Source organism: Anarhichas minor, unplaced genomic scaffold (genome assembly GCF_050575085.1).
Source record: "Anarhichas minor isolate MPS153535 unplaced genomic scaffold, ASM5057508v1 ptg000011l, whole genome shotgun sequence".
Lineage (NCBI taxonomy): Eukaryota > Metazoa > Chordata > Actinopteri > Perciformes > Anarhichadidae > Anarhichas > Anarhichas minor.
The window spans coordinates 10,241,873-10,311,680 of NW_027466457.1; the positions used below are offsets into that span (position 1 = coordinate 10,241,873).

Here is a 69,808-nt window from a genome sequence, read left to right on the forward strand (position 1 = left end):
TTGTAATCAAGCAATGTATCATGCAAGAATGACACATTTACAATTCAGCATTTGCTGGTTGCAGCTTTTAAATTGTGTCTTTTTTCACATCATAGTCAATTGAATATCATTGAGTTTTAGATTTGTTTGGTCAAAAGATACAAGCATTACAAAGACACCTTTTTGGGGATTTCAGAAGTCATGATGGACATTTTTTCTACTTTATTAATCCACAGATGAATCAATAATACAAATAATAATCAGTTGCAGCCATAATTGATCATATTGCCATTCTTAGTTATAACTGTAGTTTGTATTCATAAGTTAACCAGCAGATTGCATGATGTGGATTTTGTGGACCGCTAAAAACAGTCGTTCATTGTGTTATAACTCACATTTAGTTTATCTTGCATATTTAGTGCCACCACACGCAGCTTAAGTATCCGAGGTGCACTTGAAGGCACCATGGCCGGTTACAATAACAGCCCTTCCCTTCGCATGTCGGCTAACCAACGTTAGCTCACAATGTGCTGAAGTCCTATTACGTAACAATCAGAGCTCCAGAATAAATACATACATAAATAATGAATTACATATAACGATATCACATGTATCTGGCCTGATCTACGTACTTCTTGTTTCTGCGGAGTGTTTGAGGAGACGGCTCCGCCGCGCTTATCACACTGGTGGTGGACGTCCTCGATGATATCCTGCGGAGTTTCTGCTTCTTCTTTCCCCCCCTTCTTCCTCCAACGTTTTCATTTTCTTCCATTTTACAGGAGGCTTCGTTTTTAGATCGGTTGTATCGAGACGTATTAACGGCGTTGCGAACAAAAGACACAGTCCAGACCCATGAAAACTGGCCCGATGTGTACAAAGAAGGCAGAAGATCGATGACAACAGAGCGCACACACCACGGCGGAAGTTTGAATATGGCGGATTCTCGGATTCTTGGATATGGACCAATCAGGGGAGGGCTCAGAGCTCCGTTGCTGTGATACCATGAGGTGGGAGTGGCCAGTAAGACTAAAAGGACCTTTGAATGTAGCACACATACATACGTAATTTGTTACAAGCGGGAGATAATGGAAAGCAAGCCAATCGTAAAACATATACTAGGTTATATATAATTATGATAACATAATAATAGTAAACGACGGTGGATGGTATTAACCTACACATTTAATTCAGTGTGTAGAAATGATAAAGTTGGCCCAGTTTAAATTGATAAACAGATTTCTTTGTGTATAAGACTGATAAAAAATAATGTCATCGTATTTTCCTGCCCCAAATACTTTTGATAATAAGTAGACATTTCGGCATTTTTAGCACAGACAGACCAAGAGCTTTTATAATGCAGTAATAGTTTTAACTGTATATGGCTGCTAGCTTTTGTTTGTCCAAATGTTATTAATGTATACATTTATCCTCATACTTGCCTGTTGGCTAAATAGCAGCTATATTTCTATGTATGCTTACCATTGTTTTCATTTGATGTTTCACTGTTGTGCATCATGTTTGTTGTCTCCTTTGTATATTTAAAGCTACTCGTGCAGAGACAGGGAGGTAAATATTATGAAGATTCATGTTATCCTATAAATATTATATCAGGATGCCTGCGTGTACGTTTTTCTCATGCATATTGCATTTGATATATTTCATTTATCCATTTCAGTATAAAGGCCATGCAGGTAAAATGGATTAAAACTATGATGACACTCTAATTCCCTACAAATTCCTTGGCTTTTTATTAAACATATCATCTCAAGGTAAATCTGCTGACATGCAATACATAATTTTGTTACCTCCATACGAGGATCAGGATTCGATCTTATGGTTACTCAGAGAGCCTGTTTGACCGTATCCTACGACCCGACCACCCGTCAAACAGGTCACGGTGAGCCCCTCAGACTCCACAGTTCTGTCCTTCATGAGCACATCATCACCTTAAGGTGTCCATCCATTCCACTTTGATCAACATACCTGTCAGTCACATGAAATATGGTGCTAGATATCACTGCTAGGGTGTCTTCATGAAGTCAGGGTGACACAATAAGACTGAAGCATAGAAATAGAATATTTTATTTCTATGTATTGTACAGAAACCATAACATTTGTAGTGTGCATTTATAGTTGAATGAGATAAACACAATCTAACATATGGATCTATGAAACAATCTCACCTCAAGGTCCATGCAGTATGTTGTGGAGTCAGATCCACTTTCAAGTGTATTAAAAACTGAAAACTGTATAAAGTAGCTGTCAATTACCTGTACACTAATTTATAATAGAATAGAATAATACAAATAATAATAGTATGGGATGGAAAGCAGGGCAGTAGGTGGTAGGAGACCAGACTATAATTTCTCTGGTTCATTTCTGAGTCACTTCCAGCCGTCTGTGTTCATTTGCATGTCATGGAGGAGCATTCTCACTCTGCCTTCTTTCAGCTAATCCTCAGCCGTCCATGTGAAAACACCCTCTATGTTTCCATCTGATGGAAGAATCGTGGTAATGTGCTTTTATAGAAACGCCCCGAACAAATCAAAATTAAAAAAAAGAGAAAATACAGGCAGAGGGCAGGCATCGCCACACTGTTGGTGATCATTGAGAGTCTATACATAGTTTATTTCAGGAAAATCATACCCATTTGTACGCTAATTGTGTCAGAATTTATCAATGAAAGTGGTTTCATGATAAAAGTAAGTTTGAGTCAGACACAGGGGGGAAAAAGAGTTAACAAGAAGCAGGAGAGCACCTGTGACCAGTTAGTGAATGAACAGTAATTTATACAAATCTGACCTACTTTGTGGAATTATAAAAACATCTCATATTTCAGTGTATGAATGTACAGCGTCTGTACATGCTGATGATCCACCTCCCAGAACACTGATTTCATATGGTGCTAGAGACTGGGTACAAACATCTACGTCACCAAATGAAATCAGTTTCTGAGTGCAGTCCTCTGGTTTTATACACAGTGCATTGTGCTTGAGACACGCAATACAAGACATGTTGGATACAGAAGAAGAGATCTTTGATATTGTGTCACATGGACTGGTCAGCCTCCTGCTGCAAAGTGGATGCAGATGTAGGTCAAAAGTGTTGTTTGAGGAAGGAGGCTGCCCTGTGTTTGCTCCTCTTGCTGCACGATGACCCATTCTACAAACCAACAGCAGAGGGTGTGGTTACATGGAAAGCCAGAGCCAAACCAGTGACCCAGTGGAAGATTATTTAAAGTGAACCTCAAAGGGATATTTTTGTAGAGACCAGCTTGGAGGGAACCCCCCTCATGTATCCTGGCACTCCACCTAAAGAGACCAAACTCACACAAACATACATCATAGTAAAAACAATCATGTAAAGTTTATATTGTACATCAGGATACTTCTGGGGAAAAAGTCATTTTTGCTTGAGATGACATTTTAGCATTGGTAAGAGTGTTTCTGAAGAAATAATTTGTCGTTTTGGGAAATGTACTGATTAACTTTCTTGCTTAAGATAATATGAGAAGATTGATACCACTTTCATGTTTTAAGCTTCACATGAAGCTACAGCAAGCAGCTAGTTAGCCTAAAAAATGGCATACGTTCCTTTAAAAATAAACTTCCGTCTTCACAGGAATCTACTCAGTTAGGTTAACTAATGAGTTTTGGACGGAGCCAAGCTAGCTGTGTCTTCCTGTATCCAGTCTTAATGCTAAGCTAAGCTAACCAACTATTGGCTGTAGCTTCCTGTTGAACAGACACAACTAAGAGTGATATTGATCTTCTCCTCTGATTCTCGGAAAAAAAGTGAACAAGCTTGAATCCCAAAATGTGAAGCTATTGCTCTATGAGCAGAAGGTGCTGGAAAAACCATCAAACTGAATTGATGGAGAAGGAGGATGGACGCCTCAATGCTCCTCTCATGTCATGACCGGGAAATACATCAGTCATCATCTTACAAGGACAAATCCTCCATTCAGGTAAGCCATATAGGGTTAAACAGGTGTCAAATAAGGGGTTATGACATTGCTGGTGTATATAAATTACCGCCTTAATATGAAAAAGAAGAAGAAGAGGCAGCAGGACGAAAGAGAAGTGAACACAAATGCATTATTGTCTGAGCTATAGAAATTCTGTTGACATTAAATGTGCAACATAAAGGTACCAGGTCTAATAATAATGCTATGACTCATGTTTGTTTCCAGATGGCTTCATTTGAACAGGAGCTGAAGGGGGTGAAGGTTTATCTTATGACACATTGTTCATCGCACCTCCTCTTCCCCTTCCCTCCCACCACGTTCATGGGCCAAATACCATCTAAATAAACATAAAAATGACATGCAGTGACAAAAAAATAACGGTAAATCTTGTGCCCATTCAAGGAGAATGTTCGTCGCGGTGCAATCTTTGCCACGTCACATCAAAACAGCCCTGGATGAGTTAAGTGAGAGGAATATAAACTCTAACCTCCTCTGGGTTTGATGGTAAATGCTCTGCATCACCAAACTGGGACCACGAGTGAGCCACAGCTAAATGAGAGAGGCCTCAAGAGGCATCTGAAGAAACTGTGGTCATCAATTTATCTCTCATCACCCCAAATATTTTTGTCTGGAGTCATCAAGCGTCCAAGAATTCAGAGCAGGAGTGAGTCAGTTGAAGAGTCACGGAGGGAGATATGATGTTTGCAATGTAACGATCCCCTGAGCTCCTCATGCTCCTCAGCATGCTTCAGTGAGTTCAAGGCTAGGGCGAGCAGAGCAATTATGCTTTGTGGCGGAAGGAAAAACCACTATGAATATGTACAATCATGTGCTCGTGAGGCAGCGAGATGTGGAAGGAAGGAGTGAATCTAGTGGAAAGGTCTCCTATTCATCATGACATAAACATGGAGGCTTGTTGACCCAAGCAAATGATAATTGACATTCAGGTTCCTGAAGTATTTATTGAAGAATTTGAGCAGTTTTAAGTTCAGCAGGTGTGGGAAACCTGAGTCAGCCAGACCTTTGGGTGACTTAAAACAATTATTTGAAGCATTTACCCTCCAAGACAGCACTTAATGTTTTGCAGCAAAGCAGAAACAATTACTGCTGGACCATGGTGAGAGGATTTACTTCCAAAGAAATGTATTTTCTTGCTATTGTGACATGCAGACACATATTAACGTCATCATAGAAGTCCTGCTTCCTTCAAGTAGTTCAACATTTTGGGAAATACACCTATTTGCTTTCTTGCCGAGAGTTATGTAAAAAGATTGATACCGCTCTCACATAAATATGAAGATATGGCGAGCGGCTGGTTAGCTTAGCTTAGCATAATGACTGGAAACAGCAGGTAGCCCGGCTCTCTCTCTGAAGCTCGATCTCGATCTTATCTTGTTTGTTTAATCCGTCCAAAAGCAAAGTGTGTTGTGGTTTTAGTGAGCTTCAAAGGACAGAGCCAGGCTAGCTGTTTCCCCCTGTTTCCAGGCTTTATGCTAAGCTAAGCTAACCGGCTGCTGGTTGTAGCTTCATGAAATGGACAGTGGTATCAGTGGTATCTCAACAAGGAAACAAATATTTCGTTAAGGGCAGTGTGAATCTCCAGGAAGCTGTTAGGATCAGAAACCCAACCAAAACTGTCTTACAGGACAATAAACTAAAGCCAATCACCTCCTTGTCCACATAGTCTATGATGTCAACACTCAAACTGAGATGTGCGTCATTTAAGGCAATCAACCTTGTGACACATGAGTCAAAGAAAATACTTCCTGGGCTTTTGAAGAGGCAGCGTCGGACACATCTCTTGTTCATGATATCATACACCTGTCTCAGCACGGTGATTTTGATGTATGAAGACAAGTGCATAAGAGAAGCAGAAACTGAATTACTTATGTCAAAATATGGAAATAAATGTCATTCTATTTCATGTTGGAGGATGAGTAACCAGGGGATTTTACAGACCTGCCAGTCTGCCGTTAATTAGTCTGGCCTTGGTTGAGATCAGTGCAGACCAACAAAGACGTTATCACTCGCAGGATTTAAATGACAGAATGAGGTTTGCAGGGAATGTACTTTACAGCTATATATATATATATATATATATATACCCGCACCAATGTAGGACAGGATCCAGTTGTGGTTATCTGGCACACACATGTGCAACACTTATATATGACAGTAAAAATAAAGACAGAAAGTACTGTACGGACACACATATACACACAAGATGATTCAGTATAAAGGAAGGACGTTGAGCCTCGAAAAATCCATCTCACAGACTCACCAAGTGGTATCACATTTTTCTGTGAGTGCAGAGTGACAGAGGGAACGTGTTTCTCTGAGAAGAGACAGCAGGAATACATCTGAGACTGTGTGCCATTGCATTTGAGATCATGAGATCGGAGAACAAACCTCCATGTTGGATCTCCTCCTGAAACGATCGCAGATTAATTTCCTCCCCCAATCAGCACAAATGTGTTCATCGTCTACATGGACGAGTTGTTTCCTTTTCCAGTAAACGCTACAAAAGAAAAATGCATTTGAAGCCTAACACGTTTTTCAAGACGTGGCTACAGACTGTGGTTCAAAAATAGAAAGTGAAACTGCTTCATCACTTTCTGTAACACCCAATAAAATGGTAAATTATTAAGCTGTGAAGCAGCAAGAGTGTGTAAGTAAAAACAGCATGTTTGTCTTTATAACACAGGATCACTTAAATACATAAAGAAGAACACTAACCTGTTGCAAATCATCCGCCACCTACCGCACACAGCTTTGTTTCCTCCCTGGAGACATTTTCACACTCCGACTGCTCCGACTGCTCCGACTGAAGTGTATTATACTGAACTGTAGGTGCTGTAGTCCTCATGGTTGTATGAATGTGTGTGTTTCTATGTATTTGTGTGTGTGAACACACGAAGCAGCAGAAGAGTTATGAGATGGAGATGCCAGAGAGAGCACAGCCCCTTTCTCTCTCTCTGATTGATCTCTCTCTCTTCTCTCTCTCTCTCTCTCTCTCTCTCTCTCTCTCTCCCTCTCTTTACAGTCAGCGTGAGCTGTTCTCTGCCAGAGTCATTATTGTAACTGTGAGTCAACACCGGCTCCCACGTACGTACGCACGCACGCACGCACGCACACACTCACACACACACACACACACACACACACACACACACACACACACACACACACACACACACACACACACACACACAGAACACCACTCATACATGCAGATCGTCTGCCCTGTATTAATATCTATATTTATAGAAAGTTATGAGGATGTAAACAGCGAAGATAGTAACGTTTTGTAAGCCTTTGAAACACAATCATAATCAACAGAAAATAAAACCTCTCTCTCTCTCTCTCTCTCCCAAAAACACATGCAAACATTACACACCCAGCATGACAAAGCATCCTTTCTCCCGCCAACGCAAGCAAGCAATTTACTCCATAAACACACTTCATCCATTATAATCCTCCTGATTTATTTCCTCCATGCTCGTAAATGACCAACTCTAAAATGCTGTGAAATTCCCCACGTTTCCCCTCATGTATGACTGGATTAGACTCCTGACCTTTAATTGAGAAAACATTGTTGTTTTTTTTAACTGAGCTGCAACTTGTAGCCAACTATTGGCAGAACAACACAGCTCACCCAAACTCTGTAACTTCCTCCATGAATAAAAGCAAACAAGCTGGGAAACTCCCTGGCCGAGGGGGAAAGGGAAAGATGAAATCGTATCCGTATGGTGATGGCAGGTGAGAGGGCGCGACTCACTGAGCAGGAATGTCACTCTGCATTCCTCTGGTGTGACGGGAAATGGAATAATTGTGCCTCTGTCAAACACCAAAGGCATAACGCACTCATACACATGCATACATAAGCCCAGCCCCCTCCCCAATCACCCATCCAGCACGTGTTTCCTTTCCCAGTATCCGTTCCTATAGGGTGAGTCAGCTGACCACACGATGAGTCGCTCCTTTCATCTGTCCGTCATGAAGATGCCAAAGGAAGTGACTGTGAGGGCTGAGCCACATCAACTTCTCAACCCACCCCAAAACCCCTCTTCATCATCACAACAGCAACAACATCTACACTTTTATCCTGCTGTCAGTCATCCAGCATCCTCCCACAGCCCCGTGGGCACCTGCTTCTACTCTCCCCTCCTCCGACCTCCCACCCTCCTCTCCTTCCCTTTGAGGCATCCTTCCAGCTGTGTGTGAATCCACAGCCGCAGCATCGCGAGGAATGCCTCTCTAGATGGCCACAGTCCCACAGCCGGCCTCCGCCCACTACCCGACATCCTGACCTTCTTTGTAAGATCCCCTCACCAGAGGACGACTCTGCTATAAAGACTGAGCTCCTGAAAATATCTCTCCTCTCTTCACACTTTCTTCTTCTTCTTCTCTCTCTGTTTGTGTAATTCTGACAACCAGAATACAGACTTGAGCTGCATCGAGACTGTCAAGAGCTCAGTTTAACTTCACAGTGTGCGCTGAACGTAGAGCTATAGCAAGACATCGTTTTCTAGCAGAGAGTTCGATAAGAACATTGATACAACTCTCACATCTGTCTGTTAAATATGAAGCTCCAGCAGCTGGTTAGCTTAGCTTAGCACAAGAGTGGAAACCAATGTAAAAAGCTACCCTGGCTCCGGCCAAAGGTAACAATATTCGCCTACCAGCACCTATAAAGTTCACTGATTAACAAGTTATGTCTTGTTTGTTTAGTTGTGGTTTTGCGACGTGTCTTGACGTCGCAGTGAGGTTTCCAGGCAACCAGCACAGACTTCAGGAAGTCACGGCACATTGCTAAGAAACAACCCTGTCGCACAAAACCCCTGGTGAAATAACCACTTGTTGTTTTTACACTTTCCACATGTGTTTTAACACCTGCTTCTATTCCATGGTTAAGAAAAGATAGCAGCTCTAGCTTCCTATTTAGGCACAAACATGAGAGTGGTGTCAAAGTGTTTGTGTGTGTGTGTCATCACTGATAGGGTGGGTGAAGGCTAAAGGTCGGTTGTCACAGGAGTGATATACAGACACAATACACATTTGCAAAAAAGGTACCGGTGCATGGCTACTGTACGCCTCTGTGCATTACAAGTAGATTTCGTTGCACTTACTGTGTATATGACCTGTGCCCTGCGGGATTGTTGTGGTAATATCTCAGCAGACGTCATGCTCTCCCTCAGGTTCAGCAGGCAACAAGGCGACAAGAGAAATCCACAAAGTTAAAAACAGCATTATGTAACAATCCTACTCAAGTAGTCTGCAGGCTTCAGATGCGTCCTTGGTAACAATCACTATAGCACCACCACCAAAGGACAGGATTGCATAACGACAAACTCAATGCCTTCGAATAGTAGCTAAATGCAGCCGTTATAAACCCGCATGCTATGTGATACTGTGAGGTTCTCTGATGCTTGGATCTTTATGTTTCAATAAAGTTATGATTAATTTGATGCAGCCCTGCAGCTCCATAGCATTGTTTTGTTGTTTCAGCAAAGCCATATGCAAACCTCCCAAACCAACAGTATAAGAGATGAATAGTTTCCCTTCAAAAGAGCAATGTGCCCTTCATGCTGTTACATTCTGATGATAAGCTGCGATGTGATGCTGCTGGATATTCAACATTCTTTGTGTCAGTGTATTATGAGTTATTTCTCAAAACATTGAGTAGGTGATAAGGTGTTATTTTGTCAGACTGCTAACATCTCAAACACAGTAATATTTAGTGCGTGAAAATCCCCCCTAACTTTCTTAAACTTTTGAAACTTGTTTACAGGTCCGTATGAAACTGCAGGTATGACATCACCTGCACACTCTTTGGGTATGATGCATTATTTTTAAAAAGCATGGTAAACATGTTCAATATGAGACTAATGAACACTAGGCAAATAGATTTTGTACCATGTATGGTTACCATGTATGGCGAAGGGTCATTAAGATGGAAGTGTCAAACCTCAGGTCTTCTGCTCTGACTCAACAGAGCTGCCTGCTGCCTGCTTACCTTCACTGCAGAGTGGGCCCAGAACAGATGATGAGCAGTTTGAACAAATGTGGTGCAAAGAAAGGCTAAAGGTGCGCCAATTCGGCTCAAGTTCCCAACTGAACACAACCCCACTCTCAGCAGTAACAGCTGAAGCAGAGAGGAGGAGGAGGGGGGGAGGACAGACAGCAGCCAGTTACTGCTGGTGACTCCACTCCAGATCCACATACGGGCCCCTGGCTAACACCTAGAATCTCTTCAACACCATGGAGCTTGAGGGGGAGGAAGTTTGTGAGAGTCACCTCCTCTGTTCACTCACATGATGGACGAAAGACTCCGAGCACATGGAGAGTATCTGACTACAATCTGGAGGGTCAGATGATCCTGTCTGTGATCTGCACCACGACCATGGATGTGAAAATATCCAGCAGCGAAGAGACACGACAGGAAGAGCAGGACGGGAGCAGGACGACCACCTAAACAAAGAGCCAGAACATGAGACTTTTTGTAATATTAAACCTGCATTAAGTGATTATTTTGGCCACTTGGGAGCAGCAGAAGCAAGTACAACTTTGACTTGTACAGTAAATGGCGAATACGTTAGCACAACTGTCACTTATTTATACATCCAGCAGACACGTAGCAACATTAGCATTACTTTTGAGTTGTGTTTTTATCCATTTGATGACTGTCACCAGCTCCTGAGAGAAAACAGGTCTGTATCTTTAGCAGTTAAATGCTTCACTCACCAGCTAGCGGTTAGTTGAGTAAATGTTTGTACCTCATTTGACAGTAAAAACAATTCAAACACAGACAAAAACACATGTGGAGTAATGCTATTTTCAAAAGGCATGAGTGCACTCAAATGCAATTACATAATGTTTACCCTCACACTCCACTCCATGAACACAGAAAGCCACATATAAACATTGGTGAGTTTGGCCGCTGTTTCCTCTGTGGCTAATGACAGAACTTGACGTCAGGTCTGGTCTGCAGACAACAGCTTCACCTCTGTTTTACTTTCCTGGCTTTTCTTGTGCAGCGAGTGGATGAGGATGTAAGCTGCAAGGGCAAAATAAACACGTTCACGTCTACTTCAATCCAACCTGTTTGTGAAAGTCCTTTGTGAAGGAAACATGAAACAAAGTGGTAACAATATCGGGAATGAGTAGTAAGACTAAAAATAAAAAAGGCTAAAACTTGTAGTTTTCGTGCACCTTTACCTCCAAAATGTTCATATTTTAGTAACTAACAGAGGCGGCTTTGTTTTTAGTTTGACAACCATTCAATATTCAATTTATTCAGGAAGTTTCCGTGTCTGTGGCACTTTCTCAACCTACATAAACAGCATGTCATCTTTTAATATAACTGCATGCAAATTGTCAAAATGTGAGTTTTTACCCAGAATTTCTCTTTGGATGTCTGCAGACACACGATGCCACACATCCATGCAAATGCTTACTTCCTCTTCATATAGAGCAGGACATGCTGCAGCTAAAATTAGATGAGACAAACACTCACATGCTAACAGACACGCAAGTCCTCGATTTAACTGCACTGGTTTTACTGAAATTAGGAACAAAGACACGAGATTGGATAATAAAACTAGTGTTGAAACAACTTTTGATTCACTTGTACTTTAAATATTTTATTTAATGTCATACTTCTATTTAATCTATATTTCAGAGGCACATATTGTGACTTATAACAAACATGATCACTTGGTAAAATAAGATTTAGAAAAAAATACCGCCTAAACTCCTATATTACAACACAAACGCAGCTATCTTGAAAAGACTGACACATTTTTCCAGATCATAAATAAAAACACTAGGTTGGAGAGCAGTAGGTTGCCTTTTATTGCTCAAGCATTTTTCAATAATAGGCTCTTCAGTTCTCAAGCATGACGTCAACTGAATAGGGAGAGGTTTAGATCATTGTGATACATAACTTCAAATAAACAGTGAGAAACTACTATAAAATAGGTAACATGCAGGGAATCTAAAAAACTAAAAAAACATGCTAAAAAATCATGACACTTGATACTTCTCTTTTGCTCAAGTTACGTTTAGAATGCCAGAATATTAAGAATAATAAAGGACTATTTTGTATAGTCTGGAATTGCTGCGTTCACATACTGAATACTTCTCACTCATTGAGATACAATCTTTTACTGCTGCAACCAAGACAGGGACTATCTTTAGTCAATAACAGAAGAGGAAGGAAATGTTCTTACCAGCAGCCTGTAGTTGAAGTCGAGGGACCTCTACTGGTGTCATTGTTGGTATCAGTGTTCTGTCTGATGTTGAGCTCCACCAGTGATTCAAAGTAAGGACTAAAGACAAAATGACTTACAGCAAAGGGTGAGAGTAAGAGTCGACGTATGTCGATGTACATGCATGCCTAGCAATAGGCTACTTCATGCTACCCACACAAACATTATTATGAAAGTTGAAATCAAACAGATTCTAGCAGTATGAATTCTATCACCCTACAACCAAAAACTCACTGAAGCAGCAGCCGAAGAACAGCAAAAATAAACTTCACTTAATGCAGACATTAAGTATAAACTATGTCTTACCTTTGCGGTTTTGTGATCAATAAAAATGTGTTTGAGGGGATATCAATGCTGCAAATGGCTTCTCCAATGTCTCTGGATCATTTTTGAGTAGATTCCAGCTTTCTGGTATCATTTTTTGTGGAAGACCATTTGCACTTTGTCTTCCTCCAGCATCAAAAAGCCAGTCTTCCACGTGTCTCCATCCGGTGGCTGAATTGTGGTACTGCACTCATTCTTAAGTTATTAGCTTTCATTACAGGCGAGAGGTGCCCATTATGGTTTTCTTTGAATGGGAACATGTATTCAGTTCTCACTGATTGATTCACAAAGTTTAAAAAAACCTGTTGTATTTATATGGAATTAATACTTAATGACATGTAAATTAAATACATTTTTTTTAAAGCAAATGGCACAGATGTCCCCAAATGTACCCAAATGACCAATTTGATGATTCACACTTCAAATAAGATGCACTATATCAGCATCAGTGTGTGCACAGGTAGTGTTCAGATGTTGTGTTATGGTTCACTAGAGGTTTTGAGCTGCAATAGCATCATTCCAAAGAGGTATTCACTCTAAAATTGTACAGTTTTATTAGGCGGAAATTAAATCTTTAGTTTATGCCGTGTTCCGTCTTCCTTTACATACTGTATAACCATTCAAGATTTTCTCATGAAAATTCCCAGTGCGAGTCCTGACCACTGAAGTACACTCGAGTGAGGCACATATTCCTAAAACTTCCTAAAGTGGTTGGTTGGTGAGCAAACTAAGAATGCGTGTACAGATGTGGTGGAGTTTTTCTTTAAATCAATACACACACACCTTCCATTATTTCATGTATAACATGTTGTTTGTACTCCATGCTCTTTATGGTTTTAAAAAATATATATTATTATATATAGTTTTTTCTTGACATATAGAGTACATCTCACATTTTTATTTTAATGCGTTTTATGTTTTGGTATATTGTTTTATGATTGATTAAAACCAAATCAAAGGAGGAAGATTAAAGGCGTATTCCAGTGATTTCTTGTAACCAAAATAATCCTGAAAACTTCCACAACTTCTGTGAATGGTGGAAAATAAAGTGAAGGTTCAGTCCTTAATTATGTAATGATGAAGAATGCATACCCTGTAGAAGAAATTGTGCACCAAACTACAACATTATGTGATTCCACAACAAAGTTTATTGAGACCGATTTAATTTTCTTTGCATGCATCAGAAAGAAAACTTCTGAAATAACTTATATACAGAATCAATAACCTCAAGCATGTACAAGTCTTTGTTACTTCACATCCCGCTCATTAAACAGTTCTTTCATGCATCTGAAATCTGATAATTAGCTTTCGTAACTTCAAGGCACACATACATATCGATTCACCAGGATGTCATTCCGTATATATATATATCTCACACAAACACCTGACTTAAATTCAAAATTCAAACTCCTTTTGTGTGCTTCACCTCATTGACAAAGACGAGCACATAAAATGAATTGATCCGTCTGTTATTTTTGTGGCACAATTGGTTTTAAGATGATCCCAAGAACCAGAGAGGTTGAAAACATGACGTCACCACGTTTTTCCAGATGTATGTAAAGGCTGGAGTCGATTCTCCTGTGACTCATCTGTCGGTCAACTTTTCCTTGCTGCAGCTGTAAAGCTTCCAGATGTTTTCATCCTCATCGAGCGGTCCACATTAACCTCCGGGGCTCAATTTATTCTGTACACAGGGGGCAGAAACGGGTTAAAACAACAGACAACAACTCAATGCGAGTGACGGGGAGTGAAGAAGCGGTAGATGTGTATATATATATTGAGTTGCACCTTCTTGGCGTTGTCCACACACTGCATGTAGGCCGAGGCGATGCTCGAGCACAACAGAGTCTTTCCCGTGTTGTCCTTGTAGCATTTCAGAATCTGACTCTGCAAGTCACCGCACACCGGCTGGATGTCGAAACGCCTGAGAGAGACATTCAAATATCAAACACCATGTTGGTTTGGTCGTTAACAGCATTATATTTCTCCATGGACCGTGGTTACACCTGCTACCATGGCCCTCTAAAATGTTTGCATATCATTTTTTACATTTATACAAACACAGTGACTCCAAACTTACGCAAAACGGTTGTGAGTCTCCTCTTTGCCCTTCTGGAAGCTCTCAGCAGTCACTTTGTAAAACTCAGTGCACTGTCAAAGAGGTAAAGAGTGAGAGTGAGAGTGAACCACAAGAGTAAAGTAGCAGCCCGGCAGCTAAACAACGAGCAAAAACTCAACAGGTGAAGCATCGTAAAGCCGAGGGGAGATTCGCATTCAGGGGAGCGACCCCCCCCATCATATATTACTTTTTGAGTCATAAATATTCAGTGTTATCAAGAAATAAAATAGGATTTAAACTAGTTTCCAAGGGCTTGAATGTAACTCGATGAGGAATAATCAAAATGTTTCTCACCTTTGCTTCAAGTTTGGCGACATGTTCCTTGTAGAGAGCGCCTCGTTTCATCAACTCTTTCTCCCTCTCCTCCAGCTGATGAGCCTGTGGGAGTTTTAAATGTTTTGCTGACGTCATCACCTCTCTTAAACCGGCCACATTCATGCAAATACAACATTTTATCGATTCATATTTTGCAGGCCGTGATAATTGATAACTGACTTTTTTCCTTCAGAGCTGTGATTTCAAGTGCGATTAGAGCAAAATGAAAGTGGAAAAAGTGAGTCATGCACGTATAAATACTCTCCCGTCTTACCTTCACCTCCATCCGCTGAAACAACATAAGAGGGCAAGAAAGAGAAAGAGGCACAATAAGAGGAAAGATTTTCACATTTACAAGAGAGATCTTGACACGCCAACTATTCATGTTTTTCTTGCGCTCACATAAAGCTGCACCATCAGCCTCTCGTCGCCAGTCTTCATTCTCTCCTTCATGATGGAGTCCGTCAGGTTCTCCACGTACGCCTCCTTCTCCGCCCCCAGCGTCTTCCTCACCTGCTCCTCCACCTGAGCCCGAACGGCTGCTCGGGCCTCCGATTGAGCCTGAGCCCTCATCTCCTCCAGCCTTCACACAGATCACATTTCATTACTCTTTCTGCTAGCAGTGATGCATCCTTCATACATTTCATGAGAGTGAATGATAGGTTGATTAGTTGACAGACAGAAATTCCATCAAGATTTCCTGCGTCATGCGACTGTAAACTGAATATCTTTTGGTTTTTAACTTTTGATCAACATCTTTATGGGTTCTGGGAAATATAAAATGAGCATTTTTCACAATTTTCATACACAAGATGATGAATCAATCGATTGATTGACAAAACCTTTTGGCTGGTTAACTCATAATGAAAATTATCGTAGGTTGCAGCCCTACAGTCATCTCATTTTTATCAATTTCCACTCATACTTTATATTTCTATGTTTAGAATTCGTAACATAGATGCACCTTTCTGTACAGTTGTAGGTTACACCCACAATTTGTATTTTATACCTCCTTTTGTTATGGTTTGCTCTACTGTCACTTTATACTATTTTACTACACTGATATTTATGTATTTTACTACATTTTAGAGGTGCAACTAATGATTATTTTTACTATCGGTTAATCGGCTGATTATTTTCTCAAATAGTCAATAATTGTATCTTATAAAATGGTGAAAATGTCCATCATAACGTTCCCAGAGTTTTTAAATTCCATGTTTTGTTCAACCAAAATATATTCAATTTACTTATAAATAACCACATTTAAGAAGTCTGAATCAGTGAATTTTTAACACTTTTAAAAGTTTATCAATTGACTAATCAATTCAATCAATAACCGTTTCAGCTTTCCTATGTATATCGAGCATCTTTCTTTACTTCAGGTAGAAAAATTATCCCCAATTTATCTGTATTTATTTTATCTCATCAAGCAAAGACAGGAACACAAAAATCTTCCCACACATATGAGATGTGACAGAAACTCAGTAAAACGTTCACAGTAATGTGTCCTTACTGTCGCTGCAGCTCCTGCCTCTTCTGGTTGATCTCCTCCTCCAGACTCATCTGCATCTCCTCTTTGATCTTCTGCCTCAGCTCTTCCTCCACCACTGCAGGAGGAACGGGTGAAGCTGTAAGTAAACATATTACATTTGTGAGAAAAAAAAAAAGCATAAGAAGTTGATTTATTTCAAACTGTTGCATCAATCTTTATCGTGGTGATCAGCTCACCTGCTGCAGGTGGCGCTGCTGAGGCAACAGCAGGTACTTCGTCCTCAACAACAGGGGGCAGAGACGGGTTTATGGTGGGCTCCTCAGCAGGAGGAGCTGGAGAGGGTGGAGGTGGTGCCAGAGGCTCTACGAAGGGTTCACTTATAGGTGCTTCAGTCGGTATGATGGCCAGCTCCACACAGTGACAGGGTAGGGGGGGCTCTTCAAAAGTGAGCTCTGGAGGAGGTGCTGGTGCTGCCACCGGCTCCGGAGGAGGTGAGGGTGCTGCCACCGGCTCTAGGGGAGGAGATGGTGCTGCCACTGGCTCCAGGGGAGGAGATGGTGCTGCCACCGGTTTCAGAGGAGGAGAGGGTGCTGCCACCGGCTCCAGAGGAGGAGAAGGTGCTGCCACTGGCTCCAGGGGAGGAGATGGTGCTGCCACTGGCTCCAGGGGAGGAGATGGTGCTGCCACCGGTTTCAGAGGAGGAGATGGTGCTGCCACCGGTTTCAGAGGAGGAGAGGGTGCTGCCACCGGCTCCAGGGGAGGAGATGGTGCTGCCACTGGCTCCAGAGGAGGAGATGGTGCTGCCACCGGTTCCAGAGGAGGAGAGGGTGCTGCCACCGGCTCCAGAGGAGGTGAAATAAGTTCACATGGAGGCGGTGGATCGACAGCTGAAACCAGGACAGGAGGCATTTCTTTTTCAACTGCAGCAGGTGAGACTGCAGCTCCAACAAGAGTCGTCTCCACTTGCAGCGGTAAAACTAGAGCTTCAACAGGAGCAGAATCAACATGACAGGTTGGTGTTATTGGTTGAACTGGTGTAAATTCAACAGTGGGTGGAGGTTGAGCCATTTCCACTGGTATTATAACAGATTCAACAGAGGGAGTGACAGCAGCAGGTTCAATAGTAGTTGGAGATGTTTCAGAGGGCAGCAGTGAAGCTAAAGGTTCAGGTGGAGCTACAGCCGATTCTACGGGTGGAGGTAGGACAACAGGGTCGAAGATGTGTTCTGCTATCGCCGGAGTAGACATGGTTTCTGGCTCTACATGAGGTAGGATGAAGGATTCAACAGGAGGCAGGACTACTGGATCTCCAGCAGCTGGTGGTGGAGGAGGAGGAGGCGATTCAAGCTCCACAGGTGCTTCTACTTGTGGAGATGGTGTAGATGGAGGAGGGGCTGCTACCACAGGGATGGTTAGAGGTGGAGTTTTTGGCGGGGCTTCGGGCTCCAGAGTAGGAGGAAGGGAGTGAAACTTTACAGGAGGAGGTGGTTTCACTGATGGAGGTGTGGGTGGGGCTTCTTGAGGAGGAGGAGGAGGAGGAGTGGGTGCAGCGGCATCTGAGACAACAGGCTCAATTAGAGGTGGAGTTTTTGGCTCTACAGGTGGAGGCGGGGATGCAGGCTCCACAGAGGTAGGAGGCAGGGAGTGAAACTTTACAGGAGGAGGAGGGACGAGTTTTACAGCAGGAGAAGGTTCCGCTGACGGAGGTGTGGATGGTGTGATGAACGGAGGAGGAGGCGTCAGAAGAGGCATCAAGTGTTCGACAGAGGGGGCGGGAACTGGAGTGGGTGTTTGTGTTTCAGGTGAGCGAAAATTAGGACGTCCACCCTGTGAGACCTTTGGAGACTCTTTCATCCGGTGGATCACTTTATCTGACAGCTGAAGAGAAACAAGACAAACACTTGTTAATACGGATTAATCAGCGTCTCTTCTCATTCTAATGTGTTTTTCTTTCCCTCAGCAGCTTGTGACCAGCCTAAGTTGATTTAATTTTGTTGTTTTGGTCTGAAAATCCAGTTTTTCCAGCTTTGTTTCTGTTCAGTTTCTACTGTTGTGTTTTGAAGTTAGGAGGAGGAGCTACAGAACAGCTACTGTGCAGAGCTTGTAGGGAAAATAACAGTTTTGAAAGCCTGATATAAGAAAAAACATGGATTATCATTTAAAAATTAGGAAATAATAATAAAAAATGTTGTCACGATCACATATTTTTATTATATGAACTACCTCACATTCTTGTTATTTATTAGAAAAGCAGTTGGGAAAAGGACAACCCATGTTTTGGCTACTTGGTCTAAAAAAGTTTAGAGTTTTCTAGACGTTGCATGAGGTCACCAGTAGTGGTCAAAATAACAAGATGTCACAGATTATAACTGCCTACAAATAACTAAAGGATTGTTAAGAGTTCATTCACAGAAGTAAAGCTACTTTCATTATTTTGTCAGGTTATTAAAAATATAAATAAATAATATTTGCAGTTATATTCATGATATAATTGATCATTTGAGACCCTGACTTTGTGCTGTGACAACAAACATGAGGGCGAGATCAATACTTATGGATTACATATCACAGAATCAGAGAATTAAAGATCAGCCACGATTGCAGATGAAACAAAAAAACAAAACACTCGTGCACACTGCAGCGACGGTCTCTCTTTTTGAAACAGTCTGCACTAATGTATTTAAATGTCTCCCACTTCAAGTCCATGCATTCTCCCTGAGCTTTCACTCACCCGAATGCCCTTCACAAAAGTAACTCCTCCGCCTTCACCATCCTCACGAGAGAGGTGACTCGGGCTGTTTCCCCCCATCCACGCACGATCAGGACCGGGTGCGTACTAAAAAATATTGAATCCACAACGTGTGTCTGCACTCAGTGAAATAAACTCTATGATCAGCTGCAACAATCTGCCCTTCCCACCACTGGGTGTCAACATCAGCTGCTGCTATTGGATGCAGCTGAACAAGGCCTCTCTGGATTGGTCAACTCACTTTAAAGCCAATGAAACGTAAAGGAACATCGTGTCCCATCGTGCAACATTTATTAAACGAATTAAAAATTCATTGTACTTTTTCCCAGTGGTGGAGGTAGTACTCAGATAGTTCACTGGAGTAAAAGTAGCAACACAACCACGTGGAATTACTCAAGTAAAAGTCCTGGATTCAAAGTGTTACAAAAATATTAGAATCCAAATATACTTAAAAAGTAGTCATTATACATATTGGCCCATTTCATAATATATTACATTATTGTATCATAACTATTGATGCATTTATGTTTAAGCATCACATAAATGTTGCAGCTGGTAAAAGTGCAGCTAATTTCAACTACTTTATTTACCACAGGGTTGCTTAATCTGTAATAATACTTCATAATTTATTAGTTAGAATATAATTTGTATTAATAATCTGAATCTGATAAGTAGTTACAGCTGTCAGATGAATAAAGTGGAACATAAAATACAATATTTCCTGAAGAAATGTAGTAGAGTACAAGTATTAAAATAGAAATACCATGTACAGTGCTTGAGTGAATGTACTTAGTGACTTTTGACCGCTACTTTATAAACAAGCACTTCTTGTTATGCTTAATTATTTGACAATGCAGCTACAGAGACTCTGAAATCTATATTTATAGTCAGGTTTGTCATTTTAATTCCAGCAGGCAGGGAGTGTAAAGTATTGTACTGTACAATGTGATGTTTTTCATTGATTAAATAATGATCTGATACACCTGAGACACTTTGACACACGAGGGAAATGAAACACAGCAACGACATGATCTCCATAAATGATCCATTTGTATATTCATGTTTCAAAATAATCCTGATTCAGCTGCTTAAACATTTATATAGTAATACAATAGTATTTTGTGTATTCAGCTTCACATTGTTGTGTTCACTGTAATCCTGTCGATGAACATTACCATCAAGGCTAATATTGAGGAAATTAGTTGTCACATTAAAAAAATAAATATTTAAATAATGTTCAGACAAAAGAAAAGTTGCACCATGATTTTGCATCAGTGACTGTGAATGAGGTACTGAAGTTAAAGAATAGGGTTGGTGATATTCTATATTTATATTCTTAAATTATTATAGTTCTATATTTTAACAAGGAGCCAAAGTCTGATACAACTTGTTCCTCTGTGCCGTAGAGTTCCATTGATTTCCAAAAACTCATTGATGAGCCACATGACATGTTCCCTCATTATGATGAACTTGGGCACTGCAGTTTATTTTTAGACCATTATAAACACGTCCTGCTGTATCTACTCATTAGTGCACTAATTGTGTATTAATCCGCGGCTGAAAATAGTCCCAACCAAATGCACTATTTAATCCTGTTTGAGTAACGTTTTATAGAAACTACAGTACCCAACTGTTTTATTTTAATTATTTAACCACTTAAAAAAAAAAAAAAAAAAGGTTTTTAGAGCAGCTTTTTTGGCCACTTGGGGGCACAACAGTAATGTTGCATTGAACAATTATTTTCATTATCGATTAATCTGCTTTTCACATTTAGTTCATGAAAGATCAGAAACAACAATTGAAAGCCCAAAAAAATTTAACTGACCTTAAAAGGTGCTAAATTCAAAATTCAGAGTATTGCCTCCACACGGCTCTCAACATGGTGACGGCTGAGCTGGCGGCTAGCAGCTAACGGTGCTAACAGTGCAAACACCAACAACACTGAAAGAGCTAACTGTGTTTATCTATTCTGCGGTGACCATTGTAAATAGTTGTTTGCTGCTATATTAAAGCTCTGAATATCGTACAGAGAACCTTTAAGCAAATTCTCCCTTTTAAGAGTTTTAAATACTTATAATTCACTTGGAGTCGTGTTTATGCCCACTTGATATTCACTCTCTTTGAGCTCTGTGTTTGGTCTCAACCAACTGTGGAGGGAAATATTTGTCTCTTTAGCTGCTAAATGTTCAATTATGTTGAGTCGCTGACTGTCTGCGGTCTTAAATACAGACCAACGCAAAGAAAATATAGAAGGTCACCAGCCTTATCTTGTAAACTGTTGCATGTGTATGTGTGTGTGTGTGAGAGAGGTTTCCTACGGCCTAAACTAAATGACATACGTAACTGTATAAAATCACTGCAGGATAGTCGACCAATAACAATCTCCAAGTCCAACACAGCGGCTGTTTTCTATTCGACCACCAGTCCTTTCTTCTTCTTCTGTCTCTTTAATCTGCCTTCTTCTCGGGTCCACGCAGAGCCGCCCGCACGCTGTTCCACACCTCCGTGTACAGCAGAGTGCCCAGGAAGACCACCCCTGTGCCCACCCAGTGCCACTCGGTGAAGGGGTTTTGGAAGTACATGATGGAGAAGATGAGGCTGAGGAACTTTCTCAGGGTCACCACCAGAGTGACGGTCAGCGAGGCGCACTCTGTGGTGAGAATGAAAACACCGCGAATGCACACGTACCTGAAAAAAATGGTTAAAGTCTGTAACAAGAGTGTGAGAAAATAAAAAACCTGCCATTTGTTGAATGGCAGGTTTTTCTAAAGTTGAATTGAATTCCTCGACAACAAACAAAAACAAAAGCATTGTTTAGCATCTTCACTTGCAAACCTCTCGTCACATGTTGGATGTGTCTACTTCGTCAGTGGAGAGCAGTAGTAGAAATTAGTTCTATCATCTCGTGGAGGTTGGGCACCAACGTAATAAGGTAATAACTGCTACAGAAGATTAAAAAAATATATATATATTTTTGTTTTACAGGATACTGTGTGATGACGTTGATCAGCAGGTAGAGCCACATTAGCGGCACAGTGACTCCAACCACAGGAACAACTGTAGGAGCTGAGAGAGAGAGAGAGAGAGAGAGAGAGAGAGAGAGAGAGAGAGAGAGAGAGAGAGAGAGAGGTTTATTTACATCTGTGAGACAAAACGTTCGCTCTCCTGAATGAATCGTTGGCACTCACTGCTCTGACTGAAGTAGACACAGTGGTTGTAGATGTCTGTGGAGAGAAGCAGGAAGCCCGGCAGAGGCAGGCAGTGCTACAAAGAGACAAAAAGATCAACAGCTGTTGAAGTGATAATTTATGCCCAAGAGGGAATATTTCCTCATAGCTTGAACGTCTGAATCTTGCATGCAGAGTCCTGCATGTCGGAGCAGAGAGAACGCTCACATTATAGAAGAGAGCTTCCTTGGAGTGTTTTCCGTACTGCTTGTACAGCGTTTCCTGGAAGATGCCCATCCTCGCAGACATCAGCAGAGCGAAGGTCAGCATGCCAATACCTTAATGGACAGAAATCATCAACAACAACAACAACAACAACAACAACAACAAAAAATAAAAATACTTGTACGACATCATGTTAATGTCATTTATCAAGCATAAGCTACATTCTCTTTAGCTTAGCTAGCAAGCAGTTTGAAGACGTCACTGGACTGTGGAAAGTTACGATGTAAGTTTTCACTATTTTACGACGTTTTATAGACTAAATGCTTCACAGATTAAATCAACAAAAGTAACCGATTGCTAAATTGTTAACGAAAAGGACTCCTATTCCAACTGACATGTTAATATGAAGTGTTTGGCACCCGAAAACTCACCTACAAGCCAGCGCATGAAGGCATGAACGTTTTGCTCTTCTGATCCCTCATTGGTCACATTCTGCAGAAACAAAAATGACATAATGCATAAAAAAATGTACACGTCAACATGGCGTATTTATAGACAAATATAATGGTGGATTGAAGAAATGCAGAGGACTCACCACTTGTTTGGCAGACATGATGGTGCAGATGAAGATACCGGCTGAAACTAAAGCTATAGACAGATATTTACTCGCTGAATACCTGCAGGGGAAGAAGAAAGTGAGACACTTTGAAACCTGCAGACTTGCCTTCATCCATACAAGCTCTTATTGTTGTCACAGGAAGCAGGCGTACCTTTTCTTCAGGATGATTATTCCCAGAATCATGTTCGCGATCAGCGATCCCTGCAAAGAAACAAGGCGTGGATCGGACCGAGGTGGAGGTGATGGATGGAGGTGATTGACAAACAACAGTTCTTACCGATCTGAAGATCATGTGTAACGGCATGGCGATGTTGAAGTTCAGAGCGTAGTTGTTGATCACACTGACTGTGAAGAACATGGTCACCATGATCACATAGTTCCTGGAGAAATAAAGGGACATAACGGGTTTATTTCAGCGTCCGTTCTACATATGTTTCTGCTGCAGCAAGTTCAAAGCCCCATCGATGAGTTTTTACCTTACAGGGATCGCTGGTTTCTTCCTCCCAAAGTGTGTTTCGAAGATGAAACCTTCTAATGCGATGAATAAAAACTGAGCGAAGGTGACTATGTTGCCACATCCTGGAAACTGTCTGAAGGACAAAACAACAGAAAGTATCCACATTTAATAGATTTAAAGAGGTTTGATTATTAATGGAGTTGCAAAACACAGACTACTTTAAAACAGGCAAGGGCAATGTGTTTACATTTCTGTTGGATAATTGGAAGTGTGATATAAACTGTTGATAGTTTTGTGTTGTATTGAGATTAGCTTTGTTTTTCTCTATTTAACATTTTCTTTTGGACCTTTGCTTTCACAATTGTAGTGATTTATTTGGACACCCAGGACGATTAAAGCTAATGAGGAAAGAGGGAGCAAGTATGCGCACATACAGGCAAAGATACGGGTGCAAGAAAAAAAAAAAATACATTACAACTATTTGAGTTGATCACTGGCTCTACAGAAAAAAAGCCTTTTTTTTTTACTTTCACACTTGCCTGAGGAATATCTTTTAGATCAAAACAAGAAAAAATGGAGAAAAAGAGAAATAAAGTGTTTATTTGTAGCCTAACAGCAGGCATACCTCCTTCGTTCCCTGCAGACGTTAATGAGGATCCCATCAAATAAAAGAATAATCAAATAACCAGTTCCCTCATGTGTACTTTGCACTAACCTTTACTTCATATTTCCCATTTGTCCTTATTCTATTTAAGTCATGAATGTATGACTTCTACTGTACTATATGGCCTAAACATACAGTAGGCTGTATTGTATATTTATACAAATATTTTCAATCCATATCAAACATCTTGGCTAAAAAACAACAACATTTGGGATGAATTAAGTTGCCTCTTATCTTGTTTTAAAATAGCACCAGTGTAGCAGTCAGTTCAGAGCATTTAATGAACTTCCACGAGTACAAGAGCTACTTAATTACCCTACTAGTTACTTTATAGCTCTGTTAATGTGTAAATGTATCGCTCCACAGAGACACTTCATATTTGGATACAGTAACAAACACTCGTACAGTGGGAAGTTAAAGCTGTGGAAACAGGACAGTCAGTTTGTCACTGACCTTACAAGCAGCTCGAGAGACACCACATTGCAGCAGCATCCGACAAACACCAGAGCAATAGCAGCACCAGTACCCATGTTGGTTCACCGCTGAGAACAACTCGGTGCAAAACGTGTCACTTGATAAAGCAGATTTCCAATCGGTGCATATTTGCAAACACGCAGCGTCTTTTGTCTTAGAGCAGATCTTCTGCTTCGACACAAAACTCTGAATCTGAAATTGAAACGCTTCCTTATTGCGTGGGCTGTTGGGAGTTGTAGTTCCTTTCTGACATCGGGGGAATAAGGCACGCAGTGTTGTTAACAGTATCAGTATTTAAGGCAACATTAAAAAATAAATATATGTATTGTTTGGGCAATAACATTAGATGCACATTTTAGTGAAATATGTGGAAAATTATGAACAGAAAGCGTAAATGAATGTGTTAATTTGGCGCAATCACTGCGCAGTTGTGACGCACAGAAACGTTCGGACCTGCATGCGCATACCAGTACTGCCTTAAAAAATGTGAAGAGCTCTCACTCTGCTTGAATCTCTGGGTATTTTAAGAAACAGGTTAATCAGTCCAAGATTTGAGAGGGTCACAGGTTTATCAGACACTATAGATCCATCGGTGACCCTGAATGGTCATATTATATGTGGTTATTTTGTGCAATCTTATACATCACAATGTGTTTGAAAGCATACATGTCAAATGCATAAAGCCGTGCTGTGATTTCACTGTTGGAGATGTAGCCAACTGCATATATTTAGAAAACACAACAGAAACTGGCAGTTTTATCAGCAGCAGTAGATGCTGTTATGTTAATTAGGGAATTTGTCAACAGCAGCATTTCACATGCAAGTGTCATAGATTTGTCCTACTGGTGATAAAACAATTAAGTGGGAGTTTTAGTAAATGTAATGTGAAAATCGACTGTCTTAAATACTGGTCTGACTAGATCTTCAAAATGGGGGGTTTTAATCCATAGTCTATCTAATGGAAAATCTGTTGTTATGACCAGTGATGGAAGCGATCAGATCTTTGACTTACAAGTCCTGCATTCAAAATAATCAGACCAGAGCGTTATACTGTACATCAACATACATGCAGCATTTTTCATGCTGATCATGAAGGAGACAATGTAAACTACTTTATATAATATCAGGTAGTTTATTCTATAATAGTGCATCATATTTCTAAAGGCAAAGTAACAAGCAACTGCAGCTGTCAGATAAGAATAACGCAGGAAAACTGCAGAATCAAGTAGGTTTTTACAGGAGTATGTCTTGGTGTTTTTGGGGCATAACAATAAACATAGGAAAAAAAAGGTAAAAAGCGAGTACTGCAAAGTCAAGAAACATACAAAATAAAATAGAAAAATGTACAATAAAAATAAGAATAATATACAATAATAATTAATAATAATATTTCAAAATACAATATGTTTTTGATGTATGTCTATGTTTTGTAAAGAGCTGTACAGTGTTTTGCAAAAAGAAAGACGTATAAAGAATATAACGTGCAATGTACAGAATGAAAGTGATTTACGAATGTAAAGTAAAAGCACGTCAAAGTTGTGCTGACAACATCGGGGAGCAGAAACACGACCACGTGCAGGACCGACAACTGTAACATAGACGATCTCCGGTAGAATACGTGCGTGTCTCCGGACGACGTGGCGTAACGACCCGCTATAGCTTCGCCTCCACCGCTGCTACTGTTCTAACGGCGGAAAGCAGCAGGTTTGAGCTGTTACGAGCTCCGTGTTCTTTGATTATTTATTAAATATTTATCTCCTGCTGCCGCCACAATGATTTCACTCACGGACTCACAAAGTAAGATCGGTTGATGTTTTTCCGTGTCTTTTGTCGTTGTTTTTTTGGTGCGTAAAACCCGGTTAGTGAGCTGAACATCTGAGGTTAGCAGCTCAAACACCATTGGCTGAGATTGTAGTTACGTCATGTAGCTGTACGTCATTGTGAAGGGTTTTAAATTGAGAAATAACTCTTTTATTTTCTTAAAATATACTTCCCTTCGTATGCATTCAGGTTATCAACTAGTTTGTTATAATGTATCTATTAAAACGTAAACCATTAGCATATTAGTTGCCATCAATTACCTACATCACTAGTATTAAAATGGTTCTGTGTAAAATATACTAAAGTAATTCATTCCACATTGGAATTGCAAGCAAGTGCTATGATTTACCTTTTCTTTAATTGATTGAAATGGGAATTTAATCAACTACTAACAATGTTGTTTCAGCACTAAACACCGAATTAGGAGTTTGTAATATGGATAAAATGATCTGTCAGTGTGTCTGATTTGATGTATTTGATATTGCCATCTCTCGTTACATCACATAGATGCAAAGATCTTTTAGAAAATCCAATATTGCTCTTGAATGGAGACCAATGCACTCCTTGTGAATACTGGAATGCTCATATGTTTTTATACATTTATTCACACATGTTCTTTTTTATTTATCTTTAACTGTTTATTTTGTGTGTGTTTGAGGTGTTTGCCTTGTTTATTGTTATCCGATCTTCCTTTCTAATTTGTTGCTAGTTATTAGTGTCTGCAGCTGCTGGGTTTCTTCACGGAAATCTAAGTATAATCTCACCAACAGTTTATTTCATGCTTCCACATATTTTAATAACCGTTTTGTTTCTCACAGAAATTGGGATGGGGCTGACAGGGTTCGGTGTGTTTTTCCTCTTCTTTGGGATGATGCTGTTTTTTGATAAAGCTCTCCTCGCCATTGGAAATGTGAGTTGACCAATGATCCGATTATCACACTGCACGACAGTCAAACATCTCCCTCACCTATACGGTCTTATTGTGTGTCTTTGCTCGTTGTGCAGATCCTGTTTGTTTCGGGCCTGTCCTTCGTCATCGGCCTGGAGCGAACGTTCAGATTCTTCTTCCAGAGACACAAAGTGAAAGCCACCAGCTTCTTCCTCGGAGGGGTGCTGGTGGTTCTCATCGGCTGGCCGATCGTTGGAGTCGTTCTGGAGATCTACGGTTTCTTCCTCTTATTCAGGTCGGCTCAAACAGAGAGAATACAAAATCTCATTGCCATCAATATCCTGAATCAATGTGATTTATTGGCCTCACCTCTCTCGCTCTCTCATTAACAGAGGGTTCTTCCCGGTGGCGGTGGGCTTCATGAGACGGGTACCTGTGCTCGGGTCTTTGCTCAGTTTACCAGGGATCAGTGCAGTAAGTATCACATCCAGCAATCAACCGCAAACTGAATGCCCCTTTAAATGAATGCAGACTTTTAAACTTGCTTCAGACACTTTTGTCTCGTTATTTTATGTGTCCCTTTGTATCAGAAGCTGCAACAACATACGATGTTTGACAGTTAGATCCTGAAAGAAACGCAGTATTTACAAGCTGTTGTCCCAAAAGTTAGGAAGCCAAGACAAAAAGTTACAAAAATGAATTTAGTAGTTTACTTTTAGGGTTTTAACAAACGATTATTTTCATTATTATTCATTGTTTGGATAAAAATACATTTCAAAAAATGTTAAGATTTGTCACAGCCCGAGGTGATGTATTCAAATAGTCAGTCATCCAAAATCAAAAGATACTCAGTATGATATGATAGTAATATCATACATTCCAAAACTAAAGAATCCTCACATTTTAAAAGCTGGAACCGGAGAATTTGTTTTGCATTTTTGCTTGAAAAATATCCAAAATGATGAATAAATTATCTAAATAGATGTAGATTGACTTTCTGTACTGATTTTCATTTTGTCCATTCATAAACAAATCGTTGGAGCTATACTGATGTCATTACAAAGATTCCCCATAGAAGCCGACCCTCTTTCATGCTGTGCTGACAATAACTAAAGCCAACGTGTGAGCGAGTGACAGTCTGAGGACAGAGTCTCTGTTGTACTGAACACATGGAGTCTGTTGTCAGGGAAGACTGTTGGAGTCCAGGATCAGTTCTCAGTGATATAATTATCTTAATGTCTCATTGCGTCTTTAGGGAAAACTTTCCTTTCAGTATAGTTTCAAAAGATTTCTTTTCTCCTTTTCTTCCTCTGAGCTTTAAACTTATTTTGTCTGATTCAGTATAAGTTGTAAAAGTTGCAGCTTATAAATAACACTGTTGTCTTATTCTCTTTCAGCTGGTGGATAAAATTGGTGAGAGCAACAACATGGTATAACAGAGGACTGTTTTTGTATGAGAGGAGAGCGTCAGTATTTATCATATAGTTATCATAGTTACTGTATACTTTGGTCATTGCCACTCCAGAACTGTGAATCCAAACTAAGTGCATCTGTGGGTGTTTGACTGACGTCATGGTGTTTTGAATCTGACAGCCAAGAGATTTCTTTTCAATTATTATTTTAAAAGCTGGAAGCAGGTCTCCCATTTTGTATCGTTCCTGTCTGATGTTTATGGGCCGATGACTTGGGACCACTGGATTCACTCAGCGGAGAGTCGGGAGCTCTTTGCAGCATCCTCTCCTCTGGATTGTGTGCCTGAACTGAGAGCTTCAATGTTACTGGAATTTTGTACATTAAAAAATAAATAATGTTTTACTGTAACTTTTGTAAGTGCATACTTGGAATAAAGTGTCTTTTATAAGTTTGTGTTGTGGTTTTTTGCAGCAGAGATGACAGTTTTAAATGCCACCCAGGATAATTATTACAGTAAAAATACCTTCGATTTGTGTAAGAGCTAGTCTGGCTCTGTCCAAAGGTAAAGATCCACTTACCAGCACGTTATAAAAACAAATTACAACAAAGTACATGATGAAAAGTGCAGGACTTGAACTATTGTTAGGCTACCTTCCTCCTCCTCATCCTCAGGCCTCATGCACAGGTCTACGCCCACGTACTCTACTGACACGCTGTCATCAGTAGTGTCAGTAAAGTAGTCAACTTTCATTCATAAAATCTCACCAGTGTCGTCATCACGCGGTGACCTCGTGAAGAGACTCCGCTGCTGATGAGAGTCTTAACAAGTGTAAATCTGTCTCTCTCTCTCTCTGTGGTTAATGAGCGGTGACAGATTTAACAACACCTGTCACTCTGTTCAGTGGAAATATAACGAGAGGACCAACTGAGGTACTAATTATTCTCATCAATGACGCCGTCTAATGAGGTGATTTGCATTGTCGTTAGTATAACGTAGCAGTGACAGAGGAAATCATAACACAATTATTTAGCCTGCAGGAGAGCACTACACATACAATTAACGGTAAGATATTCTTCTTCTTCTTATTAGTAGTAATTTATTATTATTATTAATACTATTAGTTGTTGTAAAATACATTTGAAGATATAATATAAATGTCTTCATAGGACTTTTCTTTTGGAATTTTAATTGTTGACAAATACTGTACATTAATAAACACTTAAGATATTCTTATATCTGCCTATAACTACATTATATTTTGTTATCAATCATTTATGAATTGGTGGTGGGTAGTTACTCCTCTTCTTCTGTTAGAAGTTCTATTAATATTTTTTTATTTCTATGTCATTACAGAGTTCAACGATGGTTCTAATAGTCACTTTGCTGGTGGTGACATTGGTTGCTCAGTGTTGGGGAGATCCACAGGTGGGTGAAAGTAGATTTAGTTTATCTTTAAGCTGAATTCAAACAAACACATTAAGAAATATGATGATGAGATAAACTATGATTTTTTGCATCAGCGGAGGAACTGGACTCCTCAAGCCATCTTATACCTAAAAGGAGCACGTAAGAGTTTGGAGAGGACATTTAAACTGTTGAACTGGTTTTAAGCCGTCCTGTCAAATTCAGAGTAAACTGTGTTGAATGTTGATGTTTTACAGAAGGACACCGCTCAGTGTTGCGGCGCACCAGCAGAGAGGAAGGGGACACTTTACACATAGGTGAGTGTAGTATGTGATGTCAAATCAATACAAATATTATGTATGCTGTGGTGAAGTATTATTTTTGGACTCTTAAAAGCTTGTTCCACTTTCTAGTAGTGACACTTTATAAAGGGTTTAAAACGTGTAACTAATGACTTGGTAAATAAATGATACAAGCTGTTATTGACAACCTATTGACATTTATAACTGCAGACTTGATTACTTGACATTTAAATATCTACCAGAAATAGAGATGTTTCATGATTTGCTTACCCAAAAAGTGCTCTTGGTACTGATTTCACTGATCTATAAAGTATTTATAGAGTATCCAATACAAACACTTTTTTATGACATATTTACTCGGACTATTACTTTTTAAATGTCTCTGCAGTGACTCACAACCAGAGCCGTGATGGACCCGGACTGTCTCTGTCTTCCATTCTTCTGGAGCTTCTGCAGCGAACTATTAAAGGAGGTAAAAACCCCAAAAGTTACCAACAACTCAGCAAATTAAAGATTTACAAGCAAATCTATTTTCTTCCTCAGGTGGAGGCAATCCAGATAATTACCAGGATGAACAAGAGCTGAATTTGAAATATGTGTGAAGATATATTTTTTCTTTTGTCTTATTGTTGCATTCTTGTATTCATTATGTTTTCTTATACTTGTTACATGTCGCTGTTTGAGTTTACTTGTAATCAAACATGCTAAATAAATCAGTGAGCTGTGTGTCCAACATTGAAGGATTTTCTTTCACAGTCGTACAATTTATCTACTAAGAAGAAAAACGAAGAAGTCTGTGTCAGCTTGGGGCAACAATTAAGTAATTCACACCACACAGTGATTAACACCATGCTAAACATCACTAAGTCATCATCAACACACTGTCGGAGAGAGGTGGCCCCATGAGTTGTATTGGAAATGGCAGGCTGGACTCGTGACTGAGTCAATGAAAGGTCACCAGCTGAGAAGAGTTTTAGTCTTGTTTGTAGACATACATGAGAATAAAAGTGTATGTGTATGACTCCTAATCAAACAGCTTCTTAGTTATGGAAGATGTTCACCATGTGATCATCACTAACTGCAGGTCACATGTGAATAAAACCAGCTGACATTTTGTCATTCAAAAGATCTTGCACAATAATGATTTTCTGACACCAGAGCATTCTTTAAAGAGCTTTATTTTATTTGTTTACAATGAAGATCCAATAAATGTGGAAGGAAATATCAAATTATCTGTGGACTGTTTATTTGCCTTGTGTGCAGAACTACCTGTGGAAGAGAGGACCTCATATTATGCAACCATCATGCACCATGTTGAACCTTTTATTCCAGGATACCTAAACCTCATCTAATCAAAAGATTTGAACTAAAGCTTTTATTAGGAGTTAATCCATTAAAACATTGAATGTCTGTGACAATACTTCCAACAAACGTTCTGACTGTAGGGCTGTGATTCAGAAAAAGCACCCACGTCCCGATAAAATCACCTCAGGAGCTTTCAGTGTTTTAGGATTTGTTTAAGTTGTCGTTGTAACTTTTTAGATTAAACTTCCAGTGCACTTTACTGTTCAAGCAACAACTAACTTGCTTTATTACACACCAAAGCAACATGAGTGACACACGGTCCCACACTGCAAAACAGCCGAGGGCAGATGAGTCAGAGCAGCATTTCACTCAGTTAATGTCGCAAACTGACACCTACAGCTACATCCGACGGGTTTAAACTCCCGTACGCCTGTGAATCTACAGAGGGCAGTGGGATGACGGTGTGAAGGGTGGCGCTGTGTGGCGTTTAGTGACTGCACAGTGATAAATCACAACAAGCGATAACACTCGTCAGGAGGGAAGGGCTGCAGCGCCCCCTGCTGTTCAGTTAGACATCCTGCAGGTCCTTCTGGATGTCCCACAGCGTGTCGGCACTGGCCTGCAGCTGGGCCACCTCGTCATCGGTCAGGGTCATGTTGACCACGCTGGCCACACCTCCGCTGTTCAGCACGCAGGGCAGACTCAGGTACACCTCGTCAATGATCCCATACATGCCCTGTACACAACGAACAAAAACCGCACTGTCAGCAGAAATGTCAATTATTGTGCTTAAATTTGAAAAGGCCGAACAAAAAAACAGCAAGCTACAAAGAACCCAAAATTTGAACCTGAATGCAACGGCTTCAAACTAAAAGTAATTATTACTTGATTTGTTTTTCACACCTGTCTCAAACACCCAGTATATATACAAAATATATTAAATATACTGTATATATAATATATCACTCTGTGAACTGAGCCATTATCTTCAAAACTGTATTTTAATCAGCGACTGTTTCAGCTTTTGTTTTACAAATTAAACTTTAGACACAATATGATCATGAACAATCCAAATGTATGCAAATTAAAACCTTTGCTGACATTCCTTGCAAAACTGAATGAATATTTATGCTAAAAAGTAACATAACAGTACTTCAGTGCCACTGATTTAGATACATACATGTTGCTACAAAACAACATCGTTTTTGTAGGCAACAGTACGCTTTAGAGATAAGATACAGCTCACTTCAGGTTCTGTCTTAAGTGAACATTAATCTGTGTGTGGGGGCAGCCTTTACCTTCACCATGGTGGAAACCGGATGAATCCTGTTCATGTTCCTGATGAGGCTTTCTGTCAGGTCAGCTACACTCAGACCGATGGCCCAGTTGGTGTAACCCTTCAGTTTGATCACCTCGTAGGCACTGAGAGGACAGCACACGGCTTTAGGGGTGACGGACATTTTTGTCTGAATGCATCATGAACTTTTTATGTCTTGTCCTCGAATTTATCACTTATTTTTATACCAACACAATACTAGTTCAATCAGGTGACAATTGAGGAAAATATGGATCAAATGAATCAATAGTGAATAGTTATCACTTTCTCTGTTTCTGAAATGTGACGATTATTATAGTACTAGTATTAAACTCAGATAACAAAGTTTAACTAATGTGAAATACCATTTAGACAAATGATTTATTATATAGAAGACCCTAAAATAATTTAAAAATAATGATGATTATTTAAGGTATTGATGAAAATGTTTGAGTGTTATTATTCCTTTAGATGTGAGAAGAGTGAACCAAAGTATATATGACTACATGGAGAGGTGTTAAAAATATATATCAGTCAAGGAACTGTGGCCCACCTGTCCACCACCATCTTGTGTGTTTCCATCCAGTTCTCTTCGTCACAGTCAGTGCCGATGTCCGGGTTTAGGGTCTGCAGGTTGACGCCTGCCACGTTTGTTCCGCTCCACACAGGCACTAGAAACACATGCTGACACCATTGACCTTCGTCCACATGCTCCACGCATCACACACAGTCTGCACGATCGTTTGTCAATAACATAACAACATTCAGACATCCAACAGATCCTCACCACTGGTGTCTCCATGTTCTCCCAGGATCCAGCCGTTGAAGCTGCTGGGGTGGATTCCCAGTTTGTCGGCCATCAGGAAGCGAAAGCGCGCCGAGTCCAAGTTAGTGCCGCTGCCGATGACGCGGTGCTGGGGAAGGCCGCTCAGTTTCCAGGTTACATAAGTCAGCACATCGACTGTTAAAGAGTGTTGTTATCATCATTAGAGGGTGCATACTGTATGTCTGTGTGTAAGAGATGTGCGTTGGAGAGTACCTGGGTTGGAAACCACAATGATGGTGCAGTCGGGGCTGTATCTGACGATCTGAGGGACAATGTGTTTGAAGATGTTGATGTTTCTCTGGACGAGGTTCAGCCGGCTCTCTCCTTCCTGCTGACGGACTCCAGCTGTCACCACCACGATGCGGGAGTTCGCTGTCACGGAGTAGTCTGAAAGAGAAGGAGGAGTCATAACGGTTTAGTGTCCTCACTGTCAAATTCCTATCTAAACGCAGGTGTCTTTAGATAAACAAAGGACAAAAATGGTTCAGTCACAATGCTTGCCAGTTAGCTGCACACTACAATGTCTGAGGCGTAAACTTGCCTTTGTCTGCAACTATTTTGGCAGTTTTGAGGAAGAGGCTGCCGTGCTGCAGGTCCATCATCTCTCCTTTCAGCTTGTCCTCCATCACGTCCACCAGGGCCAGTTCATCGGACAGCTCCTGCAACACATCAGGCAAATTCAGAACTACACAGTACACTCATTCAGCAATCTACCTGTTTCTGCAATTGGAGTTCCCAGTTGAAATAACCTAAATAGAGAGGTTCAACCTGTTTGTTTTAGGGACTAAATATATACCTGACACACTATTGTACATCCACTGGCCATTCCAAACCAGTGTTCTGCATGTATGTTCTCCATTAAGGCCACATTATAAGTTGCTTTGGCTTTTTTTTTTACACCACTTTTACACAGAGGACACTCAATTATACATAGAGCATAAATTATGAATAGAATAATATAATTTTACTGCAGGATTGTATCAATGAAGTGTAAGACGGGATGGCTCCATTCAGGTAAAACAAAATGTACATACATTACTACTGCACAGACAGAAAGCTGCACCCCAATTTCAGCTGTTTTAGTAGAAAGTCATTGTGTTAAACTTTATTTCAATGGGCAGACACATAGTAGTAAGTACATGAAATTTGAGCTCTAACCCATCCTCAGCATTCAGGAAGAGTGGAGCAACTTCAGTGTCTCGCTCAAAGATGTTACCATGCAGACTGTGGGAAGCAGAGATAGAGCCGCCAAGCTTCTAGGAGCATGACCACTCTACTACTGAGCTACAGCTTTTGGTGACGAATACATTTTTCATTCATTGTCACCACCCCTCAATAAGGACAGTGAATGGATAACAGATCAGACACCAAGAGATCAGTAATAATCCGGTGTCAGTCTGGAAGAATCCTGGGTATTATCCCGTCCTGTGACACCAGCAGGCGTGAAGGCAATCTGAGGCAAAAGCAGTGGAGCTCTTACCCTGAGCAGGATGCTGATAGCACAGGCCATGCCAACCTGGCCCACGCCCACCACTGTCACTTTATTCCTGGGGGGCTCAGGAGGACCACTGAACATCGGGGTGATCAGCTTCTGCAGAATTGAGGCCATGTTCAGTGCTGAGGAGAGTAAAATGAAGATGGGGAGGAAGGAGGAAGAGAAGAATGTTCCTGGTCAGAAAACACGTTGACAAGTGACAAACACTATGCACAGACACAACTGAGGGAAACAAACCTGCATCCAGAAAGCTGCGTGCTCAAACTTCATAAATATTGCATTCAGGACGTCACATTTTATATTCTGAGTGTAGAGGGATTAAAAATTAGGCCAGACATTTATCTCAGTAGCACTAATGCAAGCATGACTTCTCTCTCATCTAGATCAATTACCAAAAAAAGAGGAAACACACTGACAGAGCTTTGTCCCACTCATTATCTTTCTTTGAAATGACAAGCACCCAGATACAAAAAACAGCAGCAATACTTGCATTGTTTGGCAAGCCTCCGAGCTGCGAGGTATAAATACCAACGTGTAACCAGCAAGGTAAAGTGAACTACGGTGTGTTCCCACAGAGCTGCGTACCCCCTGCATCCACATCCACATCCCACAGTTACTATTTGTGCAAACCAGACAATCGAGGCAGGTATCCAGTCAGCTGCAGCTCGGAGCACATGTGACTCAGGGCCGGCTCCTCTCCTCCTCCCCCCCACCCCCACCTCCACCCTCCTCCCCAAATGGAGGACGGATCACTATAATCGGATGCCGAACTTGACTGAGTGACTGCAGACTGTTAAAGGAGTTACTGTGTAATCCCTTAACGCTGCCGCCATCTGTTGCACCCAAACTACAGAGGTACATTAACCTTGCATCTCATAGGATATCTCGAAAGAACAATTATACATTACCTCAGAAGAAGTTTAGAGATCATTTTACTAAAATTAATAGATACAGTATATTACATAATCCTTACTCCCCATAACAGGCAGAAATCTGAATTATGTATGCTCTCGCTGCCACTGAATTTTTAGCAAATTTATGCTGCAAATTGTAAATACTATAATACAAGAGGCACTCTCCAACTGTTGTCTGTGTATGAGATTACTGCTTCGGAATGAAGTAAATCAAGTTATTGTGAACGACAACGCACATCTGCAGAAATTAGCTCTCACAATTTGCCATCGCTGAAGTAGGATGAAAGTACCATTAAAAGTGCACGGGCAAAGTGTCCATTCATTAGCCTCGAGTGAAGCTGGATCACCAAGAGAAAGCGTTGTGCACTCAAAGCATGTAAACACGACTGGTTAATGAGGTGGCTTAGCCTGCAAGGTCACAGTGGGGACACTTTTAATTACGCAAAATAAAAACATTGTTGGTGCCTGAATGTTCGAGGAAACAAAGTATCATCAGAGAATTAGCCTTTTTAAAACCCAAATTGTAGATAACACAGCTGTTGTGTAGCAACGTGTCGAATATTTGTATTTGACTGATGAGGTTAAGTCTCCCTTGAACTTGAACACAGACAGTGCACGGGGCAGGAGCCAGACAACACATTAAGCACCAGAACAGTCAAACAACAGGACTTCTACACTGTAGGGACAATACAATGTGTAAAACATTTAACTTTGATAATGGTGCAACATCAGAGCAGGAAGAGGATACATACAAAACAAATGTCATCACTTTAGAAGGAAAAGGTTGGACAGCAGAACCTTCACCACAATTTGACAAATCCAAACCAGAATCCAATCAAATCCAGTGTAGATCTGTGTGCATGCGGCAGATATTTAAAATGTCCACATAACAAAGGAAATCATGGCTGTTCACCTGTTGTCTTGAGGGTCCAGTCACTTTGAGTGCAAGTCCTCGTCCTTTTTTCAACAGGTCAGTCAGACTCAACCTTGGTGTGCGGTCCTGTGTGCCTGCTCCTCTTCCTGTTGTGCTGTCAGGCTGCAGCCGACTGGATTTAATTGACTAAGCCTCTCCATCCCCTGCAAAGTCTCATTTTGGCACTGCAAGGTTCACCTCAGTCAGCTGGTACACATTCACCGACAACAACGCAGATTTGCTGGTAGAAAAGAAAGAAAAAGAAAACTAGCCCACATACCACTTCACAATAATAATAATGCCTTTTGTTCAAAGCCATAGAAAGAAAACAGCAACTTTATTTTTCATACTTAATGTTACACATGTATATTTTCAAATAAGCACCTGCCTCACAGCCTCTCTGCACTGCTTAAGGCCCAGTTGAAGGGCCGATGCAGTGTTTTGGCCGAGCTGACCGCTTCACATGAAAATGACTCGAGCGCTTCAGAGCCAGGGAGCTGCTCCAGAAGAGAACGATATCAGGGAGTGCGTCTGATTTGGCTTTGTTACCACAGACAACAGGTTTCAGTCACTCACTCTTAAATCCAAGCCTCTTGAGGACACTGAAGGCTGCGCTGCATTCGTTCTTAAAGCACAGGCACCACTGAGCCGGCAGAGGGATAATCAAAGTTGGAGCACAACAAATGCAGTGAAAACCTCAAGAGAGACATCTGATTATCTGTGAAGGGCCGCTACACTCAACATCACCAGTAGCCTTCTGGTAAATACATATTGGGTATTGCCATTTGTTGACAATTAGCCAATCATGTCGTCCACTTTAGAATGTGATAAACATTTCTCTAACCTACAGACTAAAAGCCATAAAATATTTTTTACTTTTCTTTACTTTATTTGTAATTGGTCAGCCACTGGCTGCACTCAGGAAAAATAAGAACATAATCAATTTGGGTCAATTTAGTGTTCCACGGCTTACATTGGTTTTCAGAAGCTTTTAGGACGAAAAAATACAATAAATTTTCTGGTGTTACAAATTGCAACAACTATATTTACCTCTTTGACAAACAATAAGGCTGTAGGACTGCAGGTAAGGCAACTTCACAGCATCCAGGAGTTTAACATGAAAGCCACAGCAGTGTATGCGCTCTGTCGGGGACAGGGACAACAGCAGGGAGCTGCAGGGACTTACCTGCTCAGGCTGTCACATTAACAACACATTCAAGTGTACAGAGGACACGAGAACGGAAGGGAAATTTGCACGGTGAGAAAACGTTAATTGAAACCCTTTTTCCGGTAACGCATCGTCAACTACTTAAGTCGCCTCTTCCAACAGCTGACAAACTAACACGAGTCAGCGTTTTAAATGTTTGTATTGTTGGAAGGGTTTACGTTAACCTCTACCCTCAGGTGTCAGATTATTAGACGGGGAGCTGTGTTTAAAACAAATGTATTGAATGATAAATGTTGATTGTAGCAATAAATTCCTCAGTGCGTCCTAGTAAGATGATATTGCAGCTGCAAAATATTAGTAGCATTGTAAATGTGTTGCGATAAAATGGTTAAAACGTGCAAAAACACTGGTATTGCCCAAACAGTGCTACAGAAGACAAAGAGAAACAAAAAGTCTGGTAATAGCACGTTTATTTTATGATACGCTGCCTACATTATCATAAATAAACAGATTCACAATCCTTACCCACATAACCCGTCGTATTTGTCCGTTGTGGGAGAGCTGCCCGTTAATGACTCATTTGTGTTGAGTCAGCAAAGTTCAAATTAAGATACAGTATCACTTTCATGTATTACATATTGCTTTCAAATGTGCTATAAAAAGTTGAACATACCATTTTAGAAAAATATCAAAATAGAAACAAAGACGCCCCAGAACCCCCCCCCCCCACCACCACCACCACCACCACCACCACCACCACATCCCCTCTCCCAGCAGGTGAACACACTGCCTCTTAATTGTGGTAATTTGCTCATTATTTAACTCCCTCCATGTGTCTGGACACATGCAGTCAGTGAGGTGGGCTATGTGGGTGCACTGCAACAGCCAATCCTGCTTATAGGACTGAAGGATCAGAAATCTAACAAAAACAGACAGAAAAGCACAACAGAGCACTAAAACCCAAAGCATTGTAAACTCAAATGGAAACACTGGCAGGACTGGTTAATCAATAATCCATGATCAAACACTGTGTCCTTAAGGAGGAGGAACTGTCAAATAAGTGGAAGATAATCAAAACTATCCACTTATTCATTTACAATTTTGTTTGTAAACTGATGAGGACGTTGATGAGAGATTTTAAAAGTAAATATTCTGGATAACAATCCACAGAATCAGAATTTTAGCGATAGAGCCCCGTACACAATGACTCCAGCAGTGATCAACATCCTTTGAAAAGGTTTTTAATACCTCAACCTGAACGTGGGCAGATTTTCCTCATGCAGTGATGCGACCTGATTACACCACGCGTCTCCTCCCAGCACAGACCGCATTAAAACGTTTGAGCTGAATCGACCTGAGCACCATAGAAAGAATGAATCACTCTACCTAACTCTAGAGCTAATCTTGAAATTCATACAGAAACACAGCTAACATTCCGGCATTAGTAGGAGCACTGCTTTGTGCGTGAGAATGGGAGGGCACTATGTGCTAAGAGTGTCCAGGCACTTCACCATCAGAAAAAACACCTGGCACAGAGAGTTAGAAACTACAGTATGACCATCAAAAACTACAACCATGCATGGACAAACTGGCCTCTCCATTCTTCACCTGTTTCTACACACAAGGGGTTAAATACACACAAAGACACAAATGATTCACAGATTAAAAGCAACAATAAAATGAGTCTCTTCTGACTGCCATAAAAACAGTGTTATCCAGAAGCTACCGGTTCGTCTTGTGGTGGGAGGAAAGCCAAAGTCCAGAAAGGAGAAAGTTCAGCGTTCCAATTAAATCTGCAACCTTTGTCCAACCGCCCGGGTAAAGAGAAGAGGCGAGCCAAGTTTGCTGCGTGAGTTGTGGTGTGCTGTGGCAGGCGGCAGGGAGGTGGCGTGGGGGAGAGGCTGCTGAGGGTCTTTACTTACCGGCACCCTCTGGAGCACCGCTGCTGATGCCCAGGTAGGTGGCTGCGTTGTTCACAACGCCCTGAAGGGGGACAATGGCGTTGTCCAGGAGGCCTTTGAGGGCGTTGATGCGGTCAGCATCCAGGTTCTGGTAGGCATAGAAGAGAGAAACACCCACCACAACAAGGAGCAGGAGCTTCAGCAACAGAGACGGGAAGCCTCGTCGGGCGGGCGCTTTGCTCGAGGAGACGGAGCCGCCCGCTCTGGATAAAGACTCAGAGTAAGAGCGGGTCTCGGTGTGGACGCTGTGCTGCAGACGGGACTCGTCCAGCCAGTATTCGCTTGCTTTTAATGGTCGACTGGCGGCCCCTCGGATCGGACGCCTGCAGGTCGCACTGATCAGGGAAACAACAAAATCAAAATGTTAGGCTAGACACAAACGTATATCTTAATCCAAGATCCACTTGAACATTTTAATCCAAATTGTGCAGAGCATGATTCATGTGCCCGTTACCTCATGCCTGTTGGTGTGTTTATTTCGTTGGCAAGAATATCTTCAACAACACTCTCGCTGGCCTTCTTAGGAGTTTCTTCAGTAAGAATTTCCTCCACCACCTGTCAGTTTAATATTGAAAAATGTTTTTAATACAAACTTAAAATATACTCCTATCACAAAGAGTGGAAATGGCAAAGATGTGCCTCACCTTGGTGTGTCGTCTGCTGCTGCTGGTTCTGACGGTAACTGGAGTTTTCCCTCTGCTCCTCACAGATGTCTCCACCACAGGAACTGGTTCTGGTTCTGGTTCAGGGGCAACAATTTCCTCTGAAAACAATACATGCAACGTTAACACAACAGTGAAACATGAAGCCATCAGTATCGTAATCTGTGTTTTCCCAACATTTAATCAGGGACCTGTTGCATGAAGCAGAGTCTGGATAACTTCACGTAAGAAAAGACAACATACCGACATATTCAGGCTACGTTATGGGCACTCGGTAAGTGATGTGAACTTTTAAAAAGCTCACAGATGATGTGTGCTCAGAGCTCACCATCTTCCTTGTCACTGTACTGGTCAGAATTGGTGTTGCCGTTCTGGTTACTGTCTGCTTTGGGGAGAGCTGTGACGTCTGTAGGCGCTTCAGGTTCAGATGGAGGCTGGTCCAGAAGCTTCTGCAGCTGCTTCTCATAAAACTTACGGGTGGAGGCTGAACGGAGGACGGGGATGAATTACATATTTATTTAGGATTTATACATTTTGTTCAATTAACTCATTTAAACACGATTACTTGGAAACACACAGCAATGACCTGTGTTTGCAAGTATCTGTTATATTTTTTCTAACAGCTGGTCAAAACAAACAAACCAAATTTAAAGGATTCTTGCTAAATGTATAAATAATGCCGATAAATGTATTTGTACATGCCTCTTTGAATATCTTTAACCTCATTTTATGTCTCATGTTTTCTGACACAGGCCTGAAGGAACTCACCAACAATGGGTCCTATGGCCACACCATGCTTCTCCAGCTGTTGTTTTAAATCTTCATCAGTGAGGTCTGTCACCTCCACTTCCTCTGTGCGAGGCTTGTCTGTCTTTTTGGTTGCTTTCTGCAGAAATAATTAAGATACATATAATCATACAAGTCATAACTCACACGTGTTCTATCAATAACGTCACACACGGGCGACCCCAGCTATTCACGAATAAAACAAACAAAACCTACTCTTCCAGATCGACTCCTGTTGGAGACCACGGGAGTAGGCAGCTCTTCGTCGCTGGAGAAGGTGTCTGCAGACGGACTCTTGTTGTTTAGCGCCGTTAAGCTCTTCAGATACAGCTGCACGTACACTTCTTTCTTATGCTCTCCGGTGGGAAGTGGCACATTGTTGGCTGTAAGCTCATTCTTCAGCTTTTCCTTCGTGAGAACCGACGGGTCTTCGAGGAAATCTGCCATTTTTAACTTTATATTTTAGCTATCGTGAGCTTTTTTAATTTGTTATTTTTTTCCCGCTAACGGAAATTAGCTCGTTTCACTCAAGAGCCGCTAAAAACAACAACACCGAGAACGTGACCGAATAGCGGCTGTTGTCGAACACGACTGGCGCCAATTCAGCTAGCAGCACAGACGCGGTTTGCCTAAATAAATGCGCGTGTTTGCTTCTTAGCCCGCTGGATGAAACATTCACAGGTGCATCGGATTTTTCGCTAACGGATACGCGCGCGTACTGCAAACGGAAGCCGATACAAACAATCAAAATGAACTAGCTGCAATGTGATTCAATTAGCTTAGCTTCAAACCCGGTCCACTTGCTTCTGTCTGTCCGCGGTCGCACCAGGGCCAAACAACAACCGGCCCCGCTATTGGGTGAGGGAGCCTAGTAAGCTGCGCTCTGATTGGCTGGCTGTGAATGGCAGGCTCGCGTGCAGGCCGCTGCCACAAAGAAACAAGAAGGCCGTGTTACAGACAACGACTTCACGTTAATCCTGCTGATATTTCCACTATTGTTTGAAATAACTGGCGTAATAGAACTTCTGGTTTTGATACGTAGACAAATGCGAGTTTAAATAATGAAAATGAGTCGCATCGCGTGACGAGAAGACGATGTTAATGGCGACTTAACAGCAGTGTGTGTTACTCGCGTTTACACACAGGCATCAGCTTGTAGCATGTTTGCATCATGCATTAATATAGCAGTTAATAACAATAACTACAGCTTCACCAATGGTTTTCATATTACAGAGTGTGGCATTGAGTGAATGTGAGGTCACACAGATGAAGTCTGCCTCTGTAACAGAGGAGGGCAGCACGAGCCACATTATTCAAAAGAGACAAGGGTTTAGTCTTATTTTAGGTTTCATACTCAATATCCAGCCAGCAAGCAGGCTGGATACGGTTATGAGAGAGAGAAGAAGAAATAAGTGTACAAACTACAAAATAAAATCAAGGGAAAGCCGAAGGAAACAAAGACGAGGCTGCATCAACACGATCACTATTCGGCCTTGACCTGGGAACAGATGCACAGAGGTGGTCAATAGTAAAATGATAAAATTAAGGACACAGGGAGAAGCAGAAAAGCAAGCAATGACACAATAATCACTTCCTTCCAGTCCCCCTTCAACACGCACAAACTGCTGCTTCTCCAATGTGAGGATTTGCTGCTTTTGTCTGTTTTATATTATTGCAAATTGCAAATATTTGTGTTTCAGACTGTTTTTGGACAAAACAAGACATTTAAAGTATCAGTAGCCTGATAATCCTACTGAGTTGCAATTTTATTTCACCCTATAGCTGAACAAATGCAAGATGAGGACAGCAACTCAAGAGTACTGGAGCCAGGCACATCTTCCAGTATTGTTTGAAATCTTGTGGACTAAACTATTAATTAAATCAAATAATTGATTGATGAATTAATAATGAAAATAATTGCAAGTTGCAGCCCTACAGACTCGCACACAGACATGGAAGTGTTTGACCACCTGGTCTCTCCTGGGTCTCTGGGCATGCTGGTCTCCAACCCTGTGGTGAGGCCTCCCCCCTTCCTGTCGTGGGGACAGTGGTTTGAGGTGGCACTGTGTGGCTCCCCACCTGTCCTTCAGACCGGCCTCTCTGGGGCTTTCTGGGATGCTGCTGCAGAAACCAAGCAATTGATCCCCACCTCAGCTCCAAACCACACCAAAATACAGCACTTCAAGTATAGTTCAGCTTTTCCATAGTACATTTGCCAATGGAGTGTAAGCATAAAAAATGTTGAGCCCTTGAGAAACACCTCTTAAGCTTTCTTTGTGTGTAATTTATACAGAAAATAAGGAGCGAGCCAAGAAACATAGAGAGTGCCTCTTTAAGCATAACAGTCATGGCCTCTGAAAAATGATCAAAGCCCGCTCTTTAATCGTCAACATTCACATTTTCAGAATGAGTTCATTGAAAATGGAACTGCTCCATCTGATGTCGAACAGCCAGTTTAATCGACGGCATTACTTGACGGAAGATTGTAAAAATATATCTAGGAGACAAATGAAACAACTGTTAAAGAAAGAAAAAAAGCAATTTATGTGAAAATAAAGGCCTGCGTGCAGTTACTTAAAGAAAGTTGGATTGAATCATTAAATGTTATAGTGTTTGGAAAACGCAGCACATCTCAAACTAAAGCGTCCATGTTCTAAAAGGGGATTTCTGATCATTTAGAAAAATGTTGAACACAGACTCCTCGGTCAAGTTTATCTTGGATTTTAAACATTTCTAAATCCCAATTGAGCCAACCACAGAAGTAGCTTAGGAAAAGTCAACCTTTACCACCCAGAGGATGTCTGATCCAATTCCACTGACACAACACAACACATACTTAGTTATAGCCTACCTAGTTATGACATTTCAGCACAACGTATACGATAACAGCCCTCATCACCTCATGGACATCAATCTGTTGCTTGGTCCAGATTTACACAATAACTAAACATTCAGCTGTTTTTCTTTTATAATTTCGTATCTAAAAGTGTGTTTTGTTTGACAAAATTCACATAAAAAGATTTTTTACATTAGCAGAGCATTTTGTTGTACCAACCAAAAACTTAAAAAAGGTGAGTTTTCCTGCAGTAATGACAATAATCTCTAATCCTCAGAGGATGTTTGCACAGTGCCAAACTAATTGAGATCAAGTCCTGGGCAGTTTCCTGTGCATAACCGAGGGCAGGGAGCAGGCAGTGTCAGCAGTGTATTTCACAGGAGCTGAGATTTGTGTGTCCTGGCCTAAGAACAGCCATCTTGTAGTGCTCACACAGTATATTTTCATCTGTTGACAATCCAAATTCTACTTGAAGGACACACACTTAGTTGTAGACATTTCTGTCTGAAGGAAAAATGAGACTCCCCTCCCTGGTCCTTGTTGATGCCCATTTGGCCACCTGCCTGTTTGTATCATAAGTACTCCTCCGTATATTTGCGTTACTATTATGATTCGGGCTTTTCCCGTTTTATTTGGCCATTGAGTGCAGACACACACTTGCTCGTGTCCTCACTAAACTTAAGGCAAACATTACTGTGTGTGAACTTTCATGTAGTGAATGAAGAATTTCTACTGAGTCTCCACAGTGAGGCACCCATGTGATGCCATGTTGGATCACTGAGAGGAAAACTTAACATGGGCCATCCATCTCCTCAAAATGTAATGCACTGACATAAAAAGGATCAAGACAAATTTGATCTGTCAGAGCTACTGAAAGTGCCTCTTCTGCCACTGCAAATGTACTCCAACGCAATGGAGCTTCACTGATGCAGATCTTTTTTCCACTTCACACTTCAGGAGATCATGGGCTCTGTGTGCATAGGTAAAGCTGCTGGAATCAATCATTTCAATATTAGCAATGGATCAAATTATTATGTGTAATGAGAAAGGGGTCGCTCATAGTGACAAATCCGCCATGATCACCCGGAGCCGTCATTTTAAACCCCAATAGGCAACTGTTGTCAGTTAAACAGCTCTAAAAGCACACTGTACACTATCTGTTCAACACCAAACAGCAGAGAAAGAGACAATACTGGACTTAAATCCATCAGGTGACCAGAAACACAATCCTAAATGAATGCTAAAGTTGCTCCCATGTGGCCAAGAAACAGTTAATGCAGTTTAAAGGCGAGCATGTGCTAATGAGCTACTGTGTGCCAAACACGATCACCAGCCCTGCCTAAACAGAGACACATCCACTGTTGATGAGCGCAGACCTGGCTCCCCCATGACAGGGCCTTCAGGAACTCTACACTTAGGTAGAAAATAAGGTAATTTGTTTCAGCCAACACAGCAAAGTGAACATTTTCTTAGTTAAGAGACAACGACACGCAGTGCAATATAGTGTCATAATACTCTGTAAACACAATGTAAAATTTCAAAACCCCACATATTTGACTTCACTCATGGTTCATCACTAGGTTGACCTTTTGTTAACGTGCCTGACACGGCTGAACCGAACGGCCGGTGGCTCGCGACTAAAAGAGGACGGCAACCTCACACAGGTGACTGCCAAACTCTTGAGTTAACAGGAAAGACATATTTCCGTGCTTAACTTGGCCGACGCTCTCAACAGAACTGCCTCTGCTTAGTTTTTCTGTACGCATGGCTGAACACGGGTACCGGACCAGTATGGGAAGAGCCAAAGGCTTCTCAAAAGCCTCCTGTGATGTGTCGGTTGTGACACCGCCGTGCCCCTCGACGGTTTCCTCTCTTTCCAGGATGCCTGGGCTCTGAGCTCACGGGCCCCTCGCTCAAGTGAGGAGTCACCGTCCAGGAGCGTCAGCAATAACCGTACCTAATGAATGAGAAGTAGACAATCAACAGAGACTCAGCAGCACTCCTGTGTGCAAGTGCCAGATCAAGGAACATGCCAACAGCTCAGTGTATTCAGCATTTTATTGCAATCGTTGGCAGGACTCAAGCTCAATTTTCAATTTAGTACCAAAAAAGAAAAGGGAATGGATTTTATAAAAGCTGACAACAAGAGAGCTCTTTGGGGACCTTTGTGTGAGGTGCTTCCACAGACTGACATGACTGTGTTTGTAATTTCCTTACTGGTGGATTTGAGGTCCTTCTGGTGTCGAGTTATTTTAAGTAATAGCTCTCAGCTCGGTCTTTACTGCAGCCAGGACACATTCCCAAAAACCTGGTACTTCAAGCCGATATGATCTTATTTATTCAATCTTGAAAACTGAAACTTTTAGGCCTCATGGTGCCTCGCTGCCTGAATAGACTGCTCTTTAGCTGGACCTACATCACAACTATTTGGTCAGTGGACTAGGAGGTGCATCATGTGGAAAAAGCACTTGTCGTCATGTTTACTGTCCTTCCAGGAGGTAGTCTTCATGGTCCGGCTCCTGCAGCAGCTCATAGTTTTGGGTAGTAAAACGGTGGGGGTCTATCGATGCTCTGAAGCCTCACAGCGTGGCTCATCCGTGCCAGCGGTGAAGGACAAATGTGCCAAAGTCTGCTGGGTTTGGCTCTTTTCTCACCCCCTGGCTTCCAACACCGATGTATCCAGCTGAGGTACAATAATTTGACACCTTTTAAGCAGCTGGACCCTTCAGCGTGACAACCGCTGCTTTGTTTTATATTCCTGCATATTTTGAACGCAATCAAAAATTACAGTCAGCAACATCTAAACTGTGTTTTTATCCACTTTGGACTTTTGCCCCTCCCCACCCCCTTCAATCTCCTTTATCCCTCCCTTTCCTATGTGGGATTTAACGTACACTTTGTGGTAACCTTGCTAAGTTATCAATTTTTTTCTATGTTCTCTCACACTGAATAAACGCTTGTTTCTCTGCGCCTGCTTGTTACGACTTCAAGGACAGCTCCCTCCATCTGGCATTAAGTATTCCTGGTGCCAGTGTCGGGTTAACTGACACTCCTGCACTTAAACTAATGGCAGCGAGCAGTCATCTCCCATGAGGTACTCACCTTGGAAAAAAAAAAAAATCACCCAGCTCCCTCATCCTCAATCATAGTGGTGCACTCGCCACCCACTAAATGAAACCATGGGCATGAAAAGAGGGATTGTTTCACTATTCAGGAATATATGAGGGCAAATGAAAACATGGACTACGCATGTCCTTTCTTGGATTTGCCCTCCTCCAGAGTTCAATGAGAAGTTGAGAAGTGGGAAGAGAAGAAGTAGAACAGCACGCAAACCTGATTGTTTTTTAGTTAAATATTCAACATTGAAATGCTTAAAAGAAAAGTTTGAGAAAGTAGAAAGTAGACACCTGGAATTAGGACAGATATCCTTTGTGGTAAAAAAAGTATTATTTACATTATTTAGTTGTTGATTTCCGAATTGGCTAGTGTTTAAACTATTAAAGGGAGCTTGTAAATTCAGTGTGAATTCCTATTGTTTTGCCTACACCTGCATACATACAGTACGTACCGTGTATTCTAATATGAGTGCAATCTTATTTGACTTTTTTCAGATATTGTAAGTTATTTCACATTTAATTATGATTGTCTTGAAGCACCCTGACGGCCTTAACGTCTCAGTAGTCCCTTTCCATGTTAATTACCGTCAACAGATCAGAAGAAAGTGTCAATATTGATTTATATCTCGGCTAAGAAATTAGGAGCATTGGCAGTGAGCTTACATGTGTTTGTATTTTTCACATACAGATTTTATCACTTTCTTCTTCCTAACGATGTCTCTGATTGGGGATCCCAGGATCCGTCTTCTTATTTGACCACATTTTACTGTCCTTCGGAGATGGACTATTTCCACCCTAGGTAAGTTAACATAAATATCTTGTACAGGTGAGTCCAGGACAAAGAGAAGCACCTCTCAGACCACAGAAGTACAGCATCACCACCCGTCCTTCTCTGAACTTCCTTCTCAATGGAAACCTAAACAGCTTTTTAAGAATGAAGAGGTTTTTCAGTTTGTTGCTAAATATAGGCCAGCCCGGTGGGAGGTGGCAGGTTCCACAGCCATTTTCAACAAAGATGAGCCCCAGGTCCTGCCCAGGGCCCGGCGAGTGGTGACTGCCGGTGGTCCGCCTTTCTCTTATGCACCGGCTCTTAAGTAAACACTGCAATCCTGCGGTCAGCTACAGCATGGCAACGCGCGAAAGGACTCACTGTGCAGTTGCACACAGCTATGGTGTGTTGTCTCCTTCTGCCCACTCAATCTTGGCTCCTCCCCATCACAGAGGCCTCGGCAGGGGTCGAGGGCCAGCGACAGACCTTGATGTGTGATCCCAGAACCCTGCTAGGAACTCCTGGTGGGGGCAGTGTTGGACTTCACCTTCTGGACCCCTCTGACGGATCATTTTCCATCTGGAAAAAAAGAAGTCTAAATTAAGAACATTGTTATGTTTACTGGCATTATGTTTATTCATGATGATTTGCAAGTGAGATCTATCAGGACATAAATGACCCATTATCCAATTGAGGCTGTGATGGCTATGATTTGACCTTCATCAGTGATTTTTTTTAAAGATGGAAAAGGTGTAACTTTCAATCAAGGGAAACAGAAAAAAAACAATGATTACACTTAAATTACTATGGTTAGATCAGAATAAATGCTCCCTGGAGTTTCTTTAAGGTGGAAATAAAAGTTTGTAGGCATTTCTCTGCACAGCAAAATGTCCTTAAATTAATATTTCATACATTTAAAAGGAATTAATATAAATTAAATTAAGCAATCGGGACATAAGAACAATCATAAATTAATGTAATTTCTACAGTGAGATGAGTGTAAATGGTTAATTGAGCAGATGATATTATGTATATATCCCATTCAATAGTTGAGGAATAACAGCCACAAATATCAGGTTCAATCAGGAAATATCTGAAATCTCAATGTTTTTATCAGAAGGGCAGCCTTTCCAGGATAATATGCCATTAATCATCAGGATCATATCCAATAAAGTGCCAGATTAATCAACGCAGAGGAAAACTGACAGCCCCGGTCCTTATCCACGGAGGAAAATAAGGGGCAACAGGTAGGCCTTTATCCATTGAGCTCTGTTCTTGCATTGCTCCCCTATACACAAAGATCATAATTTGGGGAGTCTCAGTGGCTACCTGTAAGGACCACAGGGGTGGCAAATAGCAGGGCTGTGGCTTTCTGAGCTTCTTAGTGGTGCGAGCAGAAGGATTTACGGTAACTCTCAGACAAGCGTTCACAGCTTGGACTCTTGGCATGGATTGGATATTGTCCCTGGCTGAGCATCAAACCCACTGAACCTGAGGTCCAAAAGGACCTACACAAAACCCTGGGATGTTTGAATGATAAATCGCCGACATTTAGTGGCAGAACAAAAACATTGGCCTTGCTGGGGATATCAATTTTAATTTTAATTCACAGTGAGAGCGCATACTGGGTGGCTTGATTGACCACAGATCGGCTTCTAGTTTAATTGACAAGCTCTTCTCTTTCGGGTGAGTTTTCCTGCAAATTCAGCACAGGTGCGATAGTGGAAGGCAACGCTGCAGTGTGAGAGGTGCAACAATCGCCAGTGGGGGGGGGGGGGGGGGGGGGGGGGGGGGGATATTTATTATCAACCATGATTTCAAGTGCATTGTTCAAGTTATCTTAAAGTTCATGTCCAGTCCTTTTGGGACACGTCATTTATTCCTCTGTGTAACTGGACTCTTTCTCTGTGCCTGCTTCAGCCCGCCATCGCCAACACTTCTGGTTTTGATAAAATACCAGTTCCATGAGACAACCTGAGTTCAACGATAAAACCATGTGGCAAAAACAGCTCAAGAAGTTAATACATCTTAAACGCCGAAGGACCATAGCGGATCAATTCAGTAACCTGCTCTGTTTTTAAGAAGGATAAGTGTATTGTACATATTGAGGGTGTTTTTGAAATCACTGGTATAATTATCTGCAGGTAAAAGCATCTTAAATGAGGTTAATGTTGAATTTTTATTCATGTGCTGACTGCTGATTATGCCAAGAGTTGCTTTACAAAGCGACAGGACTGAATTTAAGGTCAAAGAGGATGCACTGAGCCAAACACACCGACCGCCACCCTGGAGAAAAAAGTCATGGTGCTAATATTAGGGGGAGACTGATTACAGTGCTACTATTAGGTTGTGGCGTCAATTCTGGTCCAAAGTAGGAACGCCCTCGGCACTTCTCTTTGGTGTTCGTGCCCTCGGTCCTCAATGGCACACTACATGATATAATGAAGAGCCAGACCAAACATGCCAAGGCAGACCACAGGGTTACTCACAGCCCATGCACATTCTTTTGAGGCTGAAATGTGACCCGGTCCTATTTTTCAGCAGCTTGTCAGACTCAGTGTGGTGCAGGGAGGTAAACTAGGAGGGAAAACTGTTGTCACCTTTCTATAGCTCTTACTTTTTCTGACTTACACGATGGCAACCTCGGGTGTCAAAATGAGACCAGATGGGTGGGTTGTGTGAGTGCTGGCAGTCACCACAGATATGGAAAGCAAAGATTTACTTACAACACCAGCAGTAGACAGCAAATGGAAATTAGTTTGTTGGTGAAGCTTTGCGAGTTGATGGACACACTCTGGTGAAGTAGTAAGTGTAGTAACCACATGCATTAAGACATATAATGCCATCTGCGAGACTGAAATTGAAGTGACAACATAATGATTTAGGGTGGATTCGGTGAAAAGTTTTGTAGCAGCTTGAGGAAGCCGTGCATGTCCAGCTGTGTGCGAGATGCTTAATTAAAACATTGCTCTCCCGCATGATGTCTGCTCCATTTCCAAAAACATGTTTTTTTTTCTATTTCCTCTCTCTATACGGTTATAGAGAAAAGTCTTTGTTGGACAGCATCATCAGAGACTTCCACTGGAAAAACACCGTCGAGCATTCAATATGTCCGAGGTTGTCATCAGATGAAGCTCATTTTGAAAAATGCTTGTTATGACTGCTGCTAACCATATCCACCCACTCTGTGCCCAGTGAGGGGGACAGCGGAGAGGAAGTCTTTCAGTCACTCAGGTCGTACTTCATCTCAGCAGGCTATTGAGCTGCTGGACGATGGACAGAGCTTTAAGTGAAACTTTGCACACCCGAAACCTACTGGTGATACCATGCATGGGAGAAAAGCAGCAAAACACTCTCCCTCTGAATGGCTGTCTACATTCTTTTCAGAAATTCAAAAAGGTCTGGTGTTGTGTTCATCGATGGCTCTGAGCCAATAAAAGCTTTGCAGGCGGGATTGAGAATGGCGTCGTCACCTTCATGTGTGAGAGTCGGAAAAAAAAGGGCCAGAAAACCTTCTACAAAAATGGTAACAAGCGTGAATGAGATTGACGCAGCTGTACAGGTTGTTGTAAGTCAACTTACAGAAATGGCCTAATTCTTAAATCTGCATATTTATTTGCAGGAAAAATGATGAATGGCTTGTAGCAACTGCAGCTTCAGCGTTGACTGAAACCGGCACTGGTGGTGAATTTTGCCAAAACTTGTGTCAACCGACAATGACAATGACAATGAGTGATCAAATAATTCTTCACATTCTCATAGAAATTTTCACTCACTTATGTAATGAAAAGCTTGGCTGTCAGTAAGGAGACCAGGTTGACGTGGAAAAATCCAATCTTGTCGGGCTTCACGTAATGTGTTTGTGTCCGGCAAACCAGTGCACAGACCGGTAAGCATCCTTTGAGCAGCTAAGGGCGTGGTGTAGGTGTGTGAGTGACGACATGGAGAGGCGACAATGGTGATCTAAAGAGATGACCGTAGATGCTGCAATAGCATCAGTTATAACAGAACTGGAGTGTATTTCTTTATTGAAAGAAGAACAAATAACGACACTGAAGGCTTTTCTCGATGGCAAAAATGTTTTTGCTCTTCTCCCGCCTCGCTTCACTTAATTATGTTAACTCGGATATGACATGAACGCAGCATCTGCAAAAAGTTTCATAGGCTCACTTTAAACTACCTTTAAAATGATTGAGACGTAGGCTACTTTCTTTATGATTCCCTACATTTCCCAGAATATCTTACACTGTCATGCATTCTGCTGTTATTTTTGTGATAGGATAGCAAAAGCAAGACAAGAAGCATGTTGGGTCAAAACAAGTCTTGCAGCTGGACAACCGAGATGTCGGTTAGTGAAGAAATGGTATCTTCTTCCTCTATACTGGATTTCTCCCTGTAACATTGTTGTAACCGTTGCGCTTCATAACACTACGTACTACTAATGGTTTTGTGCTGTCAAACTGTCAATCCGATGCCCTGCTGGCCACTTCATCAGTCTATACCTTCCCATTAGGACCAGTTCCTCTAACTGCAGGTTTCCACCAACCGCAAGCCTACACATTCCTCCCTCTGAGCACGGCCACAAAAGCAGTTCACCTCCTCAATTGACCAAAACTCACTGTGCGAGTTTTAAAAAGGGCCAGACTCTCCAAGAAACACGGCCAACTTTACCACTGAAATAGATTTCAATAAATTGTACTTTCCGCAGCCACTTTCCCCGCTCATAAGATCGTAATGAATTACCAAACAAAAGCCTTGAAAGAATTCTTTCGCATTTCTCTTTACTCAATGAATTACCTGCGACCACACAAGGAAAACAAAAGATGGCAAGTTTATTTTTCTGTGGTGGGGCTGTTTCAACAGAGCGATTATTCACTGACACCACCTTCAAACGTTCCTCAATCAAACCTTTCAAGCACCACTGATAGTACTGAGCTACACTGGGAACATTCTAGTACTGTGTATTATATTGTCACATTATAATTAGTTAAGAACTGGAAGGGTATGCTTTGTATATTTTTTCAAAGAAGAAAATAACATCTGTAAAGTATTTGTCCAAGAATGTTTTTAGTGCTGCAAAGCTGAGTGGCACACTACTAATGTGTTTATTATAGTCGGTTTTTTTTAGACAGCTGTACACAGAGAAGCATATTGTTCATTATGTGATCATAGAAAAGATTAGATTATTACAGCAGCAAACACAGCACCTGGTTCCACACCTTTGAATTGCTGGCCAAATACATAGCAAACGCCACACAGCAAGAGGGGAAAAATATCTTATATTTTATTTATATAGGACTTTAAACCCGGGTCACAAGGTGCTTTGCAATTACGAAAAAGGGAATAAAGGGCATTTGAATAATTATTTAAATCAAAGACAAGCAAATATTTTAAAAATATGAACACAAAAAGGGGAAAAAAGCTTCAATAAAATGTATATGAGAATAAACAGGTATTGAGATGAGACTTAAAAAAACTCCCTCAGAGGGACAATATTATATAACCTGGGAGCCAACACTGCAAAAAGTAAAACTAATAAAACAAATGAGGATTATAGAAATAAAAATACAAAGTAACAGGAAAACAAATTCCAAGATGGATGAAAAAGGGCCGTAAAAAACAAGAACATACTGCAAATAAAATGTACAAAGATACATCAGTTAATAATAATGTAGGAATATGAATAAAACAAGGATTTGTGAAAATATGTCTGTTGCATTTTGTTGCTCTGGCAGAGACAGGCTTATTGCAGAAAATGCTTGTGTTTGTTTGTTTGTGTGTGCTTGTATAACTGTGGGGTGTATATGTATATATATATATATATATATATATATATATATATATATATATATATACATATATATACGTGTTTGTGTGTGTGTGTGTGTAAGTGGCCTGTGTGTGGCCAGACTCACTGGGCTGATCTTGGCCCCTGGCTGTTGCTGGCGTTCAGCATGTCTGTAAAGAAACAGCTGGAGGCAAAGCCAACACCCGTCCCGTTCAGGAGCTCGGTCCTGCCAGCAGCGACAGATTCCAGAACTTTCCATGGTCCCGCGTCGCCATGCCAACAGGTCTTGGCACGGCACAGCTGTCCTGATCTGCACACCTGGCCCACCAAGAGTCCAGAATCACCTCTCCTGTCACTGTGTGATGAACAGGTCATTTACAACCCAAGTGTTTGTGTGTTTTTAAGAGTTATGGGCCCAGGTAAAGAAAACACCGTGGCAGTGGACCTCCTGTGTGTTGCCCCTAATCAAACAGAGCTGAGGACCTGAGCACTGTCGAATAGACGGGCTTGAATTTGTTCAGACTTGTACCGTGGAAAACCCACACAGGGGGATATTCAAAAAGAAACTGCATTATCAAATTGGAGCTCGATAGAGATTAGTGTTGTTTGTCTTTGATGGTGCCACTGAGCTTTGTGGTTTTAGCTGTAACATAGAGGAGCACGTACCAAGCCCGGGGCAAACAGGATTAACCAACTGCAGTGTGAAGGCCCCCTAAAGGGAATCACTTGAAATTCAGTCCTTGCAAATTATGTAAAATATGTATCGTCTGTAATACTTTCCAAAGTGTCGACCTGCTTTCTCTAGACTCACTGGAGAAAGTAAATAAACTTTCTATTTTGCTGTAATATACTATATGTCTCCATTGTAGGTCGAGAAGAGGAGGTAGCAGTCCGTTTTAAAGGTATTGAATGCTTTCCCTAAATGCAGCCCAAATGTCACATTTAGGATGTCTACATTACATTATATGACATTCATTTGGCAGACAAAGACTTTGTCAAAAGCTGCCTACATTTTTTATTTTTTTGTGTCTTGGCTCACTGACTTTGACACGTAGAACTGGGGATCAAAACACCAACCCTAGGATTACGGAGCTCTATACCACACGTAGCTTCACCCGCCCCATGACGAAAAGTGGGAGGGATCTACTCCATGACATTTTCATGTGATCATTTCCAGTTCGCCACATAGCTGCTTGTTGACTCAAGGCAATGGTCTTTAATGAGGAAAAACAGAGAAGTGATTTTTGTACTACTGGAGGACAAAACAGGATTATTTGTAACAAATACAAGAAGAAAATGTAAATTAAGCAGGAGCTGCACCAAAAACTCAAACAATGATCACAAACAACAGAAACAAAGAATTTTAGCAGAGTACTTCAGTAAATGTACTGTGTTACCTTAAAATAAAGAGCTAACAACTGCTATGTCAACACTAAATTAGGAAGCCAAATAATTTCGTGCCTGACATGAGCATCAGCAACTTGTCTGTTGCTTTGGCCAAGTGATTCTTTGACAGCATCTGGGCTGAAATCTCTGGATGTGTTCTTGAGTCAGTTGTGACTAGCCGTTCCAATTCAATTGAGGGGAAAAACATTTCAAAACCGGATATTTAAGGAGAAAAAAATAAGAGGTTATATGCACATCATGAAAATGCACATTTCAGCTGGTGTACCTTGGCTCAACACTTTTTAAAAGAAGCAAAACGTTATTGCCATTGGAGAAAAAGCTATAATTTTTGAAGTGGTGTGTGTATGAGATGGATTATTTCTGGATTTAGTTGCCACCCATGATATCTAACTCTTAATCTTACACATAAACACACAAGTACGGAGAGAAAACATGATTTGTGTGTGGATGTCCGGCACGTGAACTTCTGATTGATGGATACAGAACACAGGCCGACCCTTAGAGATCCTTTCACAGTTTGATAAGCAATGATGATGTATGCAAGCATGCGCACGAAGTTTGACAAAGGAAGCACAGCGGAGTGCAATAGTTTATCAAGGGCATTAACCCCCAAAGATTGCTAATCCAACCTAAACAAGTTGACGCCACCGTGAATGTGTTAACTGGTGACTTAACCAAATGCGTCTGTGGCTGCTCGTAGTGACCGCAGCTGTTGACAACTACGAGCAACTTCCAGCTGAAAGTCACCAGTCAACTCGTGACTCGGTCGTAATTCTGTAGAACTTGAGTCCGCTGTTGGAATATCGGTTCTGACAACCGAACATGCAACAACCAGGCATTTTGATGCTTGTGACAGTTTTAATTCAATGTTTAAAGCTTGCTAACTCGTCTGGACGGCTGGGGCAAAACCTTCCATTGCCAACATGCGCACGCATATTTTCGATGACGTTGGCTGTAAAAGGGTCCATTAGTGGCTGAAGGATGCCAGCTATGAGGGATGCGTGGGCATGTCCTCCTCGGTAAGTGATCAGGTGTTTGACTCTGTCTGGTAGGAAGGAAGTCCTTATTAATGTTGAGGAGAAGGTCGAGGCTCAGCAACCTCAGGCATGCCCGCCCACACACACAAAAACACACACGCTCCCATTCAAACAGCCCAGAACTGCTCTCTCTGTGGTTCATTACTGTAGAAAAGGAGCTGGTGTGCTCTTACACGAAAAGTCTTGATTGGGATCAGATATCTACAGCTGCGGAGGTGTTAAAATAAATCCATCAACATCTTTTACTGTTTTAACCTTCCTTGTACTTTTTTCTTTTCTGGCCTTTGTTTTATAAAAAAATACCATTAATCTGCATTCACTGACGCAAGGTGTAAACACAACAGTGACATATTATCATTTGTTAGTGCATGTGAGCGTGCCTCACTGGTTAGCTCTCGGCCGCTGCCCTGCCCTGCTCTCATACCGTGGTTACAGCTGATAATGCCGCCCCTGACCGACAGTGTTGTCGCAGAATCGTAGCAAACGACCTCCGGTTCCACCTCAGGTAAAAGCTGCTAGCTCTGTCAGCACGTTCGCCGTAGTTTGCACAGTTAGCACCGTTAGCTGTGAGCCGCCGGCTCACTGTTGACATGTTGAGAGCCGTTGAGAGGCAATCGAAATGCTCCCAACCTCGGATCTTGCTCCTTTTAAGTCCACTATTCACTCTCTTTGAGCTCTGTTTTGTTCTCCACCAACTCCTTAAATAAATAGTTCAACATTTTGCTACAGTTAGTTTAGTTTAAAGATTAGAAACAAGGAAGAGCTAGCCCGACTCAAAGATAATAAAATCCTCCTATCATAACCTCTAAAGCTCAATAATTAACACATTATATCTTGTTTGTTTGTGTAAAAACAGCATGTTGCGGCTATACTGGAATTATGTGCCAAGCGACAAATAAACAAGATATAAAGTGTTAATTAGTGAGCTTTAGAGGTGCTGTCAGGTGGATTTAGTTACTTTCAGTGTGAGCAAGACCAGCTGTTGAGCTAAGCTAAGCTAAGCTGACTGGCGGTATCTTCATTTTTACTTCAAAGACATACATAGTGGTATCAATCTTCTCATCTAACTTTCAGCAGTTATCGACCCTAAAACCAAAACAATGAGCTGGAAGATGCTGCAACACTCTGCAGAATCAGGACCTCTTTTAGATACCAGCTTTAAAGCAAAAACACTATCATTTTTGAGCTGGTGGGGGAATCCCCCTGACCCTTCATCGTTGCGGACAGAAATACCAGCGACCTGTGAAATGAACACATCACACCTACACAGCCACTTCACTCCCACCATTAACACTGAACTTTAAAAGGCCTACAACAGCTCTTTTCCCCCTGTAATTCATCTGCACCACAAAGCTCAACTCTCCTTGGGGACAGTGTAATATAAACATATTCAGCATGCCTCAGTATTTCCAAAGCCACCCACATAAGCCATACCCCATCTGAGAGAAAGGGGGATCTAGGTCTGAATCAGTGCCGCTTTATTTACAACTCTTACAAAACAAACTTTTAAAAGCTAATTCCCTTTTGCTCACGCAGTGGAGAGGCAATGAAAGCCTGGCCTTATGTTACAGGGTTGCGAGACCGTGGGCAGCACAAAACCAACAGTTGTGAGCTCTGCCTTCCTTCCTTCCTTTGCTTTACAAGGGGATGCAGATTGGAGAAATATGTTGGCTGTTGTGAGCAAATCCGCTTCATGGATTTATACTGTTGGAAAACCACAGTCGGACAGAAAACAAGCCGCCTGGCCAGAACCCGTGTTTGAATTACACTCCGTGTTGATTTATCTGCTGCCCAGAGTATGTAATCGAATGTCTAATGGACTCACTGTTCATTAGTGAATTGACACTTTTGAACATTTACATCATCAAGGCCACGCACATGTTTCCAATTTATGAAAGAAAAAGTTATTTCAGAGTTTTTGCTCAGAGGGTGGGGATATTTTTGTGGGAACCCATTCTGAAAAATATAGAATTACAGAACCACTTTCATCCCAACACCTCTTAAAACTGTGCCTTGTTAAGATTTAAAGGGATCATTACTGACAATATTGAAGGACCAATCCATAAATGTGATGCTGTGGCCTGTGTTGAAATACTATCATCCCAAACTAATCTCAAGCTCACTGTATGTTGTGTGCATTTACTGTTGAGCCTGCCCCTCAGTGTTTATAGTGGTACAGTTATATAAACGTCTACAAAGCTACAAGATATAAAAGTAAAAATCGACTCTTTATCTCACTTTACTGTCAGACATAAAAGACGATATAGTTAAAGATTTTTTTATTTTTAACTGTTTCTGTTTCTTAGAGTTTTTTCACTGCATTTCTTTTCATATGAAGCTATTTTAGCCATAAAAAAAAGCCTGTTTACAGAATGTTATTTCTAGTCTGAGGAGCCATAGATACTCCTTAAACCGTGTCCTCTCATATTTGATCAAGTTTTAAGTGCTGCTCTAATTTATTGTGTCTGTCAGGAAAAAAACAATTTCGATGACGGAGCTCATGTCATTTTAATGGTCTGTCTGTCTGTGTTTGGTGAAGTCTTCAGTAAAACAAATATGTGGCACTCTGTAAAAGAGCATGACTGTTCACCACATTTGACTATTTTAGCTTTATAAACCGGCTGGAATGCATTTTCAATAAAATAACAAATCCCATCTTTGAATATTGCAGACGTAACAGTTCCTTTTACAAAGAGACCTCTGCTAAACGAGACCACACAGTGAAAAATACCAATTAATAATAAATGATCAAAGATGACATATCCCTCCTCTATTTAGCACCAGTGAGTCTGGCTCCTTCTGCTTTTTGCTTCGCTACAGCCACACAACTTAAATTGTGCCGTACTTCTCTATCCCACTGCTGCAGTTTCATTGCATTATTTCTCATCTTGTTTTTAGGTTTCACCTGTTAGAGGATTTATCCAACTTTTGTGGCACTAAAACATCCTAGACAGTTTTATTTTTTCATACAATTGTTTTCATTATTGATGTATCCAACTATATTCTTGAATGACACGTTATGTATATAAATAGTCAGAAAATGCCCAAGATTGTAGAAGTTGTAGTGAAATTACTTGTTTTGTCCGACCAAGTCAAAATCCACAGAAATTCACTTGTCTACACTGTAAGACAAAGATGAAGACATAACTCACTTAATAATCCCCTCGTTGGGATGTCTTTTTAAAGATATTCTTGCTAAATAATGTATCAAGCAAAGTATTAGACTTCCTATTCTCTTGTTGGCCTTGATATCCTTTCATGTTCACACAGCTTTAAAAAAGTCCACAGTGTTTTCCAGTTCTCCCGGAGCAGCAGAAAAACGAGAGGTAAAAACTGAGGCCGGAGAACTCCGTGCCAGTCACTGTGCCCTGGTGAGCACTAGGCGGGTGGCCTCGCTCCACGCAGGATAAGGCTGTCCGGAGGCTGCCTTCAGCATCCGTGTCCGTCTGCCAAGCACTGCTAGCATGTCCCATGGTAGGCTGAGAGGACAAGACCGCTCAACAAGGCCTCTGCATTGAGTGTAGTCCATTTAAAATAACCTATGGATAAATAAATACAGGACCTAAGTTCACTGTGCAGTAATTGGCCAGGAAACCAACAGAGACAAGCTCGTTTACAGTAAATGGATCAGCTTTGAGCTGGTGAAGTGCACTTGGCTCACACCGCGCATTATAACGATTTGGAAATTTCAAGTGAACCATTTTTTTTTTCAATGGGAAAACAAAACTGTGTCTGTGTGTCAGAGCACAAGTAAATATAGAGTGATGTTAAATATAGAAACATTACAGCCAGTGCTTATAGATGATGTAAGAACAAATTAACACACGCAAAGAAAACAAGGGGAGTCTGAAGAAATCAAATATTACTTCATGTATGTAAACTTTTTTTAACTTTTCAAGGACATGCAGAAACATGTACACTCTCTCTCTCTCTCTCACACACACACACACACACACACACACACACACACACACACACACACACAGTGGTTAGTTTGGCCAACCTTGTTGACCCACTGGCTTAGCTGTGGTTGCACGCTGGACGCAAAGCACTCATTAACGATTTGAGCCTGCTCTTCACTTGTGCAAACAAACAGGCTCGGCCCGTCATTACCGTAACACCATGTGTGTGTGGTCTTCTCAATCAGACCTCTATTGATTCTCCAATTTTCGCCGAGGCTGAGGCAACGCTAAACGGCACGGTTTGTCAAGCGTGTAGAAGACATGGAGCACGCAGACTTGTGGCGTGTTTCAAAGCGGTTGACACACTAGCGGACACATTTTTCATCAGCCTCAAATACTGCACAGTAGTTGTTGCAGAGGGCAGAAGTCTGTTCCACAGGCAATGCCACGGCATCACCACAAGCCACAAAACATAAAACACCACAGTAGGTTTTATGTTGCATGTAAAAACGCCATCATAACCGAGAGCGTTTACCCTTCTACATCAGCTCCACTTTCTCCCCTCAGACAGAGCTATCTTTACATGGACGAGCAGTGCAGAGTCTGACTGTGAGCTCTGCTGTGTGTGTGTGTTGCTTGGCAGCGGGGCAGAAGTTTATGGTAATGTTTTGGGTGATAGGTCAGGGGCAGGAGGGTGGCGGCCATTGGTGGTGGCTGTGTGGTAACTGTGTGGGGTTGCAGGCTGTGTTCAGCTGGTTTGAGGTCAGGAGAGTGAGAGGGGGGCATCAGTCAGACATCAGACATGGGGCAGCTTGTGGTTTAGGTTTGGGGGGGGTTAAAGGGTAAGAAATAAGCCCCCCCCCCTTCCCCTTCCCCAGAGCCTGGAGGACAGGGCCACTGCAGAGAGGCCGGCCACAGTCAGACACCCAACCATAAACATCTGCCAAGAGAGAAATTCTAATGTGGTGGCCACCTTATAAGGCCAGGTCAAAGACTTGTTTTTCTGCTTTTTGAATCACTCTGAATCACATCTTGGGCATGATCAAACACGGTTTAATCACAAGATGAACAACATTAATGGTTTTCACCAGAAACAAGCTCCAACATTGAATAGATGAGTGTAATAACTCTCCAGTTCAGATGAGAGTAGAGCCAGGAGGAATCATTTCATCTTAGAAATACATTTTACAGGCAAAATGTCCAGTGGTAGATATTTCCTGTCTGAAAAATAATGATTTAATGTACCTGTGCTCTAGACTGAGTCTGGACAACATGCTTTTGTCCTAGTAGGACCTCCCCGACTCACTGTCTCCAGGACCTTGACATTTATGGTTAATGTTTAAAAAGAATCTAGTTATAAAGTAGAAATCAGCCCCAGAGCGCTACCTGAGGAGGATTATCATATATCAAGCAGCAGAAACAGAAACAGACAAATCGTGCAGCTACTTTCAGATCAAGTAAATGCGTGACGGAGGAGGGCATGTTTGGGTAACCCTGAGCAGGAATTAGGTAATGTTCAGGATGTATGCCTCTTAAAGTGTGGAGCGGTGACCCTTCTCTGACATCCTGACTAAACTATCCATTGTGCATTGTGGCAGTCTGCTTTTCCTGTTGGAAACATCGACTCAAAACTTGTAAATTTAAATGAGTGCAATATAATGGATGTGAACATGTAAAATGTTGTACTAAACACATTATTGTTTTTAACTGTGAGCTATAGCTTAGAGCTTTTCATTGGGTTACAGATTCTTTGTGAATTCTTTAAACATTATAAAGCCGAGACAATTAAGACTATTGATTGATTATTTGAACTACAGAAAATCAATTGGTGACTATTTTGATACTCAATGAATAATTTCAATACTTTTTCTAGCAAAAATGCCAAACGTTCATTGTTGCCAGCTGCTCGAATATACGTATAAAAACATGTAATCATTGTCACAATATACATGTTAAATATGTAATCATGACTTTCTTTTACTGTTTAAATATTTACATTTTTGGAAAATATGTTGTTTAGCCAAAAATCTCAGCTGCAAACCTGCTTACTAGCTTTTTCTTAAGCTTTCAATCGCACCTCATGGTCTTTTCTGTGTCTCGAAGTCAGTTTGATGAAGAGCTCTTTTCTTCCACTGCTGATTTCACGTCACTGTGGAGCGTCTAAATTTAATGTGACACATTTTAAGCACCAATAAACCGCCAACCGAAAAAAAACCAGAGAGTATCAATTTTACATTTCATCTCCTGAGCTTTTATGAAAAAAAACAACTGCTGCCTCAGTAGGAGAGCTGTTGAAAATAGCTGAACCAGAAGAAGGTAAAGACGAATAAAGAGCTTTTCTGGGAAGACAGTTATGATTGGAAGGTGTGAATGATTAGAAGAAAAAAAACTCTTCCAACTGCCCACAATATGACATTATGAAGCATGCCTCAAATGAAATGACTGAAACGGCCCGTACAGTAACTCATCGTTGAAAAACCATTATGAGGGGAAAGTAACTCTGCAGAAGTCATTTTTCAAGTGAGGTTTTCCAGGATAACAAACCTGAAGTTCTCATGCGAACAAATGGCCAAGCCATCAAAGCCCTGAGTGCATCATAAAGGCACCATTATCAAATACACTGTAAAAACCTCGGATTCTGTTCTTTGCAGCTAAATATATTGTTACAGATGATATTTAAGGTGTTATATACGTTCACGTTTAACACGTACGCCTGTGAATAATCATTTCTTCAAACAGACTTTGGATGTTTTTAGAGTACATGTCTATACTTTTCACTTTACCGTAATGTTCAAATTTCATTGAAAGCTGGAATGGTGTTGAGAATTAAAAAGGGGAGTGGTGCTGTGAAATAGGAATAAAATAATAGAGAACGCTGACAGCACTAGAATGTGACTTGTGTGGAAATTAACACTGACTAACGTGCATGCCCAGTACATGGTGACTCTGACTTTTACCCCACAACAAAAGCAGGAACTGTTGCTGCAACTAAAGCTAAGATTTATGACATAATTGGGTGGGCCAATAAGAGGGAATGGGTACAACACATCCAAAAATAGATGCCAAACTCTGAAATTATAAATGAAATGAGGGTGTTTCTCTGGATGCTGGATGCTTGGAAGAGGAGGGAGGGTGGGTGTGTATATGTTCTGTATGTGTGAAGTAGGTGCAGTGTGAAAAGGATGAAAAACGGACAGGAATACTGTTCTGTGTTGAGAGCGCAATTTAGCATGAATCAAAAGCAGCTTTCCTGGCTCCTGTTCCCTTCACTGCTGTCTGCCAGGAAATGGGATTTTTTTTTTTTTTTATATATTTTTTTTTTTTATATATTTTTTTGCAGGTAAAGTCTTTGCAGAATGGAATCAAATGAGGTATTTCTTTCCCTACCGAATGTTAAAGTGTTCGAAGTTTGAGGCAGACTCGCTGGAAACAGGAGAAAGCGGAGTTTTGGAGACAGCAGGGGGGTCTGCCATATATTTGCCCCAAACCCCTTCTGGACCTCTTGCTGAATTGAATCATGACTGCTTGTAAAATACTGAGCCCTCTATTAAGTAATTTACCACCAACTGGTCTACAGTCTAGCCTGAAGTGATTCTACTAATCATCACTGCTCACACAAATAATTTATGGGTTTTATTCATGAGGAGAAATGCAAGTTATTCCATCCAGTAAAACAGTGTAAGTAGGTGCAGTAACCACATAAATGACTCTGGATTTTTGAATGGACTGTATTCATTTAGTCAGCTCACAAACAATTTTAACACACAGTGTATCTACTCTGGAAATGTTGCAGTACTACATTACAAGTATTACATGACAAGAATCTAAATAATAAAGAGTGAAAATATTCAGCAATACATAAATTCACAAGTTTAAAAAACCTTAAAGATATTAAATGAAAAAAACATTCCATCAAATGCATCAAAACATCAATGGTAAAAACATTTGTTGGCACTAAACACAAAGTACAGTTGAGGCTGATGGAAATGCCATTCGCTGTTTTAGTTTTGTATTTGATCAGAAACCAAAGTATTAGACATTTTGACCTGATGATGACAAGGGTGCTTAGGGATCACACAAGTTATTATAAATCATCCAGAGAGGGACATCAAATGTTATGGTAATCCATGCAATAGTTGTTGAGACATATCACTCCAAACAACAAATGTCAACCTCATAGTGGCGCTGGGTGAAAGTCTCCTACAAAGTTCACCAAAGTATTCTGATACATCATCTCGGAACCAGAGATGTCTGTACCAATTGTACCATTTTCATGGATAAGTGAAATCGTTGACCTGCAGATGGCGCTACAAGAAAAGTCAGAAGATCATAAAATTCATCAGGATCCAACCTCCGGGGACCCCAAATTTCGCTAAAAGTTAAAGTCAACCTGCTGGTGGCACTAAAAAAACAACAACAGAGGATCACCGAAGCCAGTTGGGTTCATCCTCTGGGGATCATGAAAGTCTGTACACAATGTGAAGGTGATCCATCAAATGATTCTTGATATATTTCAGTCTTGACCAAAGAGGGGGACCAGACCAGCACTGCTTACCCTAGAGCCACACCACAAACATGGCTAAAGAAATGGTGTTGAGTAAAATAAAGAGAACAATGGTAGTCTATGCAGAGGCAGAATTTCCTTGCAAAAGTACAGGCTGTACTATCCTTCTTCAACTGATGGGTCATGACCCAGAAATGAATCACAGCAACATTTAACTGGTTTGAGAACAATCTGCTGCCAGACCTAAATTAACTTTAACCACAACTGAGGGACTCCCATGTTCATGGTCTTGTTGTTATCGCTCATTTGAGTCCAATTGCATTTTACGGAGGGATCATTTTGAACACACCCCAGAACAACGTGTTCGTATTGTACCTACCATGAAAGATGTGGAAATGATTTGCCAATTGTGAGATTCAAGATCACAAAGTTTCACAAGTGGAGCAAAATATGGTCGTCAGTTGAAGGAAAAAATGTTTAAGATCAAACACTGCAGGCTGTAATTGATGTTGCATGGGACAATGCATTTTTAGCCATGATAGCAGTATGGCTCTCAGTCTGTCGGTTGGTCAAGTACTTCAGTTTATACTTGAATATTTCAACAACTGTTGGACAGATTGCCATGCTATTTTATACATATATTTATGTTCCCCCAGGACGAATTGTGATAAATTCAGTGATTACATCTGTTGCCACCAACAATGTCAAAACTTCAAATTTCACCAACAGTTGAACAGGAAATGAATTCCCTGTTCAACTGTAAAGCATTACAAGATATTACAAAAAAACTAAAAACTAAAAAAATCGCCCTGCCCTTGCTGCATATACTCATGTAGTGCTGTCAATCAATGTGCTACTAAAAATACATACAATTTTAGCCACACACGAGCTACCTCTTACATCAGACTACCGACCTGTGATGTGTGTCGTTATTATTTTTAGTAAATTCACAAATGTTGCTGAATGCTCGAGACCGGTTTCATCACCTAAACATACAACATACAGTGAACCTGGGATTGTATATGGCTGTCTCAATGCAAACTCCTCCACTCTTTTTATTAGCTGGATATGAGAGATGCCTCAGAGCCCACTGTAACCATTCGGTGGTGAGCTGGTTTGCTGAGGCAGAGTGGAGGTGAATTGAATGGTCTGCAGTGAAAATCTGTGGGTTGGGTTTCTCTGAGGTTATGGTCATTCTCCCCTGGGAATGTGGTCAGGCCTGGCTGTTTACTTTGGAGTAACTCTGCCCCTCCCCTTATACACTCTGCTTGGTAACCCATGATTACCTCCATTGGTGCACACCTGTCATTTTCTGACCTCTTTATGATTAAATAATTAGTGGACTTTATTTAGTTGAAATGATTTGAAATTGATTAAAAATGTACTTGTGTAAAGTATACTCTCTGTTGTGGGGCGTTTTGGATGTTGCATGGGTGCCACCTTCTTGTCACAGCAGGTGTGTGTGTGAAGGTCTGGGGGGAGGGAGAGAGGGAGGGTGTTAGGACTGGACTTAATGGGTAGGGGCTAAGGTAGTGCCTTCTTCTTCACCCAAAGAGGAGTTTGACTTTCTCACTGTGCCTTTCTCAGACAGACTCACACAGTGCTGGACTGTAAAAAAAAAACTCTCTCTGCTCTGCTCTCCGGCTCCGGGCCACCAGAGAAGATGCTTCATCATTACTCTTCATGAGATTACTGCAACACTGGGTGGAGTGGCAGCTCCGCAGCTGATGGGCTGCTGCTGCTGCTCTTTCCATCTTTATCTCTCTTTCAATTGGGACGCTGGGGAGAAATAAATAGCTCGACCCACCCTGTTGGGAGGCAAATGAATGGAGCTGAGTGAAGGGGGATTTCCCCAGGCTGCCTGCACACCGATCTGGACACACGTTTTGAACTGGCCAGATTGTATTTGGAAGAATAATTTTTCTTCGTACTTTGTAAATCAATTTTTGCAACAAGCTCATCTCTTAATAACTTGCAGACTGACCTTTTTGTGGATTTCACTGTAAATATGTAAGTCTAAGTTTCTCTTTTACTTTAATGAACTATTTGTTGGCACAACTAATGCTGCCTTGGACATCTCCCGTACTCAGGAACTGTGTCATTTTCCAGCCGCCTACACTGCTTCTGACAATCTGTGGATAGTAGACAGTTCATAAAACAAAGTTTCACTTCATTCCTTGAAGTCACTGATGTACTATTTCTTGTGTTCTTCAGATCCTGGGCTTCAGGATGTGCTCTATAGTCATGCTTCATCAGTGGAGTCTGGCTGTGTTCTTGCTGTGCTCCCCAGTGACTCTTGATGGGAGACCAGTTGCTGCACTTAGTAGCAGAACGTGAGTTATCCTTTATATCAATTTTGATGACAATAGAAATGTGATAGAAATGTTAGGCAATATGGAGGTTTCAAATGGAAGACTAGTTAATAATTAAAAGTACTGAAGCAATACTTTTGAAAGATTCCTGTTTGGATTAGAAAATACATCTACAGTTGATTAATCATATTTAATTAAGGTACAGGAGGTTTTCTCTTTTTCAACTCTGGCTTTTTGGGGTCTGGAGCTCAGATTAGTGGTGGCTCTAACAAACTTGTTTATGCTGCCACCTACTGTACTGAGGTTTCCTGGTGCCTGACCACATTTCAGCTTCCACGTCTTCTATCACTGCTCCACACAAAACCTCAACACTGTGGTGTATCATGAAATTACAAAAGAATCTATACAGAAAAGAAAATTGTCAGATTTTATTGGTGCTAACTTTGAAATGAGGACTTCTGGTTTAGTTGTTTCACAGATGGTGAAATCAGAGAATCAGAGAAATCAGGAAAAAAAGATTTCTGACAGATTTAGGGAAAAGTGAACTGCTCTCCTCTCAGGCACGATGCAGCTTTAGGATTTATTTATTAGCTGTAATGCAACCTCCCTTGTTAATCTGACTCTCACTCTGTGTCTTCATTTTCATGCAATAAGGAAGAGGTCAGTGAGCCACGCCCAGCTGATGCATGACAAGGGCCGCTCCTTGCAGGAGTTCAAGCGCCGCATGTGGCTGCAGGAGCTGCTGGAAGAGGTGCACACCGCCGATGAGCGAGCTCCACCTGTGCAGAGCAGAACCCAGAGCCAAACCTTCAGTGGGAATGCCCTGCACGAGAAGCCCCCAGGGGCCACAAAGGACCTCCCCGACAGGTTCAGGCTGGACAGAGAGGGCCCTAACCTGCCCCAGGAGACCAACAAGGCTCTGGCCTATAAGGACCAGCCACTTAAGGTGGCCACCAAGAGGAAAAAAAAGGCGAGGTTAGGCCGACGTAGAGAGAGCGACAAGAAGCGGAGGCGGGCACGGTCTGCCACAACAAAGGAGCCATGAAGGACGCAGTGCCCTGGCTAGAGACTCCTACTAGCCTTTGCATGGTACTGCACTGAGACACTGACATAGGTTCAGCCAGACTGGGATCTGAGAGACTCTACTCGTGGCTGACTCAGTCACTTCATTATACGCCCTGGGTTTGTGCTTGTATGATAATATTTTGCTGTTTATATTTTTGATCACAAAGTTTTTGTGAATTATCTTCATAACATCTTCTTAGGTCCATATTTATTTTGGAACATCTGTAGGCATCTGTAACTTTGATTGACTTCAAAACAAAGCCATGTGTTGTCATCTCTAACCAACCGTGTGCACGAGTAGATCATAGGAGGAAATATTTATTGCCTGAATATTATGTAACTTCAAAATGGTTTACTTGTGTTTGGCTCTATGTTGACTATCGTGAACTTAGTTATTGTACATAGAAACTGTTCACTGCATACATCTGTTCGAACTGTTCTGCAATAATTTATTTCACTTTGAAAGTGTGTATTTATTTTGTGAATGTATCATGGTGCTGCTGACTAAATTCCATAATGCACTTTAGTTATATTCTGTACATGTTCTTTTGTGGTTGAGTTCTGTTTTGATGTTTCTTTTTGATGGTCCTGCTTTCCTTTCCAAACTTAAATCCCCCACGGACTTGTAACTTATTGGATGCTTCATCAAATCCACTCTCACCATTTCATACTATAGTTTATTTTTATAGAACAAGCCCAAGTCAGGGGCTGTCAGACTCATTTAATGTTCTTCACCATGCACTGAGGGCATACTGTACATGTTTCCAGTTAATCAAACATTAAAAGTGTAGCCATTAGAATATTTTCTATTCACGGCGTCTTTGTTCACGAGCCATATGTGGCTCAAATGTGCCACTTATGATTTATGACAGGTAGAGAAGTCACTGCGAGGACATTTTCACTAGTGTTACCGATAACACCAGATTTCTTTTCAAGAAAATGTATTTGTCAGCTCTTACCACTACTGCTCTGCTACTACTATATTGCCAAACAGAGGGTTTTGCTTTTCACTTTGACACCAAATCCTCCACCATCATCCTGACGGTTAACTCTCACGTGATAAGTGAAATGTGACT

General features: G+C 41.3%; 8 protein-coding genes across 9 annotated transcripts in view; 3 read left to right on the plus strand and 5 right to left on the minus strand.

Moving 5' to 3' along the window:
• LOC142947640 (neuroepithelial cell-transforming gene 1 protein-like) overlaps positions 1–1,550 on the minus strand; it is a 7,472-nt gene extending 5,922 nt beyond the window's left edge. The window contains exon 1 of the mRNA XM_076089349.1: positions 612–1,550. Coding sequence (XP_075945464.1) covers positions 612–751 — 140 coding nt within the window. The 5' untranslated portion in view covers positions 752–1,550. The remainder of the gene's footprint in view (positions 1–611) is intronic.
• A 12,121-nt stretch (positions 1,551–13,671) lies between these two features.
• On the minus strand, positions 13,672–19,371 carry LOC142947641 (uncharacterized). Of its 2 annotated transcripts, none has more exons than XM_076089351.1 (9): positions 19,198–19,371; positions 16,703–18,344; positions 16,488–16,581; positions 15,377–15,557; positions 15,249–15,263; positions 14,954–15,037; positions 14,621–14,691; positions 14,329–14,464; positions 13,672–14,224 (listed from the first exon to the last, which is right to left on the minus strand). In XM_076089351.1, the coding sequence occupies exons 1-9, from the start codon at positions 19,273–19,275 to the stop codon at positions 14,201–14,203; spliced, it is 2,325 nt and encodes a 774-aa protein (XP_075945466.1). In that variant the 5' UTR covers positions 19,276–19,371; the 3' UTR covers positions 13,672–14,200. The 2 variants fall into 2 exon arrangements, with proteins under 2 accessions (XP_075945466.1, XP_075945465.1); XM_076089350.1 differs by having other exon boundaries at positions 16,488–16,602.
• Positions 19,372–20,095: 724 nt separating this feature from the next.
• Positions 20,096–25,024, minus strand: slc35b4 (solute carrier family 35 member B4). The gene is made up of 10 exons (XM_076089352.1): positions 24,801–25,024; positions 23,703–23,816; positions 23,504–23,606; positions 23,378–23,427; positions 23,203–23,284; positions 23,039–23,099; positions 22,611–22,720; positions 22,404–22,479; positions 22,206–22,281; positions 20,096–21,903 (listed from the first exon to the last, which is right to left on the minus strand). The coding sequence occupies exons 1-10, from the start codon at positions 24,875–24,877 to the stop codon at positions 21,663–21,665; spliced, it is 990 nt and encodes a 329-aa protein (XP_075945467.1). The 5' UTR covers positions 24,878–25,024; the 3' UTR covers positions 20,096–21,662.
• A 1,461-nt stretch (positions 25,025–26,485) lies between these two features.
• golt1bb (golgi transport 1Bb) lies at positions 26,486–29,392 on the plus strand. Its single transcript, XM_076089963.1, has 5 exons — positions 26,486–26,618; positions 27,461–27,552; positions 27,648–27,826; positions 27,924–28,005; positions 28,929–29,392. Exons 1-5 carry the CDS (start codon positions 26,594–26,596, stop codon positions 28,965–28,967), a joined length of 417 nt encoding a protein of 138 aa, XP_075946078.1. The 5' UTR covers positions 26,486–26,593; the 3' UTR covers positions 28,968–29,392.
• A 915-nt stretch (positions 29,393–30,307) lies between these two features.
• LOC142947787 (spexin prohormone 1-like) lies at positions 30,308–31,423 on the plus strand. The gene is made up of 5 exons (XM_076089616.1): positions 30,308–30,370; positions 30,466–30,511; positions 30,607–30,666; positions 31,040–31,123; positions 31,195–31,423. The coding sequence occupies exons 1-5, from the start codon at positions 30,308–30,310 to the stop codon at positions 31,251–31,253; spliced, it is 312 nt and encodes a 103-aa protein (XP_075945731.1). The 3' UTR covers positions 31,254–31,423.
• Positions 31,424–31,822: 399 nt separating this feature from the next.
• Positions 31,823–38,372, minus strand: ldhbb (lactate dehydrogenase Bb). The gene is made up of 8 exons (XM_076089353.1): positions 37,420–38,372; positions 35,578–35,714; positions 34,639–34,756; positions 34,311–34,484; positions 34,059–34,232; positions 33,825–33,942; positions 33,255–33,378; positions 31,823–32,692 (listed from the first exon to the last, which is right to left on the minus strand). The coding sequence occupies exons 2-8, from the start codon at positions 35,704–35,706 to the stop codon at positions 32,525–32,527; spliced, it is 1,005 nt and encodes a 334-aa protein (XP_075945468.1). The 5' UTR covers positions 35,707–35,714; positions 37,420–38,372; the 3' UTR covers positions 31,823–32,524.
• A 1,440-nt stretch (positions 38,373–39,812) lies between these two features.
• tmpob (thymopoietin b) lies at positions 39,813–42,843 on the minus strand. The gene is made up of 6 exons (XM_076089355.1): positions 42,213–42,843; positions 41,979–42,096; positions 41,539–41,694; positions 41,193–41,311; positions 41,003–41,103; positions 39,813–40,883 (listed from the first exon to the last, which is right to left on the minus strand). The coding sequence occupies exons 1-6, from the start codon at positions 42,441–42,443 to the stop codon at positions 40,502–40,504; spliced, it is 1,107 nt and encodes a 368-aa protein (XP_075945470.1). The 5' UTR covers positions 42,444–42,843; the 3' UTR covers positions 39,813–40,501.
• A 24,741-nt stretch (positions 42,844–67,584) lies between these two features.
• Positions 67,585–68,712, plus strand: LOC142948103 (parathyroid hormone-related protein-like). The gene is made up of 2 exons (XM_076089986.1): positions 67,585–67,688; positions 68,322–68,712. The coding sequence occupies exons 1-2, from the start codon at positions 67,585–67,587 to the stop codon at positions 68,710–68,712; spliced, it is 495 nt and encodes a 164-aa protein (XP_075946101.1).
• The last annotated feature ends 1,096 nt before the right edge of the window (positions 68,713–69,808 follow it).

Excerpts from the sequence above, each read along its gene's own strand:
- LOC142947641 (XM_076089350.1), bottom strand. The coding sequence starts at position 19,275 with ATGGGGGGAAACAGCCCGAGTCACCTCTCTCGTGAGGATGGTGAAGGC. Across the intron at positions 14,692-14,953 it reads TCGCCAAACTTGAAGCAAAG|TGCACTGAGTTTTACAAAGT; the intron begins GTGAGAAACATT and ends CCTCTTTGACAG. Across the intron at positions 14,465-14,620 it reads GAGACTCACAACCGTTTTGC|GCGTTTCGACATCCAGCCGG; the intron begins GTAAGTTTGGAG and ends TGTCTCTCTCAG.
- slc35b4 (XM_076089352.1), bottom strand. The coding sequence starts at position 24,877 with ATGGGTACTGGTGCTGCTATTGCTCTGGTGTTTGTCGGATGCTGCTGC. Across the intron at positions 23,817-24,800 it reads TCTCTCGAGCTGCTTGTAAG|ACAGTTTCCAGGATGTGGCA; the intron begins GTCAGTGACAAA and ends TTTGTCCTTCAG. Across the intron at positions 23,607-23,702 it reads AAACCAGCGATCCCTGTAAG|GAACTATGTGATCATGGTGA; the intron begins GTAAAAACTCAT and ends TTATTTCTCCAG.
- golt1bb (XM_076089963.1), top strand. The coding sequence starts at position 26,594 with ATGATTTCACTCACGGACTCACAAA. Across the intron at positions 27,553-27,647 it reads CTCTCCTCGCCATTGGAAAT|ATCCTGTTTGTTTCGGGCCT; the intron begins GTGAGTTGACCA and ends CTCGTTGTGCAG. Across the intron at positions 28,006-28,928 it reads GTTTACCAGGGATCAGTGCA|CTGGTGGATAAAATTGGTGA; the intron begins GTAAGTATCACA and ends ATTCTCTTTCAG.
- LOC142947787 (XM_076089616.1), top strand. The coding sequence starts at position 30,308 with ATGGTTCTAATAGTCACTTTGCTGGTGGTGACATTGGTTGCTCAGTGT. Across the intron at positions 30,667-31,039 it reads AGGGGACACTTTACACATAG|TGACTCACAACCAGAGCCGT; the intron begins GTGAGTGTAGTA and ends ATGTCTCTGCAG. Across the intron at positions 31,124-31,194 it reads GCAGCGAACTATTAAAGGAG|GTGGAGGCAATCCAGATAAT; the intron begins GTAAAAACCCCA and ends TTTCTTCCTCAG.
- ldhbb (XM_076089353.1), bottom strand. The coding sequence starts at position 35,706 with ATGGCCTCAATTCTGCAGAAGCTGATCACCCCGATGTTCAGTGGTCCT. Across the intron at positions 34,485-34,638 it reads CAAAATAGTTGCAGACAAAG|ACTACTCCGTGACAGCGAAC; the intron begins GCAAGTTTACGC and ends CTTCTCTTTCAG. Across the intron at positions 33,943-34,058 it reads AGAACATGGAGACACCAGTG|TGCCTGTGTGGAGCGGAACA; the intron begins GTGAGGATCTGT and ends ATGTGTTTCTAG.
- tmpob (XM_076089355.1), bottom strand. The coding sequence starts at position 42,443 with ATGGCAGATTTCCTCGAAGACCCGTCGGTTCTCACGAAGGAAAAGCTG. Across the intron at positions 41,695-41,978 it reads GGCCATAGGACCCATTGTTG|CCTCCACCCGTAAGTTTTAT; the intron begins GTGAGTTCCTTC and ends TCCTCCGTTCAG. Across the intron at positions 40,884-41,002 it reads AACACACCAACAGGCATGAG|TGCGACCTGCAGGCGTCCGA; the intron begins GTAACGGGCACA and ends TTCCCTGATCAG.
- LOC142948103 (XM_076089986.1), top strand. The coding sequence starts at position 67,585 with ATGTGCTCTATAGTCATGCTTCATCAGTGGAGTCTGGCTGTGTTCTTG. Across the intron at positions 67,689-68,321 it reads GCTGCACTTAGTAGCAGAAC|GAAGAGGTCAGTGAGCCACG; the intron begins GTGAGTTATCCT and ends TCATGCAATAAG.